At 35.9% G+C, this 72,089-nt stretch overlaps 2 protein-coding genes across 2 annotated transcripts; both read left to right on the top strand.

Annotated features, from left to right (window-relative positions):
* Positions 1-18,515: 18,515 nt before the first annotated feature.
* LOC146725401 (uncharacterized) lies at positions 18,516-56,647 on the top strand. The gene is made up of 5 exons (XM_085496348.1): positions 18,516-18,612; positions 31,918-32,016; positions 44,647-44,725; positions 47,830-48,161; positions 56,265-56,647. Exons 2-5 carry the CDS (start codon positions 31,950-31,952, stop codon positions 56,444-56,446), a joined length of 660 nt encoding a protein of 219 aa, XP_085352474.1. The 5' UTR covers positions 18,516-18,612; positions 31,918-31,949; the 3' UTR covers positions 56,447-56,647.
* A 9,100-nt stretch (positions 56,648-65,747) lies between these two features.
* Positions 65,748-67,099, top strand: LOC146725402 (uncharacterized). Its single transcript, XM_085496349.1, has 2 exons — positions 65,748-65,987; positions 66,224-67,099. The coding sequence occupies exons 1-2, from the start codon at positions 65,748-65,750 to the stop codon at positions 67,097-67,099; spliced, it is 1,116 nt and encodes a 371-aa protein (XP_085352475.1).
* Positions 67,100-72,089: the final 4,990 nt, after the last annotated feature.

A 72,089-nucleotide genomic window follows, 5' to 3' on the forward strand; every position in this document is an offset into this window, starting at 1 on the left:
TATAATTTAAAAAAAAAAAAAATTCTACTGAATCAAAAGTCTCAATTCATCAGCTCATTATTTCCTCCAATTAATTAAAAACAAAAAAACAATTCCACGGTATCTGCATTTAGGCCGGAGACCTGTGACGGGCAACCTTGGATATACCAAAACACAACAGTGGTTTGATTTACCATGGCCACACATAGAATTTGCTCAACATAAAATACTAATCAAATTTATGTGAAAAAAGTAGTTCAACGAAACAATTTTATGATTTAAAAAGAAATAAAAATAAAAATATACAAACAAGAAAAGGATCTAAATATAAAATACTTGTATTACACATCCCTGATCAAATTAAAATTCAAATCAACAGGATTTCTGATTAATTGGGGGGGGGGGGGTACATGCACTGTTCAATAATAAACTCAAGATGGGATTAATTAGCTAACTATTCACAAAAATTCTGAGAAAAGAGCAATAATTGTGAAATTGAAAGAGTTTGTACTACTTGGCTAATATACTGACAGTATGCAAATCTCCTGTCAGTGACAAGATACACAACACAATTTTGAGAATTTATTTAAATATTTGGGATTTTGACCTCATTAAACTTTGAATACGGTACATTAGAAATGACCGCACTACAAATTGTTAAGTTTGTCTGCCATAATGTGAAAATAAGACAAAAAACCCATAAAATGGGGTTAAGCATTTTTCTCAGAATTCCTAGAGCCATTGAAATTAGTGGTGACATGCATAATTCATTGATGAATGAATAAAATTTTTGGACCAGTTTAATAAAAACATTTATATTTAACAGACACAGCCCAACCACAGCCAAATTAATAAGATTAGGGCAAAAAATATACCGAATTACAAATTTTCAAAATCTTCAACCAAGATATAAGAGATTGACAGAAATGGGTGAAACGCATAGCAAAATATACATTTCTGGATAAAAAATTACTCCATTGTGTCTAAAAGGTTGAATACAAAGCAAGAAAAGTGGTAAAATAAAAATAAAAAAGATTCCCAGTTACTTTGCACTATACCTGCCAAATCAATGGAGCTGATCTCATGAAATGTGTGCTTGAACACACAACCTCATAATTATCAGATCTATGCAAGGTCAGGAGAGGTCAAAAATTATAATAATTAGGTCAAAGTAAACTTTGGTTATGTAAGATGAGATCTGCCAAAAATGACTAAATTCCAGTGAATAGAGCCATAATTATGGTTAAAACAACAACCTCAGGTGGTCCTAGGCAAACTGTTACTTCAGGGCTCATACCACTAATTGAATTTCCATAGACGACAATGTTAACATATGACAAGATTGCTATATGAAAATGACGAAGAAAGTTGAAAATATGGCTCAAAAATGGGAAATCAACATGCCAGTAATCAACCATATGAAAAAAACTAACATGTTGGCCAGCTCAAACTCTTGCAAATCTCAGGTAAACAAGACACACCTACTGTATTTGGATTGCACCAAGAGAAATCACTGGAAAAACACCAAGATTAGAACATCCATTACCACACAGAATAAACCCACAGGTACACAGCCGCTAAGTAGTAAACAAAAGACCACATGTTGGTCTCACCTCTGACCCAGGTGATTACGCCCTCAAACAGGGAGCACCTGAGAAAAATAATATTTAAAAAATTTCATTGGTTCTTGCTGGGCATTTAAATTGAGGGCTACGAGCAGCCATTGGTTAATTAGTGGCATGAGACCTTCAGAGAAATAAGAAGGTTTAATAAAGTTCTTGTTGATCTTATATATGATGGAATATCATTAGACGAGTAATTTCCCATGCAAAAAAAATCCCCAAAATTTAAACCCTGGGAGTTATTTATCAAAATCTACCACTTGGTGGCGCCCTATACCCAGACAATTAGTTGTAGAAAGTGGCAACATACACACTCAGCATAACACCAAAATAGATGGTAGGCAATGAATATAAGCCTGATTATTAGATGCAGTACTGTAAAATATAATGTTCTCATTCACCACAAACAAGTACAGACCAACGTTTGGCATGATTAGTAATTTTAATTAATTTCTAGAAATAATACATAGAATAATGACAATTAAAAGTAGTTTATCACTATAATTTAAAAAAAAAAAAAAATTCTACTGAATCAAAAGTCTCAATTCATCAGCTCATTATTTCTCCAATTAATTAAAAACAAAAAAACAATTCCACGGTATCTGCATTTAGGCCGGAGACCTGTGACGGGCAACCTTGGATATACCAAAACACAACAGTGGTTTGATTTACCATGGCCACACATAGAATTTGCTCAACATAAAATACTTAATCAAATCTTATGTGAAAAAAAGTAGTTCAACGAAACAATTTTATGATTTAAAAAGAAATAAAAATAAAAATATACAAACAAGAAAAGGATCTAAATATAAAATACTTGTATTACACATCCCTGATCAAATTAAATTCAAATCAACAGGATTTCTGATTAATTGGGGGGGGGGGGTACATGCACTGTTCAATAATAAACTCAAGATGGGATTAATTAGCTAACTATTCACAAAAATTCTGAGAAAAGAGCAATAATTGTGAAATTGAAAGAGTTGTACTACTTGGCTAATATACTGACAGTATGCAAATCTCCTGTCAGTGACAAGATACACAACACAATTTTGAGAATTTATTTAAATATTTGGGATTTTGACCTCATTAAACTTTGAATACGGTACATTAGAAATGACCGCACTACAAATTGTTAAGTTTGTCTGCCATAATGTGAAAATAAGACAAAAAACCCATAAAATGGGGTTAAGCATTTTTCTCAGAATTCCTAGAGCCATTGAAATTAGTGGTGACATGAATAATTCATTGATGAATGAATAAAATTTTTGGACCAGTTTAATAAAAACATTTATATTTACAGACCACAGCCCAACCACAGCCAATTAATAAGATTAGGGCAAAAAATATACCGAATTACAAATTTTCAAAATCTTCAACCAAGATATAAGAGATTGACAGAAATGGGTGAAACGCATAGCAAAATATAACATTTCTGGATAAAAAATTACTCCATTGTGTCTAAAAGGTTGAATACAAAGCAAGAAAAGTGGTAAAATAAAAATAAAAAAGATTCCCAGTTACTTTGCACTATACCTGCCAAATCAATGGAGCTGATCTCATGAAATGTGTGCTTGAACACACAACCTCATAATTATCAGATCTATGCAAGGTCAGGAGAGGTCAAAAATTATAATAATTAGGTCAAAGTAAACTTTGGTTATGTAAGATGAGATCTGCCAAAAATGACTAAATTCCAGTGAATAGAGCCATAATTATGGTTAAAACAACAACCTCAGGTGGTCCTAGGCAAACTGTTACTTCAGGGCTCATACCACTAATTGAATTTCCATAGACGACAATGTTAACATATGACAAGATTGCTATATGAAAATGACGAAGAAAGTTGAAAATATGGCTCAAAAATGGGAAATCAACATGCCAGTAATCAACCATATGAAAAAAACTAACATGTTGGCCAGCTCAAACTCTTGCAAATCTCAGGTAAACAAGACACACCTACTGTATTTGGATTGCACCAAGAGAAATCACTGGAAAAACACCAAGATTAGAACATCCATTACCACACAGAATAAACCCACAGGTACACAGCCGCTAAGTAGTAAACAAAAGACCACATGTTGGTCTCACCTCTGACCCAGGTGATTACGCCCTCAAACAGGGAGCACCTGAGAAAAATAATATTTAAAAAATTTCATTGGTTCTTGCTGGGCATTTAAATTGAGGGCTACGAGCAGCCATTGGTTAATTAGTGGCATGAGACCTTCAGAGAAATAAGAAGGTTTAATAAAGTTCTTGTTGATCTTATATATGATGGAATATCATTAGACGAGTAATTTCCCATGCAAAAAAAATCCCCAAAATTTAAACCCTGGGAGTTATTTATCAAAATCTACCACTTGGTGGCGCCCTATACCCAGACAATTAGTTGTAGAAAGTGGCAACATACACACTCAGCATAACACCAAAATAGATGGTAGGCAATGAATATAAGCCTGATTATTAGATGCAGTACTGTAAAATATAATGTTCTCATTCACCACAAACAAGTACAGACCAACGTTTGGCATGATTAGTAATTTTAATTAATTTCTAGAAATAATACATAGAATAATGACAATTAAAAGTAGTTTATCACTATAATTTAAAAAAAAAAAAAAATTCTACTGAATCAAAAGTCTCAATTCATCAGCTCATTATTTCTCCAATTAATTAAAAACAAAAAAACAATTCCACGGTATCTGCATTTAGGCCGGAGACCTGTGACGGGCAACCTTGGATATACCAAAACACAACAGTGGTTTGATTTACCATGGCCACACATAGAATTTGCTCAACATAAAATACTTAATCAAATCTTATGTGAAAAAAAGTAGTTCAACGAAACAATTTTATGATTTAAAAAGAAATAAAAATAAAAATATACAAACAAGAAAAGGATCTAAATATAAAATACTTGTATTACACATCCCTGATCAAATTAAATTCAAATCAACAGGATTTCTGATTAATTGGGGGGGGGGGGGTACATGCACTGTTCAATAATAAACTCAAGATGGGATTAATTAGCTAACTATTCACAAAAATTCTGAGAAAAGAGCAATAATTGTGAAATTGAAAGAGTTGTACTACTTGGCTAATATACTGACAGTATGCAAATCTCCTGTCAGTGACAAGATACACAACACAATTTTGAGAATTTATTTAAATATTTGGGATTTTGACCTCATTAAACTTTGAATACGGTACATTAGAAATGACCGCACTACAAATTGTTAAGTTTGTCTGCCATAATGTGAAAATAAGACAAAAAACCCATAAAATGGGGTTAAGCATTTTTCTCAGAATTCCTAGAGCCATTGAAATTAGTGGTGACATGAATAATTCATTGATGAATGAATAAAATTTTTGGACCAGTTTAATAAAAACATTTATATTTACAGACCACAGCCCAACCACAGCCAATTAATAAGATTAGGGCAAAAAATATACCGAATTACAAATTTTCAAAATCTTCAACCAAGATATAAGAGATTGACAGAAATGGGTGAAACGCATAGCAAAATATAACATTTCTGGATAAAAAATTACTCCATTGTGTCTAAAAGGTTGAATACAAAGCAAGAAAAGTGGTAAAATAAAAATAAAAAAGATTCCCAGTTACTTTGCACTATACCTGCCAAATCAATGGAGCTGATCTCATGAAATGTGTGCTTGAACACACAACCTCATAATTATCAGATCTATGCAAGGTCAGGAGAGGTCAAAAATTATAATAATTAGGTCAAAGTAAACTTTGGTTATGTAAGATGAGATCTGCCAAAAATGACTAAATTCCAGTGAATAGAGCCATAATTATGGTTAAAACAACAACCTCAGGTGGTCCTAGGCAAACTGTTACTTCAGGGCTCATACCACTAATTGAATTTCCATAGACGACAATGTTAACATATGACAAGATTGCTATATGAAAATGACGAAGAAAGTTGAAAATATGGCTCAAAAATGGGAAATCAACATGCCAGTAATCAACCATATGAAAAAAACTAACATGTTGGCCAGCTCAAACTCTTGCAAATCTCAGGTAAACAAGACACACCTACTGTATTTGGATTGCACCAAGAGAAATCACTGGAAAAACACCAAGATTAGAACATCCATTACCACACAGAATAAACCCACAGGTACACAGCCGCTAAGTAGTAAACAAAAGACCACATGTTGGTCTCACCTCTGACCCAGGTGATTACGCCCTCAAACAGGGAGCACCTGAGAAAAATAATATTTAAAAAATTTCATTGGTTCTTGCTGGGCATTTAAATTGAGGGCTACGAGCAGCCATTGGTTAATTAGTGGCATGAGACCTTCAGAGAAATAAGAAGGTTTAATAAAGTTCTTGTTGATCTTATATATGATGGAATATCATTAGACGAGTAATTTCCCATGCAAAAAAAATCCCCAAAATTTAAACCCTGGGAGTTATTTATCAAAATCTACCACTTGGTGGCGCCCTATACCCAGACAATTAGTTGTAGAAAGTGGCAACATACACACTCAGCATAACACCAAAATAGATGGTAGGCAATGAATATAAGCCTGATTATTAGATGCAGTACTGTAAAATATAATGTTCTCATTCACCACAAACAAGTACAGACCAACGTTTGGCATGATTAGTAATTTTAATTAATTTCTAGAAATAATACATAGAATAATGACAATTAAAAGTAGTTTATCACTATAATTTAAAAAAAAAAAAAAATTCTACTGAATCAAAAGTCTCAATTCATCAGCTCATTATTTCTCCAATTAATTAAAAACAAAAAAACAATTCCACGGTATCTGCATTTAGGCCGGAGACCTGTGACGGGCAACCTTGGATATACCAAAACACAACAGTGGTTTGATTTACCATGGCCACACATAGAATTTGCTCAACATAAAATACTTAATCAAATCTTATGTGAAAAAAAGTAGTTCAACGAAACAATTTTATGATTTAAAAAGAAATAAAAATAAAAATATACAAACAAGAAAAGGATCTAAATATAAAATACTTGTATTACACATCCCTGATCAAATTAAATTCAAATCAACAGGATTTCTGATTAATTGGGGGGGGGGGTACATGCACTGTTCAATAATAAACTCAAGATGGGATTAATTAGCTAACTATTCACAAAAATTCTGAGAAAAGAGCAATAATTGTGAAATTGAAAGAGTTGTACTACTTGGCTAATATACTGACAGTATGCAAATCTCCTGTCAGTGACAAGATACACAACACAATTTTGAGAATTTATTTAAATATTTGGGATTTTGACCTCATTAAACTTTGAATACGGTACATTAGAAATGACCGCACTACAAATTGTTAAGTTTGTCTGCCATAATGTGAAAATAAGACAAAAAACCCATAAAATGGGGTTAAGCATTTTTCTCAGAATTCCTAGAGCCATTGAAATTAGTGGTGACATGAATAATTCATTGATGAATGAATAAAATTTTTGGACCAGTTTAATAAAAACATTTATATTTACAGACCACAGCCCAACCACAGCCAATTAATAAGATTAGGGCAAAAAATATACCGAATTACAAATTTTCAAAATCTTCAACCAAGATATAAGAGATTGACAGAAATGGGTGAAACGCATAGCAAAATATAACATTTCTGGATAAAAAATTACTCCATTGTGTCTAAAAGGTTGAATACAAAGCAAGAAAAGTGGTAAAATAAAAATAAAAAAGATTCCCAGTTACTTTGCACTATACCTGCCAAATCAATGGAGCTGATCTCATGAAATGTGTGCTTGAACACACAACCTCATAATTATCAGATCTATGCAAGGTCAGGAGAGGTCAAAAATTATAATAATTAGGTCAAAGTAAACTTTGGTTATGTAAGATGAGATCTGCCAAAAATGACTAAATTCCAGTGAATAGAGCCATAATTATGGTTAAAACAACAACCTCAGGTGGTCCTAGGCAAACTGTTACTTCAGGGCTCATACCACTAATTGAATTTCCATAGACGACAATGTTAACATATGACAAGATTGCTATATGAAAATGACGAAGAAAGTTGAAAATATGGCTCAAAAATGGGAAATCAACATGCCAGTAATCAACCATATGAAAAAAACTAACATGTTGGCCAGCTCAAACTCTTGCAAATCTCAGGTAAACAAGACACACCTACTGTATTTGGATTGCACCAAGAGAAATCACTGGAAAAACACCAAGATTAGAACATCCATTACCACACAGAATAAACCCACAGGTACACAGCCGCTAAGTAGTAAACAAAAGACCACATGTTGGTCTCACCTCTGACCCAGGTGATTACGCCCTCAAACAGGGAGCACCTGAGAAAAATAATATTTAAAAAATTTCATTGGTTCTTGCTGGGCATTTAAATTGAGGGCTACGAGCAGCCATTGGTTAATTAGTGGCATGAGACCTTCAGAGAAATAAGAAGGTTTAATAAAGTTCTTGTTGATCTTATATATGATGGAATATCATTAGACGAGTAATTTCCCATGCAAAAAAAATCCCCAAAATTTAAACCCTGGGAGTTATTTATCAAAATCTACCACTTGGTGGCGCCCTATACCCAGACAATTAGTTGTAGAAAGTGGCAACATACACACTCAGCATAACACCAAAATAGATGGTAGGCAATGAATATAAGCCTGATTATTAGATGCAGTACTGTAAAATATAATGTTCTCATTCACCACAAACAAGTACAGACCAACGTTTGGCATGATTAGTAATTTTAATTAATTTCTAGAAATAATACATAGAATAATGACAATTAAAAGTAGTTTATCACTATAATTTAAAAAAAAAAAAAAATTCTACTGAATCAAAAGTCTCAATTCATCAGCTCATTATTTCTCCAATTAATTAAAAACAAAAAAACAATTCCACGGTATCTGCATTTAGGCCGGAGACCTGTGACGGGCAACCTTGGATATACCAAAACACAACAGTGGTTTGATTTACCATGGCCACACATAGAATTTGCTCAACATAAAATACTTAATCAAATCTTATGTGAAAAAAAGTAGTTCAACGAAACAATTTTATGATTTAAAAAGAAATAAAAATAAAAATATACAAACAAGAAAAGGATCTAAATATAAAATACTTGTATTACACATCCCTGATCAAATTAAATTCAAATCAACAGGATTTCTGATTAATTGGGGGGGGGGGTACATGCACTGTTCAATAATAAACTCAAGATGGGATTAATTAGCTAACTATTCACAAAAATTCTGAGAAAAGAGCAATAATTGTGAAATTGAAAGAGTTGTACTACTTGGCTAATATACTGACAGTATGCAAATCTCCTGTCAGTGACAAGATACACAACACAATTTTGAGAATTTATTTAAATATTTGGGATTTTGACCTCATTAAACTTTGAATACGGTACATTAGAAATGACCGCACTACAAATTGTTAAGTTTGTCTGCCATAATGTGAAAATAAGACAAAAAACCCATAAAATGGGGTTAAGCATTTTTCTCAGAATTCCTAGAGCCATTGAAATTAGTGGTGACATGAATAATTCATTGATGAATGAATAAAATTTTTGGACCAGTTTAATAAAAACATTTATATTTACAGACCACAGCCCAACCACAGCCAATTAATAAGATTAGGGCAAAAAATATACCGAATTACAAATTTTCAAAATCTTCAACCAAGATATAAGAGATTGACAGAAATGGGTGAAACGCATAGCAAAATATAACATTTCTGGATAAAAAATTACTCCATTGTGTCTAAAAGGTTGAATACAAAGCAAGAAAAGTGGTAAAATAAAAATAAAAAAGATTCCCAGTTACTTTGCACTATACCTGCCAAATCAATGGAGCTGATCTCATGAAATGTGTGCTTGAACACACAACCTCATAATTATCAGATCTATGCAAGGTCAGGAGAGGTCAAAAATTATAATAATTAGGTCAAAGTAAACTTTGGTTATGTAAGATGAGATCTGCCAAAAATGACTAAATTCCAGTGAATAGAGCCATAATTATGGTTAAAACAACAACCTCAGGTGGTCCTAGGCAAACTGTTACTTCAGGGCTCATACCACTAATTGAATTTCCATAGACGACAATGTTAACATATGACAAGATTGCTATATGAAAATGACGAAGAAAGTTGAAAATATGGCTCAAAAATGGGAAATCAACATGCCAGTAATCAACCATATGAAAAAAACTAACATGTTGGCCAGCTCAAACTCTTGCAAATCTCAGGTAAACAAGACACACCTACTGTATTTGGATTGCACCAAGAGAAATCACTGGAAAAACACCAAGATTAGAACATCCATTACCACACAGAATAAACCCACAGGTACACAGCCGCTAAGTAGTAAACAAAAGACCACATGTTGGTCTCACCTCTGACCCAGGTGATTACGCCCTCAAACAGGGAGCACCTGAGAAAAATAATATTTAAAAAATTTCATTGGTTCTTGCTGGGCATTTAAATTGAGGGCTACGAGCAGCCATTGGTTAATTAGTGGCATGAGACCTTCAGAGAAATAAGAAGGTTTAATAAAGTTCTTGTTGATCTTATATATGATGGAATATCATTAGACGAGTAATTTCCCATGCAAAAAAAATCCCCAAAATTTAAACCCTGGGAGTTATTTATCAAAATCTACCACTTGGTGGCGCCCTATACCCAGACAATTAGTTGTAGAAAGTGGCAACATACACACTCAGCATAACACCAAAATAGATGGTAGGCAATGAATATAAGCCTGATTATTAGATGCAGTACTGTAAAATATAATGTTCTCATTCACCACAAACAAGTACAGACCAACGTTTGGCATGATTAGTAATTTTAATTAATTTCTAGAAATAATACATAGAATAATGACAATTAAAAGTAGTTTATCACTATAATTTAAAAAAAAAAAAAAATTCTACTGAATCAAAAGTCTCAATTCATCAGCTCATTATTTCTCCAATTAATTAAAAACAAAAAAACAATTCCACGGTATCTGCATTTAGGCCGGAGACCTGTGACGGGCAACCTTGGATATACCAAAACACAACAGTGGTTTGATTTACCATGGCCACACATAGAATTTGCTCAACATAAAATACTTAATCAAATCTTATGTGAAAAAAAGTAGTTCAACGAAACAATTTTATGATTTAAAAAGAAATAAAAATAAAAATATACAAACAAGAAAAGGATCTAAATATAAAATACTTGTATTACACATCCCTGATCAAATTAAATTCAAATCAACAGGATTTCTGATTAATTGGGGGGGGGGGATACATGCACTGTTCAATAATAAACTCAAGATGGGATTAATTAGCTAACTATTCACAAAAATTCTGAGAAAAGAGCAATAATTGTGAAATTGAAAGAGTTGTACTACTTGGCTAATATACTGACAGTATGCAAATCTCCTGTCAGTGACAAGATACACAACACAATTTTGAGAATTTATTTAAATATTTGGGATTTTGACCTCATTAAACTTTGAATACGGTACATTAGAAATGACCGCACTACAAATTGTTAAGTTTGTCTGCCATAATGTGAAAATAAGACAAAAAACCCATAAAATGGGGTTAAGCATTTTTCTCAGAATTCCTAGAGCCATTGAAATTAGTGGTGACATGAATAATTCATTGATGAATGAATAAAATTTTTGGACCAGTTTAATAAAAACATTTATATTTACAGACCACAGCCCAACCACAGCCAATTAATAAGATTAGGGCAAAAAATATACCGAATTACAAATTTTCAAAATCTTCAACCAAGATATAAGAGATTGACAGAAATGGGTGAAACGCATAGCAAAATATAACATTTCTGGATAAAAAATTACTCCATTGTGTCTAAAAGGTTGAATACAAAGCAAGAAAAGTGGTAAAATAAAAATAAAAAAGATTCCCAGTTACTTTGCACTATACCTGCCAAATCAATGGAGCTGATCTCATGAAATGTGTGCTTGAACACACAACCTCATAATTATCAGATCTATGCAAGGTCAGGAGAGGTCAAAAATTATAATAATTAGGTCAAAGTAAACTTTGGTTATGTAAGATGAGATCTGCCAAAAATGACTAAATTCCAGTGAATAGAGCCATAATTATGGTTAAAACAACAACCTCAGGTGGTCCTAGGCAAACTGTTACTTCAGGGCTCATACCACTAATTGAATTTCCATAGACGACAATGTTAACATATGACAAGATTGCTATATGAAAATGACGAAGAAAGTTGAAAATATGGCTCAAAAATGGGAAATCAACATGCCAGTAATCAACCATATGAAAAAAACTAACATGTTGGCCAGCTCAAACTCTTGCAAATCTCAGGTAAACAAGACACACCTACTGTATTTGGATTGCACCAAGAGAAATCACTGGAAAAACACCAAGATTAGAACATCCATTACCACACAGAATAAACCCACAGGTACACAGCCGCTAAGTAGTAAACAAAAGACCACATGTTGGTCTCACCTCTGACCCAGGTGATTACGCCCTCAAACAGGGAGCACCTGAGAAAAATAATATTTAAAAAATTTCATTGGTTCTTGCTGGGCATTTAAATTGAGGGCTACGAGCAGCCATTGGTTAATTAGTGGCATGAGACCTTCAGAGAAATAAGAAGGTTTAATAAAGTTCTTGTTGATCTTATATATGATGGAATATCATTAGACGAGTAATTTCCCATGCAAAAAAAATCCCCAAAATTTAAACCCTGGGAGTTATTTATCAAAATCTACCACTTGGTGGCGCCCTATACCCAGACAATTAGTTGTAGAAAGTGGCAACATACACACTCAGCATAACACCAAAATAGATGGTAGGCAATGAATATAAGCCTGATTATTAGATGCAGTACTGTAAAATATAATGTTCTCATTCACCACAAACAAGTACAGACCAACGTTTGGCATGATTAGTAATTTTAATTAATTTCTAGAAATAATACATAGAATAATGACAATTAAAAGTAGTTTATCACTATAATTTAAAAAAAAAAAAAAATTCTACTGAATCAAAAGTCTCAATTCATCAGCTCATTATTTCTCCAATTAATTAAAAACAAAAAAACAATTCCACGGTATCTGCATTTAGGCCGGAGACCTGTGACGGGCAACCTTGGATATACCAAAACACAACAGTGGTTTGATTTACCATGGCCACACATAGAATTTGCTCAACATAAAATACTTAATCAAATCTTATGTGAAAAAAAGTAGTTCAACGAAACAATTTTATGATTTAAAAAGAAATAAAAATAAAAATATACAAACAAGAAAAGGATCTAAATATAAAATACTTGTATTACACATCCCTGATCAAATTAAATTCAAATCAACAGGATTTCTGATTAATTGGGGGGGGGGGGTACATGCACTGTTCAATAATAAACTCAAGATGGGATTAATTAGCTAACTATTCACAAAAATTCTGAGAAAAGAGCAATAATTGTGAAATTGAAAGAGTTGTACTACTTGGCTAATATACTGACAGTATGCAAATCTCCTGTCAGTGACAAGATACACAACACAATTTTGAGAATTTATTTAAATATTTGGGATTTTGACCTCATTAAACTTTGAATACGGTACATTAGAAATGACCGCACTACAAATTGTTAAGTTTGTCTGCCATAATGTGAAAATAAGACAAAAAACCCATAAAATGGGGTTAAGCATTTTTCTCAGAATTCCTAGAGCCATTGAAATTAGTGGTGACATGAATAATTCATTGATGAATGAATAAAATTTTTGGACCAGTTTAATAAAAACATTTATATTTACAGACCACAGCCCAACCACAGCCAATTAATAAGATTAGGGCAAAAAATATACCGAATTACAAATTTTCAAAATCTTCAACCAAGATATAAGAGATTGACAGAAATGGGTGAAACGCATAGCAAAATATAACATTTCTGGATAAAAAATTACTCCATTGTGTCTAAAAGGTTGAATACAAAGCAAGAAAAGTGGTAAAATAAAAATAAAAAAGATTCCCAGTTACTTTGCACTATACCTGCCAAATCAATGGAGCTGATCTCATGAAATGTGTGCTTGAACACACAACCTCATAATTATCAGATCTATGCAAGGTCAGGAGAGGTCAAAAATTATAATAATTAGGTCAAAGTAAACTTTGGTTATGTAAGATGAGATCTGCCAAAAATGACTAAATTCCAGTGAATAGAGCCATAATTATGGTTAAAACAACAACCTCAGGTGGTCCTAGGCAAACTGTTACTTCAGGGCTCATACCACTAATTGAATTTCCATAGACGACAATGTTAACATATGACAAGATTGCTATATGAAAATGACGAAGAAAGTTGAAAATATGGCTCAAAAATGGGAAATCAACATGCCAGTAATCAACCATATGAAAAAAACTAACATGTTGGCCAGCTCAAACTCTTGCAAATCTCAGGTAAACAAGACACACCTACTGTATTTGGATTGCACCAAGAGAAATCACTGGAAAAACACCAAGATTAGAACATCCATTACCACACAGAATAAACCCACAGGTACACAGCCGCTAAGTAGTAAACAAAAGACCACATGTTGGTCTCACCTCTGACCCAGGTGATTACGCCCTCAAACAGGGAGCACCTGAGAAAAATAATATTTAAAAAATTTCATTGGTTCTTGCTGGGCATTTAAATTGAGGGCTACGAGCAGCCATTGGTTAATTAGTGGCATGAGACCTTCAGAGAAATAAGAAGGTTTAATAAAGTTCTTGTTGATCTTATATATGATGGAATATCATTAGACGAGTAATTTCCCATGCAAAAAAAATCCCCAAAATTTAAACCCTGGGAGTTATTTATCAAAATCTACCACTTGGTGGCGCCCTATACCCAGACAATTAGTTGTAGAAAGTGGCAACATACACACTCAGCATAACACCAAAATAGATGGTAGGCAATGAATATAAGCCTGATTATTAGATGCAGTACTGTAAAATATAATGTTCTCATTCACCACAAACAAGTACAGACCAACATTTGGCATGATTAGTAATTTTAATTAATTTCTAGAAATAATACATAGAATAATGACAATTAAAAGTAGTTTATCACTATAATTTAAAAAAAAAAAAAAATTCTACTGAATCAAAAGTCTCAATTCATCAGCTCATTATTTCTCCAATTAATTAAAAACAAAAAAACAATTCCACGGTATCTGCATTTAGGCCGGAGACCTGTGACGGGCAACCTTGGATATACCAAAACACAACAGTGGTTTGATTTACCATGGCCACACATAGAATTTGCTCAACATAAAATACTTAATCAAATCTTATGTGAAAAAAAGTAGTTCAACGAAACAATTTTATGATTTAAAAAGAAATAAAAATAAAAATATACAAACAAGAAAAGGATCTAAATATAAAATACTTGTATTACACATCCCTGATCAAATTAAATTCAAATCAACAGGATTTCTGATTAATTGGGGGGGGGGGTACATGCACTGTTCAATAATAAACTCAAGATGGGATTAATTAGCTAACTATTCACAAAAATTCTGAGAAAAGAGCAATAATTGTGAAATTGAAAGAGTTGTACTACTTGGCTAATATACTGACAGTATGCAAATCTCCTGTCAGTGACAAGATACACAACACAATTTTGAGAATTTATTTAAATATTTGGGATTTTGACCTCATTAAACTTTGAATACGGTACATTAGAAATGACCGCACTACAAATTGTTAAGTTTGTCTGCCATAATGTGAAAATAAGACAAAAAACCCATAAAATGGGGTTAAGCATTTTTCTCAGAATTCCTAGAGCCATTGAAATTAGTGGTGACATGAATAATTCATTGATGAATGAATAAAATTTTTGGACCAGTTTAATAAAAACATTTATATTTACAGACCACAGCCCAACCACAGCCAATTAATAAGATTAGGGCAAAAAATATACCGAATTACAAATTTTCAAAATCTTCAACCAAGATATAAGAGATTGACAGAAATGGGTGAAACGCATAGCAAAATATAACATTTCTGGATAAAAAATTACTCCATTGTGTCTAAAAGGTTGAATACAAAGCAAGAAAAGTGGTAAAATAAAAATAAAAAAGATTCCCAGTTACTTTGCACTATACCTGCCAAATCAATGGAGCTGATCTCATGAAATGTGTGCTTGAACACACAACCTCATAATTATCAGATCTATGCAAGGTCAGGAGAGGTCAAAAATTATAATAATTAGGTCAAAGTAAACTTTGGTTATGTAAGATGAGATCTGCCAAAAATGACTAAATTCCAGTGAATAGAGCCATAATTATGGTTAAAACAACAACCTCAGGTGGTCCTAGGCAAACTGTTACTTCAGGGCTCATACCACTAATTGAATTTCCATAGACGACAATGTTAACATATGACAAGATTGCTATATGAAAATGACGAAGAAAGTTGAAAATATGGCTCAAAAATGGGAAATCAACATGCCAGTAATCAACCATATGAAAAAAACTAACATGTTGGCCAGCTCAAACTCTTGCAAATCTCAGGTAAACAAGACACACCTACTGTATTTGGATTGCACCAAGAGAAATCACTGGAAAAACACCAAGATTAGAACATCCATTACCACACAGAATAAACCCACAGGTACACAGCCGCTAAGTAGTAAACAAAAGACCACATGTTGGTCTCACCTCTGACCCAGGTGATTACGCCCTCAAACAGGGAGCACCTGAGAAAAATAATATTTAAAAAATTTCATTGGTTCTTGCTGGGCATTTAAATTGAGGGCTACGAGCAGCCATTGGTTAATTAGTGGCATGAGACCTTCAGAGAAATAAGAAGGTTTAATAAAGTTCTTGTTGATCTTATATATGATGGAATATCATTAGACGAGTAATTTCCCATGCAAAAAAAATCCCCAAAATTTAAACCCTGGGAGTTATTTATCAAAATCTACCACTTGGTGGCGCCCTATACCCAGACAATTAGTTGTAGAAAGTGGCAACATACACACTCAGCATAACACCAAAATAGATGGTAGGCAATGAATATAAGCCTGATTATTAGATGCAGTACTGTAAAATATAATGTTCTCATTCACCACAAACAAGTACAGACCAACGTTTGGCATGATTAGTAATTTTAATTAATTTCTAGAAATAATACATAGAATAATGACAATTAAAAGTAGTTTATCACTATAATTTAAAAAAAAAAAAAAATTCTACTGAATCAAAAGTCTCAATTCATCAGCTCATTATTTCTCCAATTAATTAAAAACAAAAAAACAATTCCACGGTATCTGCATTTAGGCCGGAGACCTGTGACGGGCAACCTTGGATATACCAAAACACAACAGTGGTTTGATTTACCATGGCCACACATAGAATTTGCTCAACATAAAATACTTAATCAAATCTTATGTGAAAAAAAGTAGTTCAACGAAACAATTTTATGATTTAAAAAGAAATAAAAATAAAAATATACAAACAAGAAAAGGATCTAAATATAAAATACTTGTATTACACATCCCTGATCAAATTAAATTCAAATCAACAGGATTTCTGATTAATTGGGGGGGGGGGGGGGGTACATGCACTGTTCAATAATAAACTCAAGATGGGATTAATTAGCTAACTATTCACAAAAATTCTGAGAAAAGAGCAATAATTGTGAAATTGAAAGAGTTGTACTACTTGGCTAATATACTGACAGTATGCAAATCTCCTGTCAGTGACAAGATACACAACACAATTTTGAGAATTTATTTAAATATTTGGGATTTTGACCTCATTAAACTTTGAATACGGTACATTAGAAATGACCGCACTACAAATTGTTAAGTTTGTCTGCCATAATGTGAAAATAAGACAAAAAACCCATAAAATGGGGTTAAGCATTTTTCTCAGAATTCCTAGAGCCATTGAAATTAGTGGTGACATGAATAATTCATTGATGAATGAATAAAATTTTTGGACCAGTTTAATAAAAACATTTATATTTACAGACCACAGCCCAACCACAGCCAATTAATAAGATTAGGGCAAAAAATATACCGAATTACAAATTTTCAAAATCTTCAACCAAGATATAAGAGATTGACAGAAATGGGTGAAACGCATAGCAAAATATAACATTTCTGGATAAAAAATTACTCCATTGTGTCTAAAAGGTTGAATACAAAGCAAGAAAAGTGGTAAAATAAAAATAAAAAAGATTCCCAGTTACTTTGCACTATACCTGCCAAATCAATGGAGCTGATCTCATGAAATGTGTGCTTGAACACACAACCTCATAATTATCAGATCTATGCAAGGTCAGGAGAGGTCAAAAATTATAATAATTAGGTCAAAGTAAACTTTGGTTATGTAAGATGAGATCTGCCAAAAATGACTAAATTCCAGTGAATAGAGCCATAATTATGGTTAAAACAACAACCTCAGGTGGTCCTAGGCAAACTGTTACTTCAGGGCTCATACCACTAATTGAATTTCCATAGACGACAATGTTAACATATGACAAGATTGCTATATGAAAATGACGAAGAAAGTTGAAAATATGGCTCAAAAATGGGAAATCAACATGCCAGTAATCAACCATATGAAAAAAACTAACATGTTGGCCAGCTCAAACTCTTGCAAATCTCAGGTAAACAAGACACACCTACTGTATTTGGATTGCACCAAGAGAAATCACTGGAAAAACACCAAGATTAGAACATCCATTACCACACAGAATAAACCCACAGGTACACAGCCGCTAAGTAGTAAACAAAAGACCACATGTTGGTCTCACCTCTGACCCAGGTGATTACGCCCAGCCATTGGTTAATTAGTGGCATGAGACCTTCATAAACAGACGCGGGATTTGTTTGTTTTTTTGTTTTTTTCGCGCATGTGCAAAAGTCATTCAAGTCGCATGGTCGGCGGTGCTGTAAGGACTGGCCATATCATTGCAACGGTTACTGTGCGTTTTAGAAAGAGCAAAGTAATTTCTAGTGGACACGCTGAGCGGTAAGGAGTAATAACATTTAAAATCTTTGACATCGCGAAGTCGTTGATGCCGGGAGGTCCATGGACGACCTAGCTGCAGCTATGGACGACCAGACGATGGACAAGCTTGGCATCAGCCATTGCTATACATTCACACGCACTCTGTGTATCAATGAACGTAGAACATGTGCTGATAACAAAGCTGTCGGTCTGTCAGTCTCAGTGTTCCAAAAGAGTAGTGGGTAGTTTACAATTACCCAGCCTGGTGGTAATTTGCAACTGGACAGATTATTAATATTATAGTAGTCGATCACTGACATTTTTAAAGTGAATTTGATATACATAATATATTACATAACATAACAGTGACAGTATTGAAGACTGTAGCTATTACACTGATGAAAGGGATATTATGTACACTGAACTTACTAAGGAAATCCCCACTCTCCAGTCTGAAAACAATATCAACAAGTTCATTATCGTTATTAATACTAACCATCATAAACTAATTAGATACATGGTATCTGAAAGTGTTTTTTGATAAACACAAACTACATTAATTTTTACTACTTAAGGTAGAGATGCAGTTTATTTGGCTTGCTTTTTAATTGAGTAATTAGACAATGAAGATGGTATTATATAACCAACATGTTATATATTTTCTGAAAGCTTATTATACAAACTTTGTAAAACTTGTCTTTATTTTAAATATCCAGAATGCGTTTTTGATTTTGGGTCAAAAATATGCTTTTTTGGACAAAAGTGGTTTAAAAAAAATTAGCTTAAAAACTTCAAGTCCATTTGTGGGTAAAATTACATCACTGGATACCTTGGTATACTACTAATTCAAATGCGTCCACTCATCTCTCTAACGACTTTCAAAGTCGCACAGCATGACCTCAAAGTTCACTCTTTTCTATTTTTGCATAATTTATATATCCATGTTAATTGCGGACTTGTTATTTTTGTTCCACTCGCCGTAATAAACTGTCCGGACGCATTTTGAAGGGGAAACACCTTGTCAATAATGTGTGAAAATTTCGAGGCAAATGGCCAAAGCGTCTATCAGCTATTTTAATTTGAAACCCAAGAATTCACCAAAAATAGAAGACGAGAAAAAGGCTAATTTGCATATTTGCGCGTTAAACCGGGAATTACTGCTTTGTCATACTTTCTAGACTATTGAAATTGAAAGTTGACGTATAGACATAGACATTTTATGTAAAATCGTTGGACCAGAACAACTGCTCTTGAATATATAAATCAGAAACACGTCATTCATACCAGTGTTTTGATGGGGTCGATAAAAACACGTGGCAATGCCCAGTAAATATGACGTAATCTCATGAATTATTAAACAGGGGCGGTCCTAGGAAGGTGACCTTTTATCACGATCAAAACATCATGGCTTCTCTTCGATGTATTTTCAATAAACAATCTACGAGTATTTCAGAGCCTATGGTTTACCGTGAAGAGTACAAAGTGGGATATTAAATTATTTATTCTTGATGATTTTTATGTAGTATTGAGAACCAACTCCAGGAAGCGAACGCACAATAATGAATAATCGCGTAATCCTAGAATCGAAACGCAAGGCACAGAAGTTTTGTTCATCGTTTCCAATTCCATTTTTCCCACTGCAACATATTTGTTAAAAGAAATATTTGAATTATGTTCGTTTTTTAAGGAGGCATTTTTTTATTTTTCCGATTTTAGCAACGCCTCATTCAGGGATTTTCTAAGACAGTCGCAGACAATCAGCGCACGGATGTACGTACAAAACATGCTGTTGTACTACCGCCGACGGTCGCCTGCAAGAAGAGAGCTCCAGCTCCTAAAAGTTTTAAAATTTCGACCGGTTTTAAATAATTAGTGTTGGAAATCTGACATGTTTTAATAGTGCAAAATTAAGGTGCATTTTCGAGCGGTCGAATTTTTCTGAATAGAAATCGGCAAATGAAAAAAAATAGGAGTGCTAAACAGTGTGCTTCGTTAGTTTAAAAAAATGGAATGTCCGTCAAATTGACGTAAACTTCCCCATTTTTCACGGAAAAAGCAAAGGTCGTGGTCGAGTTGCAGGCTAAAAAACTCAAAAATCAAAACAAAATCATCAATCAGTAAGTATTATGACAAGGAAAACAAAACATCAGACGCGCAGAAGCGGTCAGCGCGCCAAAAGAGTTGTTACCGTAATGTATCAAGTTACATCTCTCTGTGATTTATTTTTCATTGAAATTATTTGGTTGTTTTCAATTAATTTTAGCGTACCTCTGCAATTTATTTTAGCATTGTCAGTTGTTTGCTTCATTGAATTAAACGAAGTTCGTCCGGTTGCAAACAAAGCTGTCTCGCACCACCTAGCAAAACTTGCGAATGATCGTAGTAGAGGTATCCATTGGACAAAAGATACACAAAAGTTTGTATCTCCCCGACCCAGTGCAATATATCCGGTTAGAATCAAAGCTCACGTGTCCCTTATTTGAGGGACCAGATTCTGCCGTAAATTCGGGATGGGATTTAGAAAAAAAATAAAATGGGACTTTTAAGGTGTATTTTGGCGTCATTTTCGGATATTTCAATCATTCCTGATGCCTAAAATAGAGTCTAAGTTTTACCGTAGTCATTGACGCCTATTCAAGAGTATGATGTTTATTGTGACTAGCGTGAATGGGTAAGCTTCGTTTCGACAATGAGCAGTTATCACTGTAAACAATGTTAAATTATTCTTCACATGCTCAGTTTATTTTTTGAGAACAATTATTTAAAAATAAAATCTCTCAGTCAATCAGAAACTCGGATTCATGCCTTCAGGGAAAGTCATGTTTGGACGCTCACATCAATTTTGTTTTTCGTTCGGTGGGCTGATGCCTTCAGTGTAGCTTTTGCCTCTTCCGACATAGAAATCATCTGAATTTTCTTTCTACCTCTCTTTCTTTTCACACCACGCATAATGTAATGATAAAAATTAGGAAAAAACGCTGAGGAAATATAATGTTTGGTTTGCTTGCGAGCGAGAACTGATTTGAGAATAATTGCACATGCGCGTGAATTGAATGAACTATGACCCGTACAATCTCGATTTGCATATTGTCAATCAAAGGTCCTGTTATTTGGTTACTCATGCAAATTAGGCAATTGGACATAAACATTGCCACGTGTGAGTGTTTTTTATTTTTAACCAGAAAATAAACAGCAATTTTAACGGTGTTCCAATAAGAATTCATTGGTCAAATTTTCACAGAATGTTCTTTAGTTAAAAATCTATATAAAAAACGAAAAAAACTATTTTTGATTGAAATTCACAAATAAACTGCATCTCTACCTTAATATTATGTTATTTTAACGTGTTTTTTTTACTTACCTTTTTCCCTTACTTTTTAATAATAATAATAATATTTATTGTATCTTTAGAAATACAGTATTTCTATCAGTACAGTAGCAATAAAAGTATAATAATAGTGAAATAATAAAGAAAGAGAAAATATTATAATGTTAAGTATAAAAGTAAAATGTAATGTGTTAAATTTTTTACTAATACTACTGGTAATCAGTTTAATAATTATAAAACTAAGACTAATAATAATAAAATTCAAAGCTATCAACTATCTATTCTTTTTTGAAAGGCTTTGTAAATAAACTGTGAAACCTTTTTTATAATTTCACAACCATCTGCACTGAGCAATCGAATGAATGTATTGTGTGCATCATGTGATAGAAAATTAAATTCAGACGTAAGATGTTAGCGCAAGTTTCCATATTTTGGACAGATCATGAGAAAGTGAAATTCATCCTCAATCACATTCATGTTGCACTGTTTGCATTTTCTTTCATTTACTGGTGTTTTAGGGTGTGTGTACCTGCCCTTTTCAATTTCAAGTTTGTGCGTGCTTGTTCTCAATTTTAGTAATGCATTTCTATGGTTAATGTTTTGTAGTGTCAAAAACGGCTCAAAAGAGTATTTAAATTTGATTTTTGCAAATGTTCTAAGTTTACTATTATCATTTGAGATTTGTGACTTCCACTGGTTTACATATTTTTGTTTTATATTTGCTTCAATGTTATTTATAATTTTATGAATGTTTCTTTTTGGAATACCTGTTGTAAAATTTATTAATGATGTGTAATAATTATCTTTTAATATTTTATTTACTGATGATAACCATGTATGTTGCTGTGATTTTCGTTGTTCATAGTATGCTTGTTTTGCAAGGTTATCCTCTGGCATATCTTTTAGTCTTAACCAGTATTTTATTAGCATTTTTTTAATTTCTATTAATAGTGGTAGTTCGCCTATTTCGCTCCTACATGCTGCGTTGCTTGTATATCTGTTTAAACAAAGTGTTCTCTTACAAAATTTTAAGTGGGTTTTCTCAATTGGACATTTCTCCCATTTTCCAAAATCCAAAATGTCTGATCCCCAGACATCTGCACCATAGAGTAAAATGGGTTTAATGTTTGAATGAAACAATTTCAGAAAAAGTTTGATGTCAGTGTTCCCTTCCAATGTTTTGTTCAGTATAAACATAGCTTTGCATGCTTTCTCTGCTAATGTTTTCTTTGCTTCTATAAAATTTCCAGATGATGAGATTATTATCCCATCAAATAATTGTATTTTTGTAATGGAAGTATTCAGAAGTTTTTAATGATTTATTCCTAAAAATTAAGATTTTTGTTTTAGATAAATTTATTTCTAGGTTCCATTCAGAACAATATGTCTCCAAAATATTTATTAAATTTTGCAAACCGGGAGCTGTTTGAGACATAAGAACTAAATCATCTGCATATAATAATGATGATACAGTTTTATCATTCAGTATGGCTGGATTTAGTTGTTCATGACTGGAATTGATGTACTTAAATCATTTATGAAAAGATTGAAAAGCGTTGGACTCATCACACAGCCCTGTTTTACTCCTTTTTTAATTTCGAACATACAAGTGATTTTGTGCCCTGATTTTATGGTTGCGTACATGTATGTCTGGAGATACATGTTTTTTATAACTAAATATAGTTTACCATTAATACCAGCCTTTAAAAGTTTATAAAATAGCCCATTTCTCCATACATTATCAAAAGCTTTTTGAAAATCTACAAAGCAACAATAGAATTTTTTATTCTTTTTAAGATATTTTTCAATTATTGTTTTAAGTACAAATATTTGGTCTGTTGTGCGATGATTTTTTCTGAATCCTGCTTGATTATTAGTCCCCGTTCGGACGCAGTCCGAAAACGGGGACTTATGTTTTGCCCTGTGTGCGTCCGTCCGTGCGTCCGTGCGTCCGTGATCACCTGTATCTCGAACATGCATGGACCGATTAAGTTCAAACTTCACTCATACATCACACATTATATGGGACATATGCACATGCATTTTTTTCATGATCCGATTAACGATAGCCGAATAGCGGCCATTTTAAGGCCGAAAATGCATCAAAATCGCACATTTTCACCATTCCGGACCCGGATCTCAGTTATGCATGGACGGATTTTGTTCAAATTTGGTACATAGATTAAACATAATAGGACCTTGATGCACGTCATTTTTTTTTTGGATCGGGTTCGAAATGGCCGACTGGCGGCCATTTTGTTTTAAAGAATTCAGTTCTGGATCCGTATCTGAGACATGCTTGGATTGATCGAGTTCAAACTTCACACACACAAGGTACATCATGTCACAAATATGTATGTGCATTTGTTTCATGATCTCATTAACGATAGCCAAATGGCGGCCGCTTTAAGGCCGAAAATGCATTGAAATCTCACATTTCACCATTCCGGACCCGGATCTCAGTTATGCATGGACGGATTTCATTCAAATTTGGTACATACATTAAACATAATAGGACCTTGATGCACGTCATTTTTTTTTTCGGATCAAGTTCGAAATAGCCGACTGGCGGCCATTTTGTTTTAAAGAATTCAGTTCTGGATCCGTATCCGAGACATGTCTGGATTGATCAAGTTCAAACTTCACACACACAAGGTACATCATGTCACAAATATGTATGTGCATTTGTTTCATGATCTCATTAACGATAGCCAAATGGCGGCCGCTTTAAGGCCGAAAATGCATTGAAATCGCACATTTTCACCATTCCGGACCCGGATCTCAGTTATGCATGAACGGATTTCATTCAAATTTGGTACATACATTAAACATAATAGGACCTTGATGCACGTCATTTTTTTTTTCGGATCAAGTTCGAAATAGCCAACTGGCGGCCATTTTGTTTTAAAGAATTCAGTTCTGGATCCGTATCCGAGACATGCTTGGATTGATCGAGTTCAAACTTCACACACAAAAGGTACATCATGTCACAAATATGTATGTGCATTTGTTTCATGATCTCATTAACGATAGCCAAATGGCGGCCGCTTTAAGGCCGAAAATGCATTGAAATCGCACATTTTCACCATTCCGGACCCGTATCTCAGTTATGCATGGATGGATTTTGTTCAAATTTGGTACATACATTAAACATAATAGGACCTTGATGCACGTCTTTTTTTTTTTCGGATCAAGTTCGAAATGGCTGACTGGCGGCCATTTTGTTAAAGAATTCAGTTCTGGATCCGTATCCAAGACATGTCTGGATTGATCAAGTTCAAACTTCACACACACATGGTACATCATGTCACAAATAGATATGTGCCTTTGTTTCATGATCTGCTTAACAATAGCGGAATGATGGCCATTTTAAGGCCGAAAATGCATCAAAATCACGTATTTTCACAATTCCAGAACCGGATCTCAGTCATGCATGGATGGATTTTGTTCAGATTTAGCACAATGTGTTGTACATATGCAGGTGCATTTCGGTCATGATCTGCTTTGAATGTATATGTCACTCAAATATGAACGGAACGGGGACGTGTCATTGACAATGACTTGTTGCTGATAATTTTGTTGTCCTCTAAATATTGTGTAAGTCTTAGGTTTATGATGGAGCAGAACGCTTTGCCGATACTGCTGGAGTCAGAAATTCCTCTGTAATTATTTGGATCGTGACTGTCCCCTCTCTTATATAGGTGTGTTATGATGCTGGTATTCCACATGTCTGGAAATATACCTGCATCTAGTATTAAATTGAATAATTTTGTTAGTGACTTAGTTAAATAATTTGAGCCATGTTTCAATAATTCAGGACATATACCATCATAACCAGCAGATTTTTTAGATTTAAGACAGTTTATTGATAGTTTAGTTTTTTTTTTCTGTTATGTTTTTATTTATATTAAGGTCATGTGAGATATTTTTTTCTAGATTTGTTATTTTAGTATGTATGTTGTTGTCACTATTCTGAGTGGTATTTTCATTTAAAATGTTGTAGTATTGTAACCATTTCTCAGGTGATATTGGGTTGTTGCTATCTTTCTTTGAATCTTTCATAGCATTTATAATTTTCCAAAATTCTTTTGGGTTGTTTTTTTTGAGATTTGATAGTTTGTTTAGTAACAAATTTTGTTCCTCTCTTTTTTTCTTTATAATAAATCGTTTGAATTTTTTCTTTTTACTGTAATATGTCTCACGAAGGTTGTTATCATATGGAAACTTGCTCAGCAACTTAGCTGTTTTTATAAGATCATTTTTTATTGTTTGACATTCTTTATCAAACCACTTTTTCTTTCTTTTCTTTGACTGTGGTTTACATTTGTTTAATATTGGTGTTGCTGAAGTATCTATTATTGAGTTAAATGCTTTAACTGCTTCATTAACCCCATCATTATTTTTTTCATATTTTCTCTCTAGAAATAAATTAATTTTTTGTTGTACCCTGTCTGAGGCCAATGTATCTTGATATGTGAAGCTGTACAATAGATTCCATTTCCATGTTTTGGGTAGACAGTATAATTGTTCGTTGTTTGTGTCATTATCTAATGATAAATGTTTTGGTAGTTTAAAAAGACAAGAAATTTGGCAATGGTCTGAATAAAAGGTAAAATCATGAACTCTGAAATATTCAAACTGATTCAATAAAGATGATGAAACGACTGTGTAATCTACTGTACTGACCCCATTGTAGTGGAAACATGTAAAATTTCCAGTTGAATCACCAGGGATTCTACCATTTAAAATATTTAGATTACAATTTTTACATAAATTTATCAACATGTTTCCATAACAGTTGACAGTTATATCCTTATTATGACGTGGGTCGTTATCATCTATGTTGTAAGAATCTGGTAAAGGTAAAAATCTAGAGGTATCATTTTCAATATAATCTGGCAAAATTCCAGTTCTACTGTTAAAGTCTCCTTGAATTATAACGTCACCCAATTTAGAATACTCTGTAATCTTTTTTTCAAGATTATCAAAGAAATTTTGTTTAGCATATGTTGAGTTAATAGGAGGATTGTAAAGAAAACAAATATAGATATCAGTTGTGGTATTGAAGAATTTTTTCTTTAGTTTACAACATATTATGTCTTCTTGATTCATGTTTATGATTTTTATTCCTTTTTTTAGTTCTTGTTTGATTATAACTGAGATTCCTCCTCTTCTTTGAGATTGTCTTATATTTGATTGTAGATAGTATCCTGGAATTTGACGTTTATCCTTTGTACTGTTATCCAGCCAGGTTTCTCCAAGCCCAATAATGTCATGTTCAGTAATTTTGTTAATAAAATCATTGTCACCTACTTTATTACTCTAGCCCTGAACGTTCCAGTAGGAGATTGATAATGCCGTTCTCTGTATTCTACTCATTATTAAATATGGCTATCTTTTGGCCTTTGGCCATATTGTGTGTAATACTGTGATGGATATATATTGGATGAGTAATACCTGGGTTCATTCCATGCTGATTGCACATATATGCTTGTCTGAATATTGGTCTTTCTTCTGGTATAGGGACTCTGGTCTTCTTAACATTGGTTTGCTGATATCTATTCACTCCCAGTATTGGTTCTACTTTATCTTTCATGTTTTTTACAAGTTTGGCAGTTCCATACATGTTGAGATGAATTCCATCAAGAAGATGCTGCTCTGGACTTGTATTTCCGTTATCGATGTAGATAAGATTACTTTTCCTATAACATAATGTTTTCAGTTCCTTATTTAATTTGTCAATCTCTTCATTTAAGTATGCATTTTGTCTTCTATTTACGATTGATGATATACATATTTTAGCATTTGGATATTTCTGTTCAGCATGTATTACAAGATCTAAGAAGTCATCCATACATGATTCTGTAGAACACCCATCACTTATGTTGTTTGTTCCTACATGTATAACAATTACTTGTATATCATCAGCTGTGGTACCTTGTAAATATATATCCACATCATTAATTTTCTTTCTGCGAAGAGTTTTTATCTGTGTATTTCTGTATAGCCCTTTACGGTTTATGTTTTTCAGTATTGAGTCGCCCACTATAATGGTCTGTATAGCATGAGTTTGTTTTATATTTCTTCTTGTCCGTTGAGTCTGAAACCCATAATCTGTTGTTGTTGGCAAAGTGCAGCTTTGGGATGCATTGTCACTATGAACCGACAAAGCCTCATATGAGTTGGATGACTGGAATTGTATATTTCTCTTGTAGGTTTCATCAGTTTCTTTGATTTGGTTATGGAGTACCCTGTTTTGTTGTCTTAAATCTTCAATTTCTTCATTTTACTTCATCAGTTCTTTTTGGACATAAGCCTTTTCGTTGCTTATTTGTTGAGTCATCATGTCTTTATGTTTTTTTAATTCAACATTTGTGACATCAATCGACAATAACATTGAATCAAGACATTGTTTATTCAGTTTGACAGTATCTGTAATTTTCTTTGTGTTCTTCTCTAATGTGTCAAGTTTATCTTGTAAGGTTAATATATCTGTTTTGCTGACATCACCACCCATATTTGACTTTGGATCTTTGGTTAAGGTTTCAGTTTTATCATAGACCCTCCAGTAGTCGCTAAAGTCGTAATCAGAAAATACAGATGTAAATTCTTCGTCGTCGCTCTGGGACTCTTTCCAAACACACGCCATATTTTTCAAATAAGCTTTGCCTCTCTTGATTTACATAATCACGTCTCGTAGATTGCGAGTGTATAGGCAATTTACATGCGATTTGCATAGTCGCGGCTCGTGATTCACGTGATGTGATCTACATTTAGCTCAGCTCGGCAGAACGTTACGCAAATAAACTAATCTGGGAGCAAATAAACATTACAGGATTCAAAACCACCTAACATCAAAGAAAATACCGCAGTTTCGTATCCCTCTACTGGAGGGTCTATGGTTTTATCTACCAACTTTGATATCTTCTGCATTTGTTTAGATTGATTGTTCAGAGTACTAGTATCATTTATTATCTTCAACTGTGCAGTTACTTCTTTTACCATGTTTCCATTTTTGATTATCTCACAATATTTCTTCTCTATTTGTTGAACATTTTTGAACATTTCACCTAATGTAGCTGCCAGCTCTGTGGTATCCAGTGTAGCTTTATTTTTAAGTGTTGGAGATAATGATGTACGCTGTGAAATTCTGGAAGGGGTGGCTGGTGTCATCTGCTTAACATTCTCAACTGGCTTGTGTCTCATAACCGATTTCTTTATTTTACTATTGTTCACTGTTTTTGAAGGCTGTTTTGTCTGCTCTTTTGTAATATCTGCATCTGGAGTCTCATTGTTGCTGTTTATGCATCTGCACTGGCTGAGTATTTCCTCTATCCACTGTAATAGTTGTACTAGATGTGTAGTAATCCAGTCTAAGTAGTGGCCTTGAAACATTACTGTTCCAGTGGTAGTGTAAACATTAATAAGGTTATGTTTGAATCTGAATTGTATCAATTGGTCATTTCCATTAGTTTTTGAATCTGGATTTATTTTGTCCAAAGCTTCAATCCATGCTTCACTAAAAGTTTCAATACAATTGCATTGTTCTTCTTTGCTTCCATTTCCACACCATTTAAATCTCATAGGCGATTTAAATGTATTTCCCCATTCCATAATCATTCTATCCTTCAAATGACTAGTTATGCATTCTTCTGCCCAGTTTTTGGTAATAACTTCTTCATCAAATTCTTCTAAATCTATTTCACTACATGAGGAGTCACTGTCAGTTCCATGTTTTTATATTGCAAAGTATACCATTGTTTCCTATCATATATTTGCTGTTTACTTTGCGTTTTTGTCTAGAAATGTTCACTTCTGGATCACTTGGTGTTACTTGTTCGCTTGTCATTTTATCTTGATTATAATTACACCTTATTCCTCACTCTGTGTAGAACAGTATGTAGTCTGTAAGAGTTTCTAGTGGTCTACTTACTGTACACATGAACCCAGTACTTTCTAAGTCTTTGTCTTTGTCCAAGTCTTTGTCTTTAGCTTGTAGTCTTATGTAAACAAGGTCATGTACAGCATGGAAACACAATTCCGGTCTTATTTCCTGAATACCATATATAATATCTCCAAAAATGACATCAAAGGTAGAGCTTCACTATTATGTAGATGTTAGATGTGAATGATGTCCTCGTTAAAAGGTATATAGGAATAAATTTAGCTTTTTATGTAGAGCAGATAAGAGGAAGGCGCGACATTGCACTTTTTAACGTTATCCGATATTATCGTCTAAAAATGTTTATGTTAGACAGGTCTGTCTGGGCAACTATTGGGACATTTCGTTTTTCTCCGATATTATCGATAATATCGTCTAAAAATGTCTAAAAAAGTCTAAAAATGTCTAAGTTAGACAGGTCTGTCTGGTCAACTATTGCGACAGTTCGTTTTTCTCTGATATTATCGATAATATCGTCTAAAAATGTCTAAAAAAGTCTTAAAATGTCTAAGTTAGACAGGTCTGTCTGGTCAACTATTGCGGCAGTTCGTTTTTCTAATATCGTCTAAAAATGTCTAAAAAAGTCTAAAAATGTCTAAGTTAGACAGGTCTGTCTGGTCAACTATTGCGGCAGTTCGTTTTTCTAATATCGTCTAAAAATGTCTAAAAAAGTCTAAAAATGTCTAAGTTAGACAGGTCTGTCTGGGCAACTATTGGGAGAGTTCGTTTTTCTCCGATATTATCGATAATATCGTCTAACAATGTCTAAAAAAGTCTAAAAATGTCTAAGTTAGGCAGGTCTGTCGGGCAACTATTGGGACAGTTCGTTTTTCTCCGATATTATCGATAATATCGTCTAAAAATGTCTAAGTTAGACATCTCTGTCAGAATTTCATTAGATTTTATTAGACGATAATTATCCGATAATGATTTATATGACATTGTCGCGCCTTCATGGCAGATAACATGTACTGCTTACAGGAAGTCAGCCATAAGCAATATTCACCAAGCCATAGACCTTTAGACTAAACATGTGTTTGTTTATTTATGCAAATTTTCACAGCTTTTCACAGGCACCATCAGAAAAACCCGTTAAACAAGAAAAGTATGAGGACAATTTGTATATAACTTTCAGTCTGAACGTACCTGTATATCTAATTATTTTCATCAACAATTTATTTTTTCATGCAAAGATCAAAATCAACTTCTGTTTCAATCTATGAAATACCGACTGTTTACGGCCGTATTGGGATTTTGACACTGCATTAACGGGTGGCCTTTTACGGCCGACTTGGGTTATCTTTGGTCAGAAATAAGCAGCCGTATTTTGTACCAATTCGCTATTTGCACAGATACAAACAATATTAGTATTGCTTTAATAATAATATTTTTATTTATTGCATCTTTAGAAATACAGTATTTCTATCAGTACAGTAGCAATAAAAGTATAACAAAGTATAATAATAATAATAATGAAATAATAAAGAAAGAGAAGATATTATAATGTTAAGTATAAAAGTAAAATGTAAAGTGTTAAATTTTTTACTAATACTAATAAGTTTAATAATAATAAAATTCAAAGCTATCAACTATCTATTCTTTCTTGAATAAACTGTGAAACCTTTTTTATAACTTCACATTTATCTGCACTGAGCAATCGAATGAATGTATTGTGTGTATCATGTGATAGAAAATTAAATTCAGACATAAGTTGTTGGCGCAAGTTTCCATATTTTGGACAGATCATGAGAAAGTGGAATTCATCCTCAATAACATTCATGTTGCACTGTTTGCATTTTCTTTCATTTACTGGTATTTTAGGGTGTGTGTACCTGCCCTTTTCAATTTCACGATTGTGTGTGCTTGTTCTCAATTTTAGTAATGCATTTCTATGATTAATGTTTTGTAGTGTCAAATATGGCTCAAAATATTTGATATTTGTTTTATATTTGCTTTATGTCACAGACACCTATTTACCAGCCAAGGGTGCAGACTAATGCCAAAATTGAGTCATCACTTCAGCATCAAATAAGTATCAACCTTTTTTTTATTTCAGAGCCAAGGCAGGTCAGATTGCACATCTATATCATGGGTTCCAATTGCTCAAAGTGTTTTGTGGGCAGCCATACCAGGCAATATGAATTAAAAAGACTAGGTATGTTTAACCATTTCTGGAATTCATATACCATTTATTTATTTATTTATTTATTTATTTATTTATTTATTTATTATTATAACCTTGAGTGGTAACTCCTAGGAGGAAGCATAATAACTCTACGTTATTCAGTTGCTGAAAGTTATCAGATAAATTTGTTTCTTTCATCTTCAATAACATTTCTTTTATTTCACGCATTAAGTTGTTTCTTTTTATTAGCTCCGCTGTCGACTTTGTCGAGCGGAGCTTATCATATGAGTGATTGTCCGTTGTCTGTGTCAATGTTTTACTTTTTCGACTTCTTCTTGAAAACTACAAGATACTTGGTGTATATGTACCTTGGGTAGACCTCTCTTAGGTTTGTTCATTTCATGTTGATATCTTCAATTCTCTAATTTTGGTGAATATTTTTGTCATTTTTGGTATTAAAAAAGTGATATTTTCTACTTCTTGTTAAAAACTGTAAGTCCAATTGCTTTGATACTATACATATTGTTCATTTTCTAATGATGTCTTCAGTTCTTTAATTGAAATGTGCATTTGCTAACAGCGGAGCTATCTCAGCCGACAGGCTGCTTGTATACCATGATGATAGATAAACTGCCAATAAACTGTCAGGAGTCATTTCTCGGACACCCTTTCACCGATCTTAGCATACAGACAATGTATGATGACCTACATATGCATGCCAATTTTCGTTATGATTAGATTAAATAAATATAAATTTTGCCCCTCAAATTTGCTAAATTCTGATATTTAAACCTGTCCGAGACTGTTTCTCGGAGCTGAACAGGGTGATTCCAATCAAACATTGTATGGTGATTATGCTTATTGGGTTAAAGGTGCACGTCACTTTTTTGACTCCCGTGTGCGAAGCACAAAAGGGAGTCTTTGCAGTTACCCTGTCTGTATGTCTGTATGTGTGTCTGTATGTATGTAATGTCACTTTTTTTGTTCCACTGTTATCTCAAGAACCACTATTCAAATTTTAGTGAAACTTGGTACATAGATGCTCTGGGATAATGCGCAGAGTTGATTAGGTTTTGGTAAATAGCCATGAATATTAATTACCTAATTTGCATGATAATTAGCTGATTTTTAGCTGTTCCATGACTTTTCCACTGATTTCTGAAGAACCACTCATTGGATTTTAATGAAACTTGGCACATGGATGCTCTATACTAGTGCGCAGATTTGATTAGTTTTGGGTAAAAATCTATGAATAATAATTACCTAATTTGCATGATAATTAACTGATTTTAAGCTGTTCTAAGACTGATCCACTGATATTTGAAATAACCACTCATTGGATTTTGATGAAACTTGGCACATGGATGCTCTGAACTAATGCACAGATTTGATTAGTTTTGGGTAAAAATCTGTTTATATTAATCAATTTTCGGCTTTTCCACTGATATCTCAAGTACTAATCATAACATTTCAATAAAACTTGGTACATAGATGTCATATGACACTGCACAGACCTGATAGTTTTTAGGGTAATACAGTGGCCCCTCGCTAAGTCGCAGGTGTCGGGATCCAAGCAAAAATCGCAACGTATCGAGGGCCGCGACTTACCAAGGGACCGCGTGAAATAGGGGGGCATGCATTGAAAACATAAAAAGCACATATAAACCCTTGGTTTAGTTAATTGAAAGATTTGAAACATATTTACAAATTGTATGATGTATCATATGTGTCAGGCAGTATTCAAATAAAATCATGATTATGTTTGCTGTAAACATTGCAGTGATGCGTTGTTTATTAGTCCCCGTTCGGACGCAGTCCGAAAACGGGGACTTATGTTTTGCCCTGTGTGCGTCCGTGCGTCCGTGCGTCCGTGATCACCTGTATCTCGAACATGCATGGACCGATTAAGTTCAAACTTCACTCATACATCACACATTATATGGGACATATGCACATGCATTTTTTTCATGATCCGATTAACGATAGCCGAATAGCGGCCATTTTAAGGCCGAAAATGCATCAAAATCGCACATTTTCACCATTCCGGACCCGGATCTCAGTTATGCATGGACGGATTTTGTTCAAATTTGGTACATACATTAAACATAATAGGACCTTGATGCACGTCATTTTTTTTTTGGATCGGGTTCGAAATGGCCGACTGGTGGCCATTTTGTTTTAAAGAATTCAGTTCTGGATCCGTATCTGAGACATGCTTGGATTGATCGAGTTCAAACTTCACACACACAAGGTACATCATGTCACAAATATGTATGTGCATTTGTTTCATGATCTCATTAACGATAGCCAAATGGGGGCCGCTTTAAGGCCGAAAATGCATTGAAATCGCACATTTTCACCATTCCGGACCCAGATCTCAGTTATGCATGGACGGATTTCATTCAAATTTGGTACATACATTAAACATAATAGGACCTTGATGCACGTCATTTTTTTTTTCCGATCAAGTTCGAAATAGCCGACTGGCGGCCATTTTGTTTTAAAGAATTCAGTTCTGGATCCGTATCCGAGACATGTCTGGATTGATCAAGTTCAAACTTCACACACACAAGGTACATCATGTCACAAATATGTATGTGCATTTGTTTCATGATCTCATTAACGATAGCCAAATGGGGGCCGCTTTAAGGCCGAAAATGCATTGAAATCGCACATTTTCACCATTCCGGACCCGTATCTCAGTTATGCATGGATGGATTTTGTTCAAATTTGGTACATACATTAAACATAATAGGACCTTGATGCACGTCTTTTTTTTTCGGATCAAGTTCGAAATGGCCGACTGGCGGCCATTTTGTTAAAGAATTCAGTTCTGGATCCGTATCCAAGACATGTCTGGATTGATCAAGTTCAAACTTCACACACACATGGTACATCATGTCACAAATAGATATGTGCATTTGTTTCATGATCTGCTTAACAATAGCTGAATGATGGCCATTTTAAGGCCGAAAATGCATCAAAATCACGTATTTTCACAATTCCAGAACCGGATCTCAGTCATGCATGGATGGATTTTGTTCAGATTTAGCACAATGTGTTGTACATATGCAGGTGCATTTCGGTCATGATCTGCTTTGAATGTATATGTCACTCAAATATGAACGGAACGGGGACGTGTCATTGACAATGACTTGTTTTGTTTATGTCCGATATTATGTTGGTCGTTTGCTGTTGCTTGCGACTTCGACGGTAACAGCTTCCAAAATAAACCAGTTTTATCGCAATTATAAACTTGTTCGTTAAAATAACCACCTTCATAGATAATTTCTCTCAGTTTTTCGGGAAAAGTTTTGACAGCGCCAATGTTCGCAGATCGAGCTACTGGGGACTGTGCCATGCATGGCTTGTTTTTCAAGATTCGGTCCAAGATGGCAATCATAGTCTGTAACGTGTCCAGAACGTGTTTCTCAGGGCTGAATAGGGCAATTTCAATCAAACTTTGTATGATCATGTATATTGGGTTACACGTGCATGTCATATTTTTTTCAAAATCTGGATTGAAATGGCCGACTGGCGGCCATTTTGTTTTTAACCTTTTTTGTGCGGATTCTTCTGAAAGATATGGTCTGATTCACTTTAAAGTTTGTACATAGGTAGTATGCTGCAAGAAAAAACAACAACATGTTTTGCCCTGAGATTTGATCACATTTGTCAAACTGGTGGCCATTTTGTCAAAAAAAACATAAAATTTCATTCTGTAACATGTTCGGACCTATTTCTTGGAGCTGAACAGGGCGATATGGCCTGATTCAGTTCAAAGTTGAATGGGGCATTTTCAATCAAACTTTGTATGATGACCTTACATATTAGGTTACGGTGCAAGCCATATTGCTTTTGGAGATACTTGAACAACAATACCCGACTGGCTGTGTTTATCTTTTATGCATTTTCCTCTAAGATATACTGTAGAATACTTTATTTTTGCTATTTTTACTGAAGGAATGATTCAGTGAAAATAAAATCCAGCGAATAAACCTTTTTTTAGTCCCCGTTCGGACAGAGTCCGAAAACGGGGACTTATGTTTTGCCCTGTGTCCGTGCGTCCGTGATCACCTGTATCTCGAACATGCATGGACCGATTATGTTCAAACTTCACTCATACATCACACATTATATGGGACATATGCACATGCATTTTTGTCATGATCCGATTAACGATAGCCGAATAGCGGCCATTTTAAGGCCGAAAATGCATCAAAATGGCACATTTTCACCATTCCGGACCCGGATCTCAGTTATGCATGGACGGATTTCGTTCAAATTTGGTACATACATTAAACATAATAGGACCTTGATGCACGTCATTTTTTTTTTCGAATCAAGTTCGAAATGGCCGACTGGCGGCCATTTTGTTTTAAAGAATTCAGTTCTGGATCCGTATCCGAGACATGTCTGGATTGATCAAGTTCAAACTTCACACACACAAGGTACATCATGTCACAAATATGTATGTGCATTTGTTTCATGATCCCATTAACGATAGCCAAATGGCGGCCGCTTTAAGGCCGAAAATGCATTGAAATCGCAGATTTTCACCATTCCGGACCCAGATCTCAGTTATGCATGGACGGATTTCATTCAAATTTGGTACATACATTAAACATAATAGGACCTTGATGCACGTCATTTTTTTTTTCAGATCAAGTTCGAAATGGCCGACTGGCGGCCATTTTGTTTTAAAGAATTCAGTTCTGGATCCGTATCCGAGACATGTCTGTATTGATCAAGTTCAAACTTCACACACACATCATGTCACAAATAGATATGTGCCTTTGTTTCATGATCTGCTTAACAATAGCTGAATGATGGCCATTTTAAGACCGAAAATGCATTAAAATCACGTATTTTCACAATTCCGGAACCAGATCTCAGTCATGCATGGATGGATTTTGTTCAGATTTAGCACAATGTGTTGTACATATGCAGGTGCATTTCGGTCATGATCTGCTTTGAATGTATATGTCACTCAAATATGAACGGAACGGGGACGTGTCATTGACAATGACTTGTTATATTTTACATTAAACTTGTCAAAAATCAGTGAAAATAAATTCCATACAATGCACCAAAAATGTCTTTTCAGCGAAAATTAATTCCAGCTAAAATAAAGTATTTTACAGTAGTCCAATTCAGTTCAAAGTTTCCACGTAGATATTATACTGACAGTAACACAATCTATAATCTGTGTTAGTGTTAAAAAAACATTGATCTTTCATTTCTACATGTCGCTTGTACTGAACATTTAAATCAACTACAGCTAATACTTAACGAGGACTATGCATTATCAATGCTTGTTCAATTTGTGTTTATCTTCAATTCTTCAATCCAGGTGAGGGCACTGCACTGCAGAAATAGGGAAAGGCAGCTTGGGAGGTCAAAGAGAATAAAGCACACAAACACAAATGTCTTGAATCCATATAGGGGGGGGGTAGTTTATTACTTAAGGTAGAGATGCAGTTTTTTTTTTTATTTAAAACATTTTTTATTGAGTCAATTTACATAAACACTTTACATAGTTACATGTATGTGTACCAAAAAATTACTTTGCAAAACAAACAAGTACAAAGTCTCCACAAAAATATTACAATTTTTTCAGGTTGACATGTTGATATTCTAGGTCGTTGCTACAATTTTCATAAATTTTCCCCATTTTTTTAAATGTTTTCCCAATTTACCTTTTCTGTTTGCAATCAAGTACTCAGTTTTCTGTACCTTCTGGACAAAGTCTTTAAATTCCTAAAATTTTGGATTTTTACCCCGACATCTGCAAATATAAATAAACCTCCTGGCTACCAAAAGCAAAAAGTTTAACAGGAGGAGGAGAAGACTATCCCCAAACAAGAAGCATTCTGGGTTGTTTACCCGAGGGAAACTCAGTCTTGTCCCCCATATCTCAAAGAATGTATCCCAAAATAATTTTACTACTGGACATTCATAGAAAAGATGAAGCAGATTTTCGTCAGGCCCCTTACAGAACGTACAGGCTCCTGATTCAATTTTTGGTGGGGTCATCTTACAAAGAACAGAGTTGGTTACCAGGATATTGTGGCTGATTTTCCATTGAAATTCCCTGAGCTTTGACTCTATTGTGAGTCTAAATGGTGCTAAGTAAATACTTTCCCATTCAGTAATATTGGAGTTCAATGTTTTAACATGATAAATTTCAGATCTTGGCGAAATAAAATATTGCTTTATCACTTCTGAAGTCACCAACTTAGTTTTACATTGTTTCAAATGAATTTGAATGCCCACAAATCAGATACCCAACATATCATCCTCAGGGTTAGCAAATTTGTTTATATCTACTTCCCTTTTCCATTCTCGTGGTACAATTCCAAACCAATCCAAAAATCTCTTGCGAGGTATTCCCCTTTTTTCCACTTCACCCCACTGAAGAAGTTGGCCCATATTATCAAAAAGATTTCCAACATAGTGGAAACCAGCCTCCCTGAAATCTCCCAAAAATATATTTCTGCCTCCTTGTAAAATATGTTTGTTGTTCCAAATACTTTGATTTAGGGGATGCTTTTCACCATCTGGCGGAGCTGTGACTCTAACATACTACGAAGAAAACCCTTCACAGTAATGGGAAGAGCATTAATATTAAAATTACTCTTTAAAAGAGTTTCTATTCCCCCAACTCGAGACAGATTCTTCTGCAAAATCCATTTCCAAGGGTGGACTATATCATTGTCAAACAGACGACGTAGCCAATCTATTCGTTGAGCCTTCACAATTGCAAAAATATCCGGTACTTTTAGGCCACCTACACAAATGTCCCCTATCATTGTTTTCCTGGCCACCTTATTTTTTCATTTCCAAAGAAATGCAAACTTTTAGTTTTTCTATGGGGATTGTGACATTTCTATCCGTTGCCATTTTTCTGTCATTTGAAATGTAAACACCAACAATTTGAATCATATTTGGCCATTTTACGGCAAGGGGTTTCTCTTTACATTTTTTTTGTTTCCAATCCACATTGCTTAACACTAATCCTGGATAATTGCTATGACTGGACCGCAGTGAGCACAGAAATATCTCCAACCCCAAAATGAACAACAGGGGAGAAATTTTATCTCTCTGCCTAACTCCTCGCCCCAGAGGGAAATATCCTGTACTGGTACCTTTGTTCATAACACAACTGGAGATGTCAGAGTAAAATACTTTTATCCATTTTATAAAACTTGGGCCAAAATTATAAGTCTCCAATGCTCTAAAGTGGAAAGGCCACTCTACAGTATCAAACGCTTTTTCAAAGTCTACTGTTAATAACAAACCAGGGATGTCCTCTTTGTCCATGTACTCCATTACACAGTCAACCAATCTCACAACATCTCCTATAAATCTATTTTTGATAAAAGCCGATTGGGTTATATGTATTAACTGTGGAAGGACTTTTTCTAATCTTTTAGCTATACATTTTGTACCAATCTTGTAATCTGAATTGAGGAGAGATATAGGCCGCCAATTTTGGATCTTGCTATTATCTCTTCCTTTTTTCTCCAGCAATATTATTACAGCTTGTCGTTGAGATGTGGATAGCCTGCCTTTCTCAAAGGACGTATTTAGAGCCCTCACCATGAATTTTTTAACCAATGGCCAAAATTGTTTATAAAAATCTGCTGGCAGACCGTCATTACCTGGGGTTTTATTTGGTACAAAAATTTTAATCACTTTCAAAAATGTTTGCCTGATCTTCAGTGAGTTTTGGAATGTCTGGATTATCAAAAAAGTAAGCATTTTCCCTCCTCGCTCTTTCATTTTGGTCAAGTTTTGAGGCATACAAATTTTTATAATACATTTTAACTTCATTATTAATTTCCCTTTGGAACCTCACATCTGAACCATCCGTTCTAGTAAGTTTGTTTATTTGAGATCTCCTAGCGTTCATTTTTTCTAATTGCAAAAAATACTTAGTATTTTTCTCGCCTAACTCATGCCAGTTGGCCCTAGCTCTAACAATCTGCCCCTATGCTTATTTCATCGTATTTCTGTTGTAATGATTGTTTTATTTGACTAAATTCATGTAATACTTCAGCAGTAGGGTTTAGGCAAATTTGATCATCCAGAATTTTTAATTTTCGCTCCAGATTTTCTATTTTTACTGTTTGTTTTTTCTTTTTTTCTTTTAATACTAAAAGTTATACTATATGCGGGTCCTCAATATCCTTGCCTTCTTTTAGCCAACTAGGGAACTGGGTTTCAATAAGCTCAATATAATCAGTGTCTCTCAATAAGCTAGTATTCAATTTCCAATATGAAGGACTACGTACAGTTTCGTCATATTTCAAGCTAATGATGACCGCCGAATGATCAGACAGCACACAGGGAACAATTTCTGTTTTAACTACATCACTAATAAGTGACTGGCTCACCAGAAAATAGTCTAGTTTACTTCGGATCAATTCAGTTTCCATGTAAAGCTACTTATATCTGGGTGTATAATTCTCCATACATCTACCAGATCAACCGCCTCCAAAAAGCCATGAAACATTTCCAAAACACGAACCCATTTCGGGGGGTTACCACCTTTCCTATCTTTAACCATGTCCAATACAATGTTGTGATCGCCCCCCCCCCCCCCCACAATTTGGATATCTGGGTCTGACATGCTCCCCCTGATCTCACTGAGTAAATTCTTCAGAAAATTAATGTACAGTTTTTCTTCATTTGGGGCATATGAATTAAACAAAAAAAAAAATGTTTCCCATATAGCATAACATCATGAATTAAATACCTGCCTCCTGGGTCACATATTGTATTTAAAACCTCATAGTCGATGTTTCGAAAGATAGTCAACATCCCCCTTACTGTTGGAAACACCATGGCTAAAAAACATCTTTCCCCTACACTGCTTACTCCAAAATTTAACCACATCTGTACTGCTATGCGTTTCTTGCAAAAAAACAATACTAGAGCCTTGATTATTAACCCACCTAAACACTTTTTTTGTTTTTTTGCAACAATCCAAGCCCCTCACCTTTAGTGACAAAATTTTAAGTTGGCAGTTGAATTGTAACATACTCCCTGGTACACCACTTATAATAAAATTTGACTCTTTTCTCATAAAAATCCCACAAAGAACAAAACAAAGGAATCTGCCTCCAGGCCAAAAACTTGCCTGTGAAAGGTGGGCCACAAAAACTCCCAAATTTCCCCATATCGGACGCATCCACATCTGAATAAAGCCAATGGAATGCATCATGAAAAAACACCCGCCCCGCAAGCTCCCAAACAACTTTAAGAGAAACAAACGCTTTTCTCAAAAATAAACACTCAAACCGCATAACTCTACCAGTTCAGGTTAACATATATCAAAAATAACATTACTGTTCAAAACTCACCATTCACCAACCATATTTCCGTTCAACAGTTCAAAATAACAGTACTGAAACAACAGTTCGTTCAAAAGTTTCCTCCTGCCCCGTACACCACGACAAGCGAAAATAGCCTACCACGTTCAGTCACCATATTTCATCTTCAGTGTGTCATCTCAATAATTTTCGTCGTATTAAATCATCCAAATCTGAGAAACTGCCTGTCAGCCGAATTATCTTCAGGCCTTAAATAATTTCCCATCAATGAAAAGTCTACTGTTGGCAAAACGTGGATGTTTACCTTGTTCAAACGCTTTCTGCATGACTGGATGCAGCTCACATTTCCTTTTGTAATCAGCTTGTGTATAATCTTCAGTTGCAAATATTTCTCCTTGCTTTAATAAACTTTTGGCTTTTCGTAGAAAAACTATGCGGTCCGGTCTTCTGATGAATTTGACGATTATATGAGGTGCAGGCCTCGCACCGCTCCGGCAACCATTTATCCCAACTCGATGTGCATTTTCGATCATGGCGGCTGCGCTCTCGAACCCCAACCTACTCCTTTAATAACTCCGCAATTATTTCCATGCAGTTCTCGCCCTGCTGTATCTGGAATCCACCAAACCTAAGGTTGAAAGCTCTTGAGTATCTAGCAAGCCGAAGCGCCTCTTCCTCATTTTCCCTGGTCTTGGCTTCCAACTCCTTGATCTTTCTATCGAATTCACCGAGTCTGCCTTCTACCGCCTCATGGCTATTGCGCAATGTGGTCATTTCATCTGATGACGCAGTTAACACTCTCTCGAAATCGGCCTGCTTCCTCTCCATTCTCCATATTCTCAAATATTTCGGTTATAGCGTGTTGTTCCTCATTAAGCACGTCCACCTTCTTCTCAATTCTGCTAAGAACGTTTTTTTATATACGATTGGAAGTCCGGATCGACCTCGTCATGCATATTGGGAGATTCACCATCGCTTTCACCTTGCTCTCGTGTTTCGATTTTTCCTGAAACTTGGTCACGTAATGATTGGGTTGCGAAACCCTGTAAGACATTTTGTTGTTTCGTTTTGGAAACCTTGCTTTTCACGGTCTTCGGCAGCATAATTTCAACAAAAACTCACTTCCAACCGGCGACCAGAACTTTACATCCCAAATAAAGTGATACGCTTGATTGTCCTGTACTTATTACCTATAAAACTTCACAGGAGCCCACGGAGCAGGCCAGTTAAAGATCTTGCTTACATGCCAGTAACCTTTGACCTCCGAGATGCAGTTTACCTGACAGGTAGTTTAATTAGTTAATTAGGCAACCAAGTTGACCTTTCTTGTCCACAAAACTATAAAGCTTATTGTATGAATTTTAAAATTGTGTTAGTATTTCTTTTTTATGGACACTGTAGTTTAAAATACGAAGTCCGAAAACGAAGTCGGAAAACGGGGACTTATAATTCGGTCTCCGTCCTTGCGTCCATGTGTCCATGCGGCTGTGCTTCCGTCCAGAGTCATATCTCAGAATCTCTTGGACCGATTCTGTTCATTCTTTGCATGTGCCTAGTAATTTATGTGGGACATATGCACATGCAGTGGTTTATGAATTCGATTCAAAATGGCTGACTGGCAGCCATCTTGTTTTTTGAAAATGTTGTATTGTGGACATGCTTTGTCAGTTTTCATTCAAACTTGGTACATAGATTAGACATGTTAGGATACATGTCCATGACGATTTATTTCGCAATTGGATCAAAGATGGCCAACTGGCAGCCATCTTGTTTTTTGAAAATGTCGTATTTTGGACATGCTTTGTCAGTTTTCATTCAAATTTGGCACATACATGTACTTTATACATGTTAGGATGCATGTCCATGACAATTTGTTTTTTCAAAATCTGGTCAAGGATGGCCGATTGACAGCCATCTGACTTTTTGGCATTACTACTGGTACTATATTTTCACAATTTATGTACCATTTTCATTCATATTTGGCACATACATCATACATATCAATGTGTTTCATAATCAGATCAAAGATGGCCGAATAACGGCTGTTTTTATTTTTGGCCATATTACTACTACACGGAATACGTGTTTTGATGTAAATAAACAATCTGTTGTATATGCCACTTGGAACTCAAATTTCAAGGACACGCTCGCGACAACCCCTCCACTTTAATATGACGAGCACAAAGAGAACTTTCAAAAATTTAACGGGACTGTGTCATTTTCAATGACTTTTTTTTTTAAGTTCTGGGATGTGCACTAAAAAGAAGCTGAGATAAATTCTAATTTGCATAACAATTCACTCAGTAAGAAGTTTGCTAATGCTCATAATTAAAATGGCTGTAACAGTTCCAAATTTAAATGTATTATCGTTTTGTAAAAAAGTTAGTGCAAAAAGATAGTGCATAATATGGAGATCCCGTCATTTCTTTTTTTCACCATGTTCCTTTTTTATTATTCATGTACAGTCTTGCTAAACCTTGCTAAGCATTCAAAAGAGAGAATGTTTGCACCTGTTATCTATATTTTAAAATCGTTTTTTGAGTATGTTCCACTATTCACAATTTTAATAATAAAAAGCAAAAAAAAAAATTTCACTCCCAAGAGCCAACAAATCTACCTTAAAGGCGCAATTCACTTGCCCCGGGCAAGTGTGAATTGGAGGTGTGGCTATGCTAATGAGTGTTGTTAATCACTTGCATAGTCTATGACACATCTTGTTTCAGCGGTCCAACATCACGTGACTTTGATTGACAGTAGTTAATTATTCGAGATTAGTAGCGCGTCCCTTTCCCTGGTTTGTGTTTTTGACTTTATTCGCCAAAATCTCAGCTCGTACACTATTTATTGTCATAAATACTACACACAGTCACTGCTGTGGTATTCATAGTCACATGCATCCACTTTGGCACAACATAATCGACCTGTAAGTTTGAGAAAACATGTCTTTACTGGAGCTTGGCTGGAGCTGTTTACTACAGCGTGACAAGTAAGGAAATAATCCCTATTGTTCAGGAGCGTATTTATAGTATACCTGGGCCTTTAAACACTATTAACTAAGAAACCAGCATTTACACAAGGAATATGCAAATGTGAACTTTTAAAACACTTGTAACATACATATCTCTTTCTGAGGTCTGTGGGTAAACTAATTATCAAGCAAAAATAATCATGCAAATTGGATGTATTGCTATAAAAAAGTCAGTGTAATCTATAGTTTACAAATGTTCATAAATGCCTCCACATCTGCATTATCGTATATATCAGCATCCCCTGATGATTCCTAAAACTGGATATTAATCACCATTTTTTTTTTTTTTTGCAGATATTAATTATCTACTTTTCGTAAATTTGAGTGGTAAACAAGAAGTTTGTGAGGAATGGATGAAGTTTGGAATATTTGAGTAAGTTTATAAAATTTGCCAATAATAATACAACTTTTACATCTTATGCCACTGAGAAAAATTAGGAGATATGGAAAAATAATCTTAGAAAACAATGTCAAAATAGTTGCGTTCACGCACAGCTCCTTAGAAAACATGCTTGAACGCTTAGCATGGGCTAAGAAATGCTAAGTACGGGTAAAATCTGATTCAATTTTAAGACGCGGCCCAGACCCTTAGCATGGGCTAACAAACTGTGTGCGAACGCTTAGCCCAGGGCTAAGCGCCCTCTGTGGCGACCTTTGGGTGTGAATATTATGCACATGAAATATATGCAACTTTCTCATTGCCAAATGGCAATCGAGCTCAGATGTAACATAGACACAACCTAGAAGACGTATGATTTGAAGAAAAAAAAATGTTCAAATCTGAGAACGAAAAGTTGATTAGTTAAACAAATCTTAAGTTTTAGAGGATTGTTGCTTTGTCCCATGTTTGTATGACTTTCCCGGAAGTAGCAAGACTGGGGTTCAAAAATATTCCTGCTTTGTCAGGCTGAAAAAACAAAAACATGTCAATTTACTGATAGTCGATAGAAGGGAATTTTTGTGACGTTGATTTTTTACATTTACATTCAGGAAAGTTGTCTATCCCACCAGTTATTACCTCGCACATACTTCCACACAGATAGGATCACTGTAGTAGTGCATACAGCAGCTCCAATCATAGACTAAATAAATTTGGTTCGCTGTCTACAACATGAATTAATAAAACTCTGCATTCTGTTACACCGTTGTATACTGTTTCTGTGCATTCAAATAAGTTGGGTACATCTTCTCTCACATTCCTGTGCACGTCGCTTCAAAATTAGAACGAAACATGTCATCGACTGATGGTGCCCCTTAGCCCATGCTAAGGACTCCCAGTGTGTGGACGCAATTAGGTCTAGCTGAAATGCAAACATGTGAGATCAGCTTAAATCTTAGCCCTTACTTTATGTTGCGTGAACACTATTAATGTGATTTACTATTAATCTTCAATTATTTTTTGGTGTATTAAAACTACAAATACGAGGCATGACCATTGCTTATACATGTAGCTTGCACAGAAAAAAAGAAACGGAATGAACAATTTAGGATTCTTGAAAAATAAATTAATGAGTTGGAAAACAATTTACATGTAACTAATGCTGCTGTCTTGGAGGAGAAAGAATCTTTAGTAAATTTGTATCTTTAGTAAATTTGACTTGAACCTCCTAAAATAATTTCTGAACTGCTTCATTTCAATATAACTACTAATTTTCATGGTAATGTAAATGTTTGGAAATGCTCATCATTTACAACTGATGATATATATATAGAGGATATCAATGATTATATTATACCAGTGTATCACTGCCATCAATGCATTATTGTGATTGGTTGGGAGACTGTTTAAACTTATGCAAGCAATGGTTAAATAGAGCATAATGCACAGTTATGGTGTTCCAAATAAGGCCCCAGAATATGAATGACGTTCAATTCGTAAACAAATAAAGGGAAGGGCATTTAAATATTAGGGAAATTTTGGGGTAATATTTATAGCATGAAGATATTATATACATATATATTATTTTGGCCGTGGTTAAATAAAAAAATTGTACAACCTACAATTTTTGCATGCTATTCTTTGCGACATGTTTTCGTTGTCTGCAACATAGACATGGCCGAGTATCATGTTCAGGAGCTGTCAGAGCAAGATTTTCTTGCAGAAACTGGAGAAATCGTCCAGACGGAGAGAAAGAAACGCTTTGCCAATTTCAATGAAATTTACCTTGACGATTTCGAAACACATGCAAAAATGTATGCTACCGGCGGCGAAAATTGTCCCATTGCGGCATTTCAAAATGTATTTGTCCAAATTGCAAAATGCCTTGTTTCAGGGGCCCCAGGTAAATGTAACACCCACTGACACAGTCTGGTATTCGTGAAAATAAATTGGGATCTATGATGAAAGAGATTTCGATAGCAGCAAATTTGTTGACAATTCATACACATGATCATTATGTTAGGGCAACTGCGTGCACTGTGTTAGATTCGGCAGGAGTTGAAACCAGACACATTATGTATTTCACGGCACATGAAAACGAAGCTAGTGTTTCGGTCTTACACCAACAAACTCACAAATAATCAGAGTCAAGGAATGTCCAGTATCCTTTTTCGCAGTTTTGGTATAAAAACAAATCCTCTGATATAGAAGTGATCGTAGCGATTGAAGCTGATATTTCCGACAATGGCATCCGTACCCCAGAAAACACCGGCATAGTAGCGCCTGGACCAACTCCCGCAGAATCTGGCATCGCTTCTATTTCTAATACCCACAATCAAAGTACACATGCAGCATCTGCTTTGTTCCATAACTGCACCTTTAGTGAACCAATTAATGTCAGCATAACAAACACAAAATAGAAAATTCGACAACGATAATAAGTCCACAGCACGTTTTCAAAAATGGCACACAGTGCGCACTGCCGGTAATGTTCTGCTGATGATAATTTATTCACAGCTATTCATATGTAAATTAAGCGTTGAGCTTGTTCAGTTTATTCAATTTCTAATTTTTGCTAGTTTCTTGCGTTGTAGAAATAAATGATGATATCTAAACTTGCTCTTCTGTGCATTTCTGTGTACTGAGCGCGAGTGTGTAATAAGAGATTAAATACTGGTTCCAGGGCCCATTTCATCTGATCACCGTGTCGACCAGCCGATGCTCACTACACGTCGTTCGAAAACGACTCTTTCTTATTTTATAAAAAGGCAGAGAGTGTCGAAAATGCGACAGAAATGAAGTTGGTATAATATAATAGCAATAAACCACCACCGGAGGCGGGTATACTACTTGTTGTATGTGATTTAAAATGAAAAGGCACATTTAGCAAATGTATAAAACTGTCAGTATACAAGAACAATCAGACTGATCATATTTAAAAGTTTTCACAAAAATAGTAGTCATTAACAAACTAGGTTTAGGAGTAGAATAGTTGGTCAGGGGAGGTCAATTAGGGTCATCAGTGCTGCAAAATGAAAAAATATGCTCCTGCATGAGGCATATGATAAATAATAAAACTATACGTTTGACTGTTTCAGTGAAAAGAATGTTCGTGTCTGCAGTAGAAGAAGTGTTGCAATGAAGACGTTTAAGGATGACATAAAAAATGCTGTTGGTGACCTTGAAAAAATCTCTATGCAGACAAAAGAAGGCAGTCTCTGCAATTTCTTTTTTGTCATTCGGGATGATCCTAGGAATAGACAAAACGGGGATTTCTATAATGGTGACCTTCTTAGGTATTTCACGACTGCCAATCGTAGGTTTTACGTAAAATACAGCCACAAGCTTGAGACACCAAATCTGAAGTTAATGCTGCTGAATTATACAGATGGATCAGATGGACGTTATACACTATTATCTGCATCCAAAGGTAATTAATAATCTATCTATGCTTGGATTTTGATTATATGTGTAAAAATGTTCAAAGGGAACTTTTACCATGTATGTACATGTGTTAAGATGTGCACAGTGCTAGTGGTTAGTACGAGTAGCACTAATTCGAAATATCTCTAGATCTAGTACCAAAATGGCACTAGATCTAGTGCTAAAATGTACACAGTGCGAGTGACATTGTTTATTGCATTGTCAAGGATGTCGAATAATAAGAGAGGTAACATTGTAATTAATCCACTTATTGCATTTAAAAGGAAGGTCAATGTTACAATTTTTCATAGTCGCCTAATGTTATGTGTAGGATAGGATAGGATATTTTATTTGGAACGTACACAAAAACAATGATTGAGTAAAGTCAAACGTAAGAAACATACAGTATCACAACTAATCTAAAATAATTTTAAAATCTGAAAAACAAAATTAGCTAAAATACTACAAATATATTTGTCTACACTAGAGAAAACATTAATAAACAATTCTCCATTTGGTAATGTTTGATAGTCAGGTGAGTATTTGAACAATGTATAGTGGAATTTTTTTCTGTCACAATGAAAAAAGTAATGTTTTTCATCACCCACATCCTTAGAGTCACATTTGTTACATACCCTGTCAATTTTATTTATTCCCCTGTGACGACCTATTTCAATTGGCAAGAAGTGGGCTGAAATACGAAATTTGGTTAATGCTACTCTGTGTTTTTTGTTTTTTATATCATCCAAGTATTTTTCAAATTTATAATTATTTTTGAATGTTTTATAAGTATTTAGTTTATTATGACCAGTTTTGTTCAACTGACTTTCCACATTTGTTGAGTAAATTGTGTATGTGTTGTTAATTAAAATGTATTTGTTGTTATTTGAAAATTGTGTGCGTGCCGAATTCAAAGGGTATGGTTTATTGTGGCTGACGTGATGGGGTTAACCTCGTTTCCACAAAGAGCTTTTATGACGGTAAAAAATATTAAAAAAAATATTCTTCATTGCTAAGTTTAACTTTCGAAAGCAACTAATTTTTTGATTTAAAAAAAATTTTGCAATTTTCCCATCAAAATCAAAGCCAAAAGATTGTACTAGAACATCAGTAAATCTCTTCTGTGTTGCGTTTTCCATGAGGTCGCTTAACTTTCATTAACATATTTATAAATTGAACACGTTCCAGCATTTCGATTGGTTAATTAACCACTTGCACTTGCCAGGTCAAAAAACACAGTTTCATCTCGTATATGAAAAAACATAGCGGATACCGTACCGCATCAGGCATTCACATACGACTAAAATCGTTCTCTTACAATGAAATTAAGTCGATTTTTAATTGCATTTCATAACAGTTCAACAAATTAATTTTTTGTACGATATTATAATCACTACTACTAATAACAAGTAACCTGTAGAATGCTGTGTGGGTAATATTTTTAGTCCCCGTTCGGACGCAGTCCGAAAACGGGGACTTATGTTTTGCCCTGCGTCCGTGCGTCCGTGCGTCCGTGATCACCTGTATCTCGAACATGCATGGACCGATTAAGTTCAAACTTCACTCATACATCACACATTATATGGGACATATGCACATGCATTTTTTTTATGATCCGATTAACGATAGCCGAATAGCGGCCATTTTAAGGACGAAAATGCATCAAAATCGCACATTTTCACCATTCCGGACCCGGATCTCAGTTATGCATGGACGGATTTTGTTCAAATTTGTTACATACATTAAACATAATAGGACCTTGATGCACGTCATTTTTTTTTGGATCGGGTTCGAAATGGCCGACTGGCGGCCATTTTGTTTTAAAGAATTCAGTTCTGGATCCGTATCTGAGACATGCTTGGATTGATCGAGTTCAAACTTCACACACACAAGGTACATCATGTCACAAATATGTATGTGCATTTGTTTCATGATCTCATTAACGATAGCCAAATGGCGGCCACTTTAAGGCCGAAAATGCATTGAAATCGCACATTTTCACCATTCCGGACCCGGATCTCAGTTATGCATGGACGGATTTCATTCAAATTTGGTACATACATTAAACATAATAGGACCTTGATGCACGTCATTTTTTTTTTCGGATCAAGTTCGAAATAGCCGACTGGTGGCCATTTTGTTTTAAAGAATTCAGTTCTGGATCCGTATCTGAGACATGTCTGGATTGATCAAGTTCAAACTTCACACACACAAGGTACATCATGTCACAAATATGTATGTGCATTTGTTTCATGATCTCATTAACGATAGCCAAATGGGGGCCGCTTTAAGGCCGAAAATGCATTGAAATCGCACATTTTCACCATTCCGGACCCAGATCTCAGTTATGCATGGACGGATTTCATTCAAATTTGGTACATACATTAAACATAATAGGACCTTGATGCACGTCATTTTTTTTTTCGGATCAAGTTTGAAATAGCCGACTGGCGGCCATTTTGTTTTAAAGAATTCAGTTCTGGATCCGTATCCGAGACATGTCTGGATTGATCAAGTTCAAACTTCACACACACAAGGTACATCATGTCACAAATATGTATGTGCATTTGTTTCATGATCTCATTAACGATAGCCAAATAGGGGCCGTTTTAAGGCCGAAAATGCATTGAAATCGCACATTTTCACCATTCCGGACCCGGATCTCAGTTATGCATGGACGGATTTCATTCAAATTTGGTACATACATTAAACATAATAGGACCTTGATGCACGTCATTTTTTTTTTCGGATCAAGTTCGAAATAGCCGACTGGTGGCCATTTTGTTTTAAAGAATTCAGTTCTGGATCCGTATCTGAGACATGTCTGGATTGATCAAGTTCAAACTTCACACACACAAGGTACATCATGTCACAAATATGTATGTGCATTTGTTTCATGATCTCATTAACGATAGCCAAATGGGGGCCGCTTTAAGGCCGAAAATGCATTGAAATCGCACATTTTCACCATTCCGGACCCAGATCTCAGTTATGCATGGACGGATTTCATTCAAATTTGGTACATACATTAAACATAATAGGACCTTGATGCACGTCATTTTTTTTTTCGGATCAAGTTTGAAATAGCCGACTGGCGGCCATTTTGTTTTAAAGAATTCAGTTCTGGATCCGTATCCGAGACATGTCTGGATTGATCAAGTTCAAACTTCACACACACAAGGTACATCATGTCACAAATATGTATGTGCATTTGTTTCATGATCTCATTAACGATAGCCAAATAGGGGCCGTTTTAAGGCCGAAAATGCATTGAAATCGCACATTTTCACCATTCCGGACCCGTATCTCAGTTATGCATGGATGGATTTTGTTCAAATTTGGTACATACATTAAACATAATAGGACCTTGATGCACGTCTTTTTTTTTCGGATCAAGTTCGAAATGGCCGACTGGTGGCCATTTTGTTAAAGAATTCAGTTCTGGATCCGTATCCAAGACATGTCTGGATTGATCAAGTTTAAACTTCACACACACATGGTACATCATGTCACAAATAGATATGTGCATTTGTTTCATGATCTGCTTAACAATAGCGGAATGATGGCCATTTTAAGGCCGAAAATGCATCAAAATCACGTATTTTCACAATTCCAGAACCGGATCTCAGTCATGCATGGATGGATTTTGTTCAGATTTAGCACAATGTGTTGTACATATGCAGGTGCATTTCGGTCATGATCTGCTTTGAATGTATATGTCACTCAAATATGAACGGAACGGGGACGTGTCATTGACAATGACTTGTTATATTGATTTTTGTTGCATTTGCAGCAAATACATGTAGTTACCAAACAATGAGAAATCTATAGGATTTGATATACCTGGCTGGCTTCACATGCATAGTTCAAGCCTGCTTAACCGGTGCTTACACCAGTATTTAGTTACAGCATCTAGCACATAGACGGTCTGTGGTTACAGCTTCATGTTCAGAGTAATCGCAAGAAATTGACATTACAATAGAAGAAAAAAAAAGACTGGCACTTCCATGCAATTAATAGCAAGTGAAACTCCTGGGTTTGAAACATAGATTTTGAAGTCACTGATGTAGTCATTAAATAACTTCAAGTTGGCCTAAAGACGAGGTAGTTTATTTAATCAGTGGTGAACTAGAGGCTGAAATTATAATTAAGTTCGTTGTCATATAATTTGTTTCAATTTCTCCTGAAGTCAAATAGAATACACTGGTGAAAGGATGTTTTGGGGTGTAGTTTATATTATGTGGAGTTGGCAGGGTTGGATGTCATATAATTCAAACTCATTTCTAACTCTCATGAAGTCACATAGAATTTCGTGTTTGTTTTTATTTGAAACTTCTTTAAATTAACATTAACCTCTGACCTGGCAGCCATTTTTTTTCAAAGCGTGTAGCTCGGCTAAAGTGGAAACAAGTTTTCTTTTCTGATGAAATGCTGGTAAATCGCATAAATATTGAGAAATAATTATTCCTTGTATCGCTGACTAAATATAGCTTATGAACTTAATTTTATGAACAAGTCATGAAACCAAAAACATCAACGAAGCTTACTAAGTACTACACCCGAGTGCAAATGTAGATTAAATAAACGGCAGCTTGACGCATCACTGCCGGTGAAGTGAGCAAGTTATCGTCCAACTAGTACTCAACAAGTCCTACACAGAATTAAACTGCAATGGTAAACCTCCCTTATGTTTGTTCATTTATCGCTGTCTCTCCTTCCATTATCTTGATGTATGACTAATTTTGATCTTGTTCGTTTAGGCCAATCTCACAGGTATACATTGATTTTGAACAGCGATGTCTTGTTTCATTAAAGTTTTGTTCTGTGTTAATTTTTGCATTGTGTTATTGTGTGTCAAAACCAACAAGGACAACAGAATGATGCCCGTCCCGCCCGCCCGGGTAGTAACAGCAGATGGAATTTAAATATGCAAATTGTATGCAAATGAGAATAGTCTTTGTTGTTAGTAGTGCCTAAATATAAATTGGATGAAAACAAAATCAACAGGTGGGTAGGAGCAGGGCCAGGGGAAGAGGATTGACAGCCTTGACCCTTTGACCTTTAAGAAGAAATGCAACCCGATAGCCTCATTATAGAGGCAATCCACTATTTGCTGCAATTTGTCCATAAACATATGTAGTTTGATGCTAACTAACATATCTGTATTTGTCTTAGCAAATGTGTATGGATATTGGGGTATACTACAGAAAATGAATATTTGCATACATAATGAGCTCAGTAACTATGCTTAGTATTGCAGTAAGAGGAGACGTGTTGGAAAAACAAGTCATGTCACACGACTTTACACCGCTATATCGAATAGTACCAATAGTCAATCCAATCAAAATATTGTCTTTGTTGATTGCTGATTTATATTTATGCAAATTTTTGGAATTTAGCAACAGATTATGTAAATAAAAAATACACAAAAATAGCCAAATTTGAATTAGATCTATCTATTTTAACCATTCATTGTAACTTCCATACACGCCAACAGAAAGAGCTTCTTTGCATAGCCAGAAACATAGAAGCAAAAAACTATGTGCTTTTTAGTCCCCGTTCGGACGCAGTCCAAAAACGGGGACTTATGTTTTGACCTCTGTGCGTGCGTGTGTGCGTGCGTGCGTCTGTGCGTGCGTCCGGACCTGTATCTTAGAAATGCCTGGACCAATCACAATCAAATTTCACACATGCATCATATATGATATTATACATATGCACGTCAATTTGTTTCACGTTCTGATTCAAGATGGCCGAATGGCGGCCATTTTTGTGCTCAAAATCATCAAAATCAAGCATTTCTCGGGTGTTTACAGATGGATTTTGTTCAAGCTTAGTATATACATTAGACATTATAGGACCTTGATGCACATCATTTTGTTTTATGATCTGATTCAAGATGGCCGAATGGCGGCCATTTTTGTGCTGAAAAATCCTAAAAATCAAGCATTTCTCGGCTGTTTACAAATGAATTTTGTTCAAACTTGATATATACATTAGACATTATGGGACCTTGATGCAAATAATTTTGTTTTTCAGATAAGATTCAAAATGACAGACTGGCGGCCATTTTGTTTCAATGAATGTGGTTCTCATGCCATATCTCTGACTTGCTTTCACTGATTATGTTCAAATTTTAAATATTCATTATACATCATGTCATAGACATTACGGGTTTCTGATACACGACATTTTTTTTTCAGATTGGATTCAAAATGGCATTGGTGTCTATGAATCCTAACTAACGAATCAGTGAAAGTAATGTGAACTCAATGGCACCACAGTGTGCATGTTGATGGGTGATCAAGCATTGGTGTCTATGAATCCTAATTAACGAATCAGTGAAAGTAATGTGAACTCAATGGCACCACAGTGTTCATGTTGATGGGTGATCAAGCATTGGTGTCTATGAATCCTAATTAACGAATCAGTGAAAGTAATGTGAACTCAATGGCACCACAGTGTTCATGTTGATGGGTGATCAAGCATTGGTGTCTATGAATCCTAATTAACGAATCAGTGAAAGTAATGTGAACTCAATGGCACCACAGTGTTCATGTTGATGGGTGATCAAGCATTGGTGTCTATGAATCCTAATTAACGAATCAGTGAAAGTAATGTGAACTCAATGGCACCACAGTGTTCATGTTGATGGGTGATCAAGCATTGGTGTCTATGAATCCTAATTAACGAATCAGTGAAAGTAATGTGAACTCAATGGCACCACAGTGTTCATGTTGATGGGTGATCAAGCATTGGTGTCTATGAATCCTAATTAACAAATCAGTGAAAGTAATGTGAACTCAATGGCACCACAGTGTTCATGTTGATGGGTGATCAAGCATTGGTGTCTATGAATCCTAATTAACGAATCAGTGAAAGTAATGTGAACTCAATGGCACCACAGTGTTCATGTTGATGGGTGATCAAGCATTGGTGTCTATGAATCCTAATTAACGAATCAGTGAAAGTAATGTGAACTCAATGGCACCACAGTGTGCATGTTGATGGGTGATCAAGCATTGGTGTCTATGAATCCTAATTAACGAATCAGTGAAAGTAATGTGAACTCAATGGCACCACAGTGTGCATGTTGATGGGTGATCAAGCATTGGTGTCTATGAATCCTAATTAACGAATCAGTGAAAGCAATGTAAACTTGATGTCACTATAGTGTGCATGTTGATTATTGTGTTCTATGAATCTTAATTACTGGTAATCAATCAGTGAAAGTCATGTAAACTTGATGGCACCACAGTGTGTATGTTGATGGTTGATCAAGCATCATGTTCTATGAATCCTAATTAACCAATCAGTGAAAGTAATGTGAACTTGCTGGCACCACAGTGTGCATGATCAGTGAAAGTAATGTGAACTTGATGGCACCACAGTGTGCATGATCAGTGAAATTTAATGAACTTTATGGCACCACAGTGTTCATGATCAGTGAAAGTAATGTTGTATAAAGTTAATAGTTTTAATTTTCATAAATAGTCAGTGAAAGTATTGTTTGTTTTGATTACACTTATCTGATAATCAATTCCTGTCTGCACAAGCCATTCATTTCAGCCATGCTTTATGAATCTCAATAACCTGTAACTGAAGTTAGTATGGATTTGTTGATATGTAATGGCATTACTAATAAACATGTTCACTTGTGGTTTGTTTTCATTGCTGTAAATATGAACTCGTTCCTTGTGCATGCCTGAACCGATTGTTTTTTTTCAAAGTTGATACATCACAAGTCATGTGAATATCGCTTTGTTTTATTTTGTTGACCTTCAACTGAGAGCCATTATTTGTCCCAAAAAATCAACATTTAGACATGTCATTAACGATTTCTGGAGCATGCCTTGACCAATTTCATTCAAATTTGGTCTTTATACCTGTGTCATGCACATTTGTAGTCAATATGCTAAATACTATCCCAATATTTAAACTTGTTTGAAATATCACTAAAACATGACGGGGACGATATCATTGGCCTACTGGTTACTGAGGCCCTGACCTACCTTTGTACACTGATGACCAATGGGCGACTTGTTATTTACAAGTAGACAAGCTTTGTTTGTGACGATATTTTAACAATTATTTCTTTTTATTATTGTAGGAAACTTGGAAATACTATGCAGAGAAATGAAAGTATATGGTATCAATGGCTTCATTACTCGCAACAATGATTTATTATTTTTTTTAGTTATTGCATTACCACTTTTCAGTTTTGTTGTAAAGATAATAATATTACACAACTGCATTACAAAGGTACCATATGTATACCAACAAGAATCATAGTGTGATTATAACTATATTTTTATTTATACTTAATGATGACTTCAGCTTTTCAGACAAGTTTGCAACACAGTTTAATCTTTGCTACTAATTTATAAAATATAAACATCAGAGTAGAACTCTAAATAAGGAAATAACATTTCTCCTCTGTAACTTTTCAGTGTTGGCCACTTTGTTTTAAAGAATGTGATCATTATGGATATTGTCAACAATTATAATATTCAATATTTCTCAAATGAGTGAGATAATAAGAAGATGGTATATTATTCATTTTAAAGCATGCTATATTCTAATTTGCTCAGTATTTTGGAAACAAGTCAAAAATGCATGTATGTAACGGGGTCTAAAAAATAACCTGACATTCCGCGATTGTGCGACTGGCCGAATGTCAATTATTACACTCTGCGACAGAATCGCAGTGTCACTCTGCGAAGAGCATGACTCCCATTGGTTGGTTGCTCGAAAAGCGTGAATCCCAATGGTCGATGCCCGTAATATTATTTCTCATTTACAGTGTAAGGGTTCACCGCATGCCTTATAAAAAATTAAGTTTAATGGTAAAAATTGTACGGTAAAAAAGTGTATATTGCTTAGTTCACACCAACCGCGAATGCCGCGCTTTAAATAGGCGAGCAAAGCGTCGTCATTTTTGTTTACTTTTCCAAAAATATACTGATCTTCTAAGTAATGTTATACTCTGATAAGCTCCGATACGAATTGGTTGCCGCTTTTTCTATTTTTCTATTCTGAAAACCTTTGTTATTATATTATGTTTTATATTTTTATTTCTTTTAATTCTTTGACATTTTTTTGTATGAGTTTGGGTGGGGTGATTTTGTATTTTTTATTTAATTTTTATTCAATATCTATCATGTCTTTTTTATTCTATTTGAAGATAAAAGCTATTTCTTTTACATGTAACATATTCTCTTTTATTACCGTAGTAAGAAACATGTTATCAATGTGTACAAAAGCAACAAAAAACACAAATATTACCACTGTTTACAAATCATACATGCAAAGTTATCAAAGTAAACATTTAATATTCTCAGTGTTTACAAATCATACATACAAATATCATAATATAGGTTTTCCAGGTCAAATGTCCAAAATATCAGAGCAACTGTCATCATCTTCAGGTGGAGGATTTCTGAAAGGGGTCACGGGAGATGGTGGCCTGGTGGTTATCCCTGCAGTGGTCATGGCTGAGCTCACAAAGTCACTCAGGTTCAGAGAGTCTGTGGTCTTGTCAGCAGTATAACCTTGGAAGCTGGTAGCTGTTGATGACCTTGCTAGGGGTGTCATGGCGGCAGGACTCCAGAATTATGCTAATTTATTCATGACATAGCAGTTTCTGTGCTCATGAATATTCATTAATTTGTGGATCAATACATTCTAAAAAGGGCGATATATTATTTTGGGGGGAAGAGTTAGAAAGGGGGATTAGCAATCCTTAAGGGGGTCAATACAAAAGAAGGGACCCATTTGGAGAGCAGCATTGATCCTCGTGTCTGTTGTTGCACGTGACCTGCAGCTGTCAACAGTCAGGTCAGGTCAGGTATGGGCAACGGAATTATTGACAGGAACGTGTCTTGGCATTAGGGTTAGGGTCGGGTCAGGTACTTCGTCGACTTCGACTGGCTTCCATGTGAGGTAGTTTCTTGTGTTCTGTTTTTCTGACTTGAGTTCTTGATATACAGAAGTTGCTGTTTATGTTTTTTTTGTCTTTCATATCTTGTCCTTTTAGGAGTGTCTTATCCATGCCAATTTTGTGTTTTTACTTGTGTAAACTATATGCATGCCATAACCTGTTAGTGTACATCTTGCCAATTGGGTGTTTGCCATTTGCGTTGCCCATACCTGACCCGACCCTAACCCTAATGCCAAGACACGTTCCTGTTTATAATTGCTCAATAATGATACTCTGTTGTGCACTGTCTGCGGGTAAGTTGCATTGATGTCAACTGATTAAACAAGTCGCGTTTAAGTAATTTCCACTATTAACAAGTGGTTAAATTGTGACAATAAATGTGTGGACAAATATTTGAGATTAATTTTGGTGTAGACAACTCTCGTTTAATTAATTCCCACAATTACAAGTTGTTAAATTGAAAGAATAAATGTGCGGACAAATATTTTAGACTTATTTTGGTGTAGACAGCTCTCGTTTAATTATTTTACACCATTACAAGTTGTTAAATTGAGAGAATAAATGTGCAGACAAATATTTTAGACTTATTTTGATGTAGACAGCTCTCGTTTAATTATTTTACACCATTACAAGTTGTTAAATTGAGAGAATAAATGTATGGACTAATATTTGAGACTTATTTTAGTGTAAACAACTCGCGTTTGATTAATTCCCACAATTACAAGTTGTTAAATTGAGGGACTAAATGTGTGGACAAATATTTTAGACTTATTTTGGTGTAGACAGTTTTCGTTTAATTATTTTACACCATTACAAGTTGTTAAATTGAGAGAATAATTGTATGGACTAATATTTGAGACTTATTTTGGTGTAAACAACTCGCGTTTGATTAATTCCCACAATTACAATTTGTTAAATTGAGAGAATAAGTGTGCGGACAAATATTTTAGACTTATTTTGGTGTAGACAGCTCTCGTTTGATTAATTCCCACAATTACAAGTTGTTAAATTGAGAGAATAAATGTGCGGACAAATATTTTAGACTTATTTTGGTGTAGACAGCTCTCATTTAATTATTTACACCATTACAAGTTATTAAATTGCGAGAATAAATGTATGGACTAATATTTGAGACTTATTTTGGTGTAAACAACTCGCGTTTGATTAATTCCCACAATTACAAGTTCTTAAATTGACAGAATGAATGTATGGACAAATATTGACCATTATATTGGTGAGTAAATACCTGTTGTTTAATTAATTTCCACCTCTACAAGGTTGTTAAATTGAGAGAAATAAATGTGTCGACAAATATTTGATACTTATTTAGGTGTAAGAACTTCTGTTTGACCAACTTCCACCATTGCTGTTAAAATAATGAAATAAATATACTGGTATCATTGGATATTTGATTTAATTTAAGTGAAACTTTCTAACAAAATGTTAACTGCTGGCTTCGAACCCTCAATCAACAATTCCGCAGACACGGTATAAATTCCACAACACCACAGAAGATATTCGTCTGTTGCCTGAATTGTTTTCATAATATAGGGAACGCCATCGACACTTTAACAAAACCTACCTTGACCTTGGGTCTTGTCTCTTGTCACAATCTGGAAACTGTTGAACAAATTGCGCGTCGTCCAGTTTAAGACGTAAGTTATTTTATTATTTATTCATTCAGTTTTGTATGGTGGAGTTTTGTGAGGTTTATTATTTTTTCGCGACGTTCTTTGTTTAGGGTTTGAGAGATTTCAGTTTATTGGATTTACGTTTTTACGGTAGCTCTGAGCGGGACTCGAACCCACTGTCTTTTCAAGCTAATTTTGTTTTATTTTGATGGCACGCTTGTGTACCACGTCACGACGTTGGTCGTTAAGTGCTGTTCATTTTTCTAACTACTCCAGTGTTCGATTGAGTTGAACGGAAAAGCCCAAACGAGTGCTGGTTTCTGATTGCTTCGGTTCTGGTGAGTGTGTATCTAGTGTGATTCGAACCCATGTCGTTTGTATTGGGCGTTTTTTTTATTTCCCATGTTGGCTACGCCGTAATATGCAACCACTTCCCCATTTTATTGTGATTTTGAGAGTGTTTAATGATGTCTTCCTCACCCGTCACGCCATGACCCAGTTTCAACCACACGGCTATTTTACAACACAGTGCGTGACCCTCGGCGTCACCCGACTGACTATATGAGCGTTCTGTTCAACTGTTAAACTAGGATTTATTACCGTTATTATCATTATATTGTCACGTGATTTGTTTTACCTTATGTGTAATGTCTTAAGTATCTTTATTGTAATTTGTATATACCAATTCGTATATACCGAGGAAACGACCCAGATTGAAGGTCATGTATTTTGTGACGTCACAAATTCGTGTGTAGGTACGGTTTCTAGATCCGTGCCGTCATGGCTCTAGTTACCCCCTGTCCAGGTCCAGGATGTTGGTGGAGCTCAATGATGCTTGTGTTGGTGGTTGTGGGTGCAGGGCAGGGTACTGGCTGCTCATGTAATGAGATATTTGGGAGCCCCAGGCACTGGTGGGCTGTTGACTTGGCATTTGCTGGGTCGACTACTGTGATGGTAAAGGCTGCCACTGGTAACTCTGTGGCATTCTTATGGGGTACTGCCTGCTGGTGGAGCTTGGTAGGTACGACTGAAGTTGTAGTCAGATTGGAGCGACCTGTCGCTGCTGCTGTGGGAAGGTGGGCATCTTCTGAAACATCTCCTGGCGCTCTTCAGCCTGCCTCTGTCCCTCGTGTGGCACTGTCATGAGCTTGATCTTTGTGGCCCGTTTTATGTCCCCAGGAAACTGTGCCAGACCCTCATCTATAAGTCTGGCAAAGGGAGAGGGACCACCTTTTTTGCCAGACATAAACTCCATCAGACTTCGCTTCAAGTCGACACTCTATGGAGAGTCTTCGAGAGGGGGAGGCTCTGTAGACTGGGTCTCTGACCCAGAGTCTGACTGGATGATGACTGGTGTTGGTGGGGGTACTGCTGGCCCAGTAGCTGTGGCTGTTGCTGGTGTTCTCCTCCCTGTACCTCTACCACTTATGCTCAGCACGTTTCTGTGTTCCACAGTTTTGATGTGGTCTTTGAGAAAGGAGAACTTCTCCCACACCCACTTGTCCGTGGCAGACAGGTCCTTGACTGTCTCGGCACCCTCACCCGAATTCCCCACAGTCCTCTGGGTACGGTTGGATTTGTAAAAGGTTTTGAGGGCTGCTACCTCAACACCCATGTCAGCAGCTTTGTCCTCCCATATTTTTGTTCTGCAAGTCTTTATAATCTGTTATTTTCTTTGAATAGATGGAGGGATTGTCTTTTAGCCAGTCAATGACCTCTTCTTTTTGCGCATCTGTCAGTGTTGAATAGTAGTAGGGTTCGTTCATACGCTTTTTTGCGGGCGGCTGCTGCTGGCACTGGTGTGATGTCCGGGAGACCTTCCCCTGCAAGGTCAGGCTGTGGCTGTTCTGACTCTGGAACTAGCATGGCTTCATCTTCTGCCGGCAGTGGTGTTGGAGACCTTAGCCTTTCAACGACCTGGCCTCTGCCTGTCCGTCTCGGGCTCTTCTTTGATGCACCTCTACCTCTCTTGGGTCCCATCTTTGTGTTTTTCAGGTTCAGGATACTTCTTCGTTTGTAAACAATGGAATGAGTGGTTCTCAAGACGCATCACTATTTATAGGGATGGAAACAGAGCATAGATGTTGTAGGAGCGCGTGAAAGAGCATGGGAGAGCTTGCCAAGCGTAACAAAACCTAACAAAGCATTTTAATCCTTGATCAAAGTGCCTCAATTCATGGGAAAGCGTGAGGGTCCTTCATGAAAGCATTACAGAGCGTGTCCGATCTTGAAGAAAGCGTCTGCCCTTGTGTCAGATCTTCATGCCAGATCCTAGCAAATATTGGGACATCTTAACGAAGCATATCAAGTGGTGACAATCCATGAAGTCAGGGGGTTCCCGCTTTGAACCAAGCCCCATTAAAGGGGAACCGATACTATAAATAAGGGGCAAGATGGCCACCGTATAAGTATGCTAATCCGAACCAAGCCACTCACATCGTGGCGGGAGCTCCGTGAAATGTGCCATTTACGATGTTTGGAGATCAAGTTGTGATTCCAAATATATATCTACGGGAGCATGAATATGTACGCTAGCAATTACACTCATCTGGTTGGGCTTTTGATGCATAAATGTTGTTGTTTTCGATCGAAACGCACCGCGACAAGTAAAAATCATGAGTTTAAAATGGCGACTAATGTATGCAAAGTACCTGTCAATCACAGTTTGAGTAAAGGAAAATGTAAATCCCCTAGATGTTTATTCAATCTACAAAGTTTGTTGGTTTACAAACAACATTATCGTTATGTAGTTTGTCTATGATCTAACCATTGACATGTTTACTTGTAGTAACTGTGCCATCGGTGATACTGGGACAACAATGTCCATAACATTAGGTTACGAGCTCTCTGATATACATTGCAAGAACTGTAGAAGTAGAAATTACTTGCGTGGTTTTAATTTCGCGTCCAAAATCGCGCAATTAAAAACACATGAAAATGTCTTGTTGGAATGAAAACCACAATACCTAAGGTAAAGAAACACTCCTGGCCCACATCACCGAGAAGACGATCGGGAAAGCGATGTTTAAACCAAAGACCAGTCAGTAGAAAGAGAAGTTTGGGCCAGACTCATAACTCAACTATCTATATGCTACCTAGAATTACAATAAATTTGAATAAGTTATACATACATATAATATCGTTTCTTTTAATATAATATGTAACATAATGTGCAATAACAATAAAACAACACAATTGAAAATCCGAACGAAAATAAGATCTGATTTTTTATTTAATTCAATTTCATTTTAGTTGTTTTTACTTGCCAGGAAACAATAGGCCGAAAGAAATTCATAGACATCAGTACTGGCGTGTAAAAGATTTAGCGATGGTTTTTCAACTTATGTGCACAATCGATAAAAATTTACAAATGAATCAACAAGAAGTGTCCATTTGTTTTGACTAGCATAGCCAGTAGTCTGAATGTGAGTAGGAAGGTTCGTTCTCAGTTTTACTGTATACGAGATAAGTGCTGTAGACAAGTTGGCGGATTTTCTTCGTGACCGTTTAGTAACAATCTGGTTTTGTGTTCAATATCCGGTGGACTGCTGCCTTTATATTACTTGTAGGCCGTCATCAACTTGAATTAGTTTAGTTCCGCGTCATATTTGCCTGTCGATGTATATATTAAGGAGCGCGTGATGTTTCAAATCATGGCATATAGCTCTGAGTTTGACGCAAATGACTGAAAAGACTAACGAGTACTTGGTTTGAAATTCAATTGTTATGTTATATTTAAACAAGCAAATTGTAATCCGCTCAAGGGATGTTTATATCAGTTGTTGTTTTGTGGGATTTGGGGAAAGATATCCATGGGATTGAGCGGTTCCCCTTTAAGTAAAGCTTTGCCGAGCTTTGTTATGCTTTGTTAAGCTTTGATACGCTCACGGCACTTCAATAAATTTGTTACATAGCGCCCACAAATTTCAAACAGTTTAAAAATGTTTGGCGCTTTTGCTGAATGTCCCACTTTACTCCAACCTTTCTCACTATCTATTACGATCCTGACGCTTTAATAAGCTTTGGTGCCGCTTTGCACGCCGATTTAAAGCGCCATTGGTGTGAACAGGGCGTAAACACTATGTACTGGCGACATGCGCACTGTTCGGTAATCGGCAAGCACATGGAAGACAAATTGTGGGACCAAACAAACGACACATGATTTACGGTGATAAGACACATCACACCGCTGGCTAGAAAAGTTAAATAGTGTAACATGCACGTTGGTGTTGACTGCCTATTTACGGTGTAACGTTATTGCCATCTTGGAGTTGTAAGGCTTCAAAGCGAGTGGAACGGGAAGTACTTTTCACACGTTCTGCAACGCATGTTGTACGATCGATCAGCTGGTATTTTAACCACCAGAAATGAAATACTTTGTAACAGTTGTGGAAAGTAAACAAAAACGGCGTTGGTTTGTGGTATGAATGTAATTATTCTTGTATCATAATTTTCGAAGTCAGTATTACTGAAAATTATGGTTTATTTTTTTAAATGAAAGCCAAATGTTGGTGGTCCATATTGATCTTAATGTAGCGAGAAGGGAATTTTTTCTTTTTCTTTATTTTTCAATAATTGATAAAATGGTTACTTTGTACCTTGATTCATCAGGTACAGGACCTTGCCCTTGCTCAAAATAATAGAACTTATGGAATTAAAACAGTTTAGTATTGTAAAGCAAGCATATGTTAAACATGGAAACCACGAAAATCACTAATACTTGTTTCAGGCTGATCAGCTTGTACCGGGACATGGTAGCTCGGCCCCATAGACGTCCACGTGTTGAGACGAATAGATCGTCAAGCCACTGTTGTTTCAATCCATTCACACAGCTTTACAGGTTTTTTTCTCTAAATGTTCTTAATAAAACGATATTCATTGCTTGGAAACACTTTGATCCACTACACGCTTCAAAGTGATGAATGGAATTCAAAGTGATGGATATAGTCATAACAAATTATACTTGCTAATGACAAAAGAAGAACATAACATTGTGTGAAACGTACTTCGCGCTCTACTTGCTTTAAAGCTGTCGCTTATGCTAATGAGCATAGTTGCGGACAAAGCCTTACAACTTCAAGATGGCATTATTCATTCATTCTTTATCACGGCGTGCGTAGTGTACATTGATTTTGCTACTACTATTCATAGTATTCACCCAGTTTATTTTGATTACAATCAAGCTATTATTCTATTTCAACTTTACTACAACATGCCTTGTAAATCTTTAAGGGGACGTTCAAAGAAAGCTGCCCTTCACAGGACCAGCACCAACAACACTGTTTTGGTTTAAACAGTATAACACCAGTCACCAATGAGCCAGCGCAAGAGAGTGCCATACATAATTTTCATGCTAACCAGCCTTCACCGGGACAATTTGTGGAGAATAGAAGCACTGCGACAACAAACAACATAACGGCTCACATACAACAACAAACCCACGCTAACATCGCCGGCGATCAAACTGTTCTTATCAATTCACCGATGCAAAATAGTCTGCTAGCAACATGTGGGACACCTTCTGAACAACTCCCACATATTGAACTGGTATCACCTTCTATTCATCATGATATTCTGTCAGGTAAGGATGTCAATCTCGCCTGTCTTCTTATCCCAGGTTATAGTTTTACGGATGGCCAACGTCATGTAATTAGGCATTAACTTTAAAGCCCCTTTAGGACAGCTGAATAACTCGTGCATTGACTATTCAGGAATTTATTCTTGCATTCTTCGTTTATAAAAATGTCATGTGTGAGGTGTATCCCAACAGGCGGGTCGAACTGGACGCATACGAATGTGACATTGTTGACATATCTAGGCATTTTGGTGGTCTTGCATACTATGAATATTCTCAGCTAGGGCTGCTGCCTTGCTTCTAAATCATAGGTAGATTCGTCACGCCAGGAAACTATTTAGTACTGTTCTATTTTTGCTGGTCTCCGTGCTAATTCTTGCAATCTTTCTAATAGTGTGGCACACACAACAGAACTTTGTCCACAATTGGCATCATCGAGCAAGAATCATGGACATCCTTCGACTATCTCATCCCAGAATTCCTTGTCACATGACAGGAATGGGCGCAAACGCATCACACACCAAGGAGGTTGCAAACGAAATAACTGTAGTTTTCTACATGTCTGCCTCTCCGGTTTCGCTCCTGATCACAATAGCAGCCAAGGAAAATGCCAGTCGAAAGACCTCTAACATAAAGCTTGACTACCCACATGCACAGCATCCACTCCAATTCATATTGACATTCTCAGTAATGAGCTAACCTTTCATCCTGACTCCAATTTCGTGAGTTACCTAATTACAGGCTTAAAAGAGGGCTTTGATACAGGTATTAGGAACCTTCCAACCGATACATTAATCTGTCGCAATCTACTTTTTGCACGCAACCAGCCCAAAATTGTTTCTGAGCATATTGCTTCTGAGGTCAGTAAAGGTTTATTTAATTGGACCCTTCCCTGAGCCTCCATTTACAAATTACCATTGTAGTCTGATCAGTGTTGTAGAAAAAATTACTCCAACAAAAAACGACTTATCGTTGAGTTGTCATCTTTACATGACAGTATTGAAACACCCAGCATCAATGACCTGATCAATAAGGATGAATTCTCACTTACTTGCGTTAAAATTGATGATGCTGTGTCTGCTATTCAGTCGATGGGCAAAGGAGCATGGCTATGTAAAACAGATATCGTGGATGCCTTCAAATTGATTCCAATTCATCCATCATTGTGGCACCTCTATGGCATCTGCTGGGACAACCAATATTATTTCTTCACTCGTCTGGCTTTTGGTTCACGATCCAGTCCCAAAATCTTTGATCATCTGTCATCCGCAATCTGCTGGATAGCTCACAACTACGGTATCAGCACAATTTTCCACTTACTCAACGATTCTCTAACAGTTGATGCACCTTCATTTGATGCAGATCGAACTATGGCTATTTTAACTCTAATTTTCTGTTGCTTGGGGATACCAATTGCCCCACAAAAGACTGTTGGGCCGACTACAGTCCTTGAATACCTAGGAATTGAATTAGACACGGTTAAGATGCAAGCACATTTACCCCACGACAAGCTTTCACGAATTCATGAACTTTCTCCTTGGCCATCTCAATTTCGCATGTCATGTAGTGATACTTTCATTTCCCGTTTGATTGAACTTCAAGGCATCAAGAAATTACACCATCACATTTCAATTTCATCTGAGAGCAGGACAGACTTACATATGTGGCAATATTTCCTGTCTGGTTGGAATGGAGTCTCCATGTTTCTTGATGCCCATCCAACATCAGCTTGCGACATGCAACTGTATACAGACGCAAGTGGCATTGGTCACAGGGGCTACTTCCGTGGTTGGTTCTAAGAACGTTGGTCTCCTAGTCTTAAACCCGAAACTGACCCAAGTTTGTCAATTGCCTTCCAGGAACTTTATCCTATTGCGGTTGTCAAACTTTGGAGCCACCTCTGGGTTCAAAAACGTATTTTGTTTTACTGCGACAATTTGGCCACTGTGAATATCATAAACAAGGGACACTCCAAATCACCTGCTATTATGAAACTCATGCTGCGACTTGTCATCACAGCAGCCTCGTCTAATTTTATGTTCCAGGCAAAAACATATACCAGGAAAAATTCACCATATTGCTGATGCCATATCTCGATTCCAGGTCAGGCGGTTCAGGGAGGCATCCCAATAGCAGAACCAACACAGTGCCAAATTCCCTCCGTGGTGATGTTCAGTTAACCAGGCAGTGATGGCATGCCACCAAGCATCACTGGGAAAACGAACAGTAGGATCCTATTCAACTGGCGTCCGTGCTTGGTTACATTTTACAGCAATGTTTAGAATACAAGGTCAGCCTGCCATTTATCCACCCATATCAGAGGATTCCTTGGTTTATTTTGTGGTGCACAGTGCTACTTATTTTCATCTCAAGTACTCAACTATCAAAGTCTACCTAGCAGGGATTACATATTAGGAGGTCTTCCAAACCCACTAATGACTGGTAATGGACAAACCCACTCAACCATGTGCTACAAGGTATCACCACCTACAAAGTTCTAGTACAAGACCACGTTTGCCAATAACCTTTGACATTCTGAAAGGCTTATGCAAATTGCTCCGCAAGGGTGTCTTCTGGCCACACTTTGATTTCATGATGGAAGCTGCTTTTTTATTTGCTTTTTTGGGTTTTCTTTGTTGTAGTGAATTGGAGCTGCAACTACTGCTGCTAGTGTCCACCTTCCAGATCACCTCATACAGACTCTTGGTTGTTGGTCTAGCGATTGCTATTGTATTTACATTCAAACACCTGCGAAACTTTTACATTATGCATTTACAGCACTTACAACAATGTAAGTTTATACAGTCCACTACTCCACTGCGAGTTTAAAACAGTCATTTCTTTTTGCTCATTATTGTATTGTCTACTAACATGTACCCTTCACATTTGACCACGTAGGCAAGAATACCTGCATGTTCTCTTACGCCATTCTGGGTCATCAGTGAGTCCACCTGGGCTGCACTGCTGCCTGTCACCCAGGACCCCCTTCCTCCAGGTCGAACACAGCATGTCGTGTTCCTCTGGTGGAATTCCTACCTTCTGCATGTTCACCTCTTTCCACCTGGTTCTCGCGGATGCACCTTTGCCTACCAGGAACTCTCCCCCAGGCCGAACATCACTTCATGTTCCTCTGGGCCAGAATCCTTCAACCCGGCATGCCACCTTTTCCACCTGAGCCGGGCAGTCCATCATGTCCCCCCCAGGAGCCTACTCCCCCCAGCCTGTACACCTGCGTGTCTCCTGGGTCACGAGTTCCCCTCCCACTTACTAACTCTCCTTCCATGAGGGTCACTTCGGTCATGTTCTGTCTTCACATGTCCTCTACTTGGGAAAAGGACTCCATCCTGCCCCCCATTACAGGGTTCGACGGCCATCTGCATGGCCACCTCCCTACATTTTGGCCGTGGCAGTGTGTCCTTGACCCCAACCTTGACAGTGACCTGATCGAAGGGGCCCCTTGCCCAATTTTTTATTTTAGGTACTTTATTGTTTATATTTACAAGCCTTATGTTGACTTGTTTCAATTTAGTAGTTGTTTAGTAGATTAACTTTACAGAGTGGTTTATTTTAGATGTATTTGTATTTATTATTTGTTTTTTCCTTTATTTTATCTCAATTATTGCTTGTTTTTTATCCCTTATCTTGGTTGTGATGTGCATTTACAAAGTGAAATTTGTGTTGTCACAATTATGTTTTGTAAATGCACTCATTTTGCTTCCCACATTTTTGACCATTCAATCAGAACTCCTCTTTTACTTCCACCAATCATGCCTTGCCCCTACCCTATCTTTTTTATCTTGCACACGCCACTTAGCGTCGCTTCATTGTTTTATCCCCTTTGTCTTTATTATTCATTCATTCTTTGTCACGCTGTGCGTAGTGTACATTGATTTCGCAATCCCACCCCATCCCCACATTCCCTCCTTGGTCTCTTCTGTCAGACTAACAGTGGGGAAAAGGACTCCATCTTGCCCCCCATTACAGGGTTTGACGGCCATCTGCATGGCCACCTCCCTGCATTTCGGCCGTGGCAGTGTGTCCTTGACCCCAACCTTGACAGTGACCTGATCAAAGGGGCCCCTTGCCCAATTTTTGTTTACGTACTTTATTGTTTATATTTACAAGCCTTATTTTGACTTGTTTTCAATTTTGTAGTTGTTTAGTAGATTGATTTTACAGAGTGGTTTTATTTTACATGTATGTTTTTTTCTTTATTTTCGTTTTTTATCCCTTATCTTGGTTGTGATGTGCATTTACAAAGTTTTGGTTAGTAGAGTAGACATTTATGATAAACAAATACATTGTAGCAAACATAACGCCCAACCGTCCACTGCACATGATATAAATAGGTGACGTTAAATGTATCCGCGACGCACATTTGTGTTAGGTTAGTTTATAGGTGGCATAGCTCTTCTGTGTCGATAACAATCCTAACGTCTGAAAATAACAAATTTGATGACACCAACTAAAAAACGACTAAACGTTGACACAAAAAGAGCAACGGACCCATAGCTAAATGAAACTGTTACCCTCGTTAAAACACGGTATATCTCGGTATATAGGGCAGTTTTGTACTGTTTCTGAGCTAAACGAACATATATCCCGTTGCACTGAAGAATGATCTAGTGTCAGGTAGTGTAATTTTCTCAATGGCAGAATATATAGAATATGGAAAATTTTCGAAGCTGATTAAAGACAATGGTGGTCGCTCTAAACACTTATTTATTTTGTTAAAATTTCCAGATTATTTCACACACACAAATGCTTTCAACAACAATGATGACTGTACACGCTCAACGCGTGTTCAGAGAAACTTTCACTTCTTGAACTCAAATGGGTGCCAGACTGGGTTGCCAGACCGGGGTGCCTGGCAGCTCCAGCTTATTACAGGATTTAGTTATCGGTATATTTCGAAAATTGTCGAACCGTTACCATCCAAATCTTGTTTTTTATCTGTAACAGATCACTGCAACATGCATGATGACGTCATTGCTGACGTCAGAAGCCCGTCGATCTTGTGAAGCAGATGTCATTTGAAAGCTAGTAGTCCAGTCAATCTAATTTGATTTTTAGGTCAACCCGGACAAAATTGCAACAGAAAGTTTCTTTGCACATTTAACAACAATAGACATCTATAAACAAGATATCAAAATCGGACAAAGGCAAAGTTGATTTTTTCAGGTATTGATATTGCCCATATACATGTACTGGAAATATTAAGCCATTTTATTGATGCAGTAAGGCGTACATATACAAATGCATATGGGATAATGGTCAATATATCTACATATCTATCACACTTACCACACTTATCATATTTAGTCAGCTAAACATTGTTTTTTGCGCACGGTGGAGCAAATAGCGCCCTCTATATGCACGTACAGCGCCACCGAGTAGTGATATTTTCAGAAATACATAGGGTCTGCTATTAGTCTTATTTCATTGGCATTTTATCAGTATAAATTTATTTAGATCCATAATTCGTCAAATCAACATGATACTTTGCTGCAGTCGGTCTCCATAACTTGCACCTCCCACAAATTATACATCTACATAAAAACATACAAATGAATCGTGTTTATCAAAGTATATGTGATTGTATGATACAATGGTGATACAATGATAATATATATGAAGGACACAGTTACAGGTACGTGGTATGTGGCAATGATCACATAATGAAGGGGCTCATATCAAGGTTTGATGTGGTAATACCAAAAGAGTGATTGTCTAGACTTGTGAGGTATCGATTATATCAGTTTGTGGTAGAATGAGACAGTTACAAACTTACCATGATCAGACTTGTTTTTTGTCATACCTTCATTCCGTTTAGGATTGATATAAAAAATAGGTTGGTTGGTTGGTTGGTTGGCCAATCATCAAATCAAGTCAGTATAATTCTAAGTTTATAATATTATAGGTGATCATCATCAAGATACAGACAGGGTGAATTTCTACAGCTTAGATCTCTACATTCATCACACATGGGGAGCATTCTAGTCCATGTTTTATACATGTCTGCTTTTTAGTAATTTGTCGGGTGCAGGAGGCTTGTCAGTTTGGATAACAAGCAATTTTCCCTTTTTCACTTTCCAGCCCCATTCTTCTGGATTAACATGAGTTTGCCCTTTCCACATCAGAGCCTGGTTGTATACCCGTTAACTATGGTAACCTACAGCTGCAGATGTTGGTGGAATATTCTCAGGCCCTACACATGTAACGCTTGTAGCAACTTTCTGAAAGAATTTTCCCATTCTGAGTGAATCAAATGTTTCATCAGACTTGCCACCATATAAAGGAACCAAAGCTTTTCTATTGACCCCACAATGTCGTTTTTTGAAGCATCATCTTGGTCAAACACTGAAGCATGACACTAAAAGGTGCTTGTTGGTTTGGATTTTTTTCAAGGACAGACCCTTTCCTAAGCAATATATCGTGGATGTGGTGTCACAGCCCAAGACAGCATGTATAAATAATAGATGTTTGCAAACAAGTGGTCCTAGTTTGTCTTTGGTATGTTTTGTGTCCCACACTTTGACTTTGTTTTTTGTATTTCGCCGTGCCTGTGGTTTTAAATACAGTTTGTGACTATTTAAGTTGGCATGGTGGATCAACAACACTAACAAGTCCGTGTTCTCACCTACAACTACCAATGGTGCAATGACAGCAGAGTCTACAGCAGTCATCACAATAAGGACATCTGCATCTTCTTCAGCATGTCAAACCTTGATTTCCGTCACTTCCAGTTCAGTTCCTAGAATATTAATGAACCGCTGCTTATTTGCTGCA

Source organism: Saccoglossus kowalevskii, unplaced genomic scaffold, assembly GCF_978046115.1.
Source record: "Saccoglossus kowalevskii unplaced genomic scaffold, keSacKowa6.1 SCAFFOLD_173, whole genome shotgun sequence".
Taxonomy (NCBI): domain Eukaryota; kingdom Metazoa; phylum Hemichordata; class Enteropneusta; family Harrimaniidae; genus Saccoglossus; species Saccoglossus kowalevskii.

Coding starts and splice junctions, on each gene's coding strand:
- LOC146725402 (XM_085496349.1), top strand. CDS start 65,748: ATGGACATCCTTCGACTATCTCATCCCAGAATTCCTTGTCACATGACA. Junction 65,988..66,223: donor AATTCATATTGACATTCTCA/GTAATGAGCTAA, acceptor TTACCATTGTAG/TCTGATCAGTGTTGTAGAAA.
- LOC146725401 (XM_085496348.1), top strand. CDS start 31,950: ATGGGTTCCAATTGCTCAAAGTGTTTTGTGGGCAGCCATACCAGGCAA. Junction 44,726..47,829: donor ATGAAGTTTGGAATATTTGA/GTAAGTTTATAA, acceptor TGACTGTTTCAG/TGAAAAGAATGTTCGTGTCT. Junction 48,162..56,264: donor ACTATTATCTGCATCCAAAG/GTAATTAATAAT, acceptor TTATTATTGTAG/GAAACTTGGAAATACTATGC.